At 41.9% G+C, this 70,361-nt stretch overlaps 6 protein-coding genes across 6 annotated transcripts; 1 reads left to right on the top strand and 5 right to left on the bottom strand.

Annotated features, from left to right (window-relative positions):
• Nucleotides 1-7,453: 7,453 nt before the first annotated feature.
• On the bottom strand, nt 7,454-10,276 carry LOC120040338 (L-rhamnose-binding lectin CSL3-like). Its single transcript, XM_038985529.1, has 8 exons — nt 10,246-10,276; nt 9,908-9,943; nt 9,783-9,827; nt 9,491-9,626; nt 9,267-9,385; nt 7,881-7,925; nt 7,635-7,770; nt 7,454-7,559 (listed from the first exon to the last, which is right to left on the bottom strand). Exons 1-8 carry the CDS (start codon nt 10,274-10,276, stop codon nt 7,454-7,456), a joined length of 654 nt encoding a protein of 217 aa, XP_038841457.1.
• An 11,396-nt stretch (nt 10,277-21,672) lies between these two features.
• On the bottom strand, nt 21,673-24,502 carry LOC120040333 (L-rhamnose-binding lectin CSL3-like). Its single transcript, XM_038985523.1, has 8 exons — nt 24,472-24,502; nt 24,127-24,162; nt 24,002-24,046; nt 23,710-23,845; nt 23,486-23,604; nt 22,100-22,144; nt 21,854-21,989; nt 21,673-21,778 (listed from the first exon to the last, which is right to left on the bottom strand). Exons 1-8 carry the CDS (start codon nt 24,500-24,502, stop codon nt 21,673-21,675), a joined length of 654 nt encoding a protein of 217 aa, XP_038841451.1.
• A 7,757-nt stretch (nt 24,503-32,259) lies between these two features.
• Nucleotides 32,260-35,082, bottom strand: LOC120040336 (L-rhamnose-binding lectin CSL3-like). The gene is made up of 8 exons (XM_038985527.1): nt 35,052-35,082; nt 34,714-34,749; nt 34,589-34,633; nt 34,297-34,432; nt 34,073-34,191; nt 32,687-32,731; nt 32,441-32,576; nt 32,260-32,365 (listed from the first exon to the last, which is right to left on the bottom strand). The coding sequence occupies exons 1-8, from the start codon at nt 35,080-35,082 to the stop codon at nt 32,260-32,262; spliced, it is 654 nt and encodes a 217-aa protein (XP_038841455.1).
• Nucleotides 35,083-46,478: 11,396 nt separating this feature from the next.
• Nucleotides 46,479-49,308, bottom strand: LOC120040332 (L-rhamnose-binding lectin CSL3-like). The gene is made up of 8 exons (XM_038985522.1): nt 49,278-49,308; nt 48,933-48,968; nt 48,808-48,852; nt 48,516-48,651; nt 48,292-48,410; nt 46,906-46,950; nt 46,660-46,795; nt 46,479-46,584 (listed from the first exon to the last, which is right to left on the bottom strand). Exons 1-8 carry the CDS (start codon nt 49,306-49,308, stop codon nt 46,479-46,481), a joined length of 654 nt encoding a protein of 217 aa, XP_038841450.1.
• Nucleotides 49,309-57,066: 7,758 nt separating this feature from the next.
• On the bottom strand, nt 57,067-59,889 carry LOC120040335 (L-rhamnose-binding lectin CSL3-like). The gene is made up of 8 exons (XM_038985526.1): nt 59,859-59,889; nt 59,521-59,556; nt 59,396-59,440; nt 59,104-59,239; nt 58,880-58,998; nt 57,494-57,538; nt 57,248-57,383; nt 57,067-57,172 (listed from the first exon to the last, which is right to left on the bottom strand). Exons 1-8 carry the CDS (start codon nt 59,887-59,889, stop codon nt 57,067-57,069), a joined length of 654 nt encoding a protein of 217 aa, XP_038841454.1.
• Nucleotides 59,890-61,859: 1,970 nt separating this feature from the next.
• Nucleotides 61,860-67,395, top strand: LOC120040331 (L-rhamnose-binding lectin CSL3-like). Its single transcript, XM_038985521.1, has 9 exons — nt 61,860-61,872; nt 62,132-62,247; nt 64,948-65,002; nt 65,083-65,127; nt 65,282-65,417; nt 65,560-65,678; nt 66,923-66,967; nt 67,078-67,213; nt 67,290-67,395. Exons 1-9 carry the CDS (start codon nt 61,860-61,862, stop codon nt 67,393-67,395), a joined length of 771 nt encoding a protein of 256 aa, XP_038841449.1.
• Nucleotides 67,396-70,361: the final 2,966 nt, after the last annotated feature.

The raw sequence follows: 70,361 nt of genomic DNA, 5'->3' as shown, positions 1-70,361 counted from the left end.
GGGCCACATTCAGTCGCAAAACCTTTGAGCATTGCAGATATACATTTCATGATTAGAGACAATGTATTTCTTTATTCTACATCTCGGAGAGACATATTTGTTAAACACATCATATTTGTTTATAACCTTCCAAAATGTTGCATCCTTCTGAATGCACCCCATTATTAATTTCCCCATTATTCTTTATACATTGCCAGCAGCATACCACCCTGCATACCACTGCTGGCTTGCTTCTGAAGCTAAGCAGGATTGGTCCATGTCAGTCCCTGGATGGTAGACCAGATGCTGCTGGAAGTGGTGTTGGAGGGGCAGTAGGAGGCACTCTTTCCTCTGGTCTAGAACATGCCCCAGGGCTGTGATTGGGACACTGCTCTGTGTAGGGTGCTGTCATTTGGATGGGATGTTAAATGGGTGTCCTCACTCTCTGAGGTCATTAAAGATCCCATGGCACTTATCGTAAGAGTAGAGGTGTTAACCCCGGTGTCCCTACTAAATTCCCAATCTGGCACCCAAACCATCACGGTCACCTAATAATCCCCAGTTTACGATTGACTCATTCATCCCCCTCCTCTCCCCTGTAACTATTCCCCAGGTCATTGTTGTAAATTAGAATGTGTTCTCAGTCAATTTACCTGGTAAAATAACAGATAACAAAATTTTTAATGATTCAATCAGGAGGGATCAGTCAATTAATTATACTCTTGTGCAAACACAGCATAACCTGTCTCCCTCGCCAGCAGCCAATGAAATTGAGTGCGCCAAATTCAATCAACAGAAATCTCATAATTCAATTTTCTCAAACATACAAGTATTAGGCACAATTTTAAAGATAAAATTCTCGTTAAACCAACTACAGTGTCCGATTTCAAAAAAGCTTTTCTGCGAAAGCAGAGCATATCATTATGTTAGGTCATTAACTAGTCACAGAAAGCAGACAGCGATTTTCCAAGCAAAGAGAGAAGTCACAAAAAGCAGAAATATTGATCAAATGAATCACTAACCTTTGATATTCTTCATCAGATGACACTCCCGGGACAACATGTTACACAATACATGTATGTTTTGTTCGATCAAGTTCATATTTATATCCAAAAATCTCAGTTTACATTTGGCTTTGCCTCCAAAACATCCCGTGAATTTGCACAGAGCCACATCAAATCACAGAAAAACTCATAATAAACATTAATAAAAGATACAAGTGTTATTCACAGATTTAAAGATATACTTCTCCTTAATGCAACCGCTGTGTCAGATTTCCAAAAAACTTTACGGAAGAAGCAAACCATGCAATAATCTGAGTACGGCTCTCAGAGACATTCACAACCCAAGAAGATATCCGCCATGATGGAGTCAACATAAGTCAGAAATAGCATTATAAATATTCACTTACCTTTGATGATCTTCGTCAGAATGCATTCCCAGGAATCCCAGTTCGACAATAAATGTTTGATTTGTTCCATAAAGTCCATCATTTATGTCCAAATTCCTCCTTTTGTTAGGGCGTTTAGTAAACAAATCGAAACTCACGAGGCGCGGGCAAGTCCAGCGGAAATGTCGGACGAAAATTCCAAAAAGTTATATTACTGGTCGTAGAAACAAATCAAACGATGTATAGAATCAATCTTTATGATGTTTTTATCATAGATGTTCAATAATGTCCCAACCGGAGAATTAATTTGTCTGTAGAAAAGCAATGGAACGAGAGGTAACTTTCTCATGACCGCGCATCATGAGACCGAGGCTGCTGGTAGACCTCTGACTCATTCCCCTCCCATTCAGCCCCCCTTCACAGTAGAAGCATGAAACAACGTTCTAACGACTGTTGACATCTAGTGGAAGCCTTAGGAAGTGCAAGATGACCCATATCCCGCTGTTTATTCAATTGGGGCTGAGTTGAAAAACTACAAACCTCAGATTCCCCACTTCCTGGTTGGATTTCTTTCTCAGGTTTTTGCCTGCCATATGAGTTCTGTTATACTCACAGACATCATTCAAACAGATTTAGAATCTTCAGAGTGTTTTCTATCCAATACTACTAATAATATGCATATATTAACATCTGGGACTCAGTAGGAGGCAGTTTACTCTGGGCACGCTTTTCATCCAAACGTGAAAATGCTGCCCCCTATCCATAAGAAGATAACTGTTGGTGGCAGTAAATTGCCAGATTTGGCTTCATACAGTCCCTTTTCAAACAAAACACTCTGTTGCGCTGTGCATCCTTTTAGTGTCTTTGCCAACTCATAGAAATTATAGAAGAAAATTGTCTAATTTAATAAAATGAATATCGTCTCGATTGTCTCTAATGTAATTACATTTGTTATTTGATTGGAATGGAGCTGCCCGTGGGCTCACGGACACCATATTGGGACACATATAAAGATGATATACTGTGACTATCATTCTCTATGGTTAGATCCCCATAATGTGTTGTTCTGGTGGCTGAGCGTATGTCCTCTTCCTCTCAACTGTTGATTCTCAGGGCTGCTGGACAGGTGCCTAGCCCTTCAAAGTGCGAGCCCTTTGGGTGTTGCACTTATCAGGCTTCACCGCCACGGTCCGGAAAGGCTGGTCCGAGTGATTTTGTGCATTTATATGATCCCATTTGCCACTCCTGTGAAGGAAGACCGCTGCGCTTGAAGGCAGTTTATTGACCACAGATCCCCAGTACAGGTACTCTACTGTAAACATTATTAACCTGTCTGGCTCTGGCGTTCCGCTAGCGGAACTCCTCTCACATTCCACTGAAAAGGCAGAGCGCGAAATTCAAAAGATATTTTTTAGAAATATTTAACTTTCACACATTAACAAGTCCAATACAGCAAATGAAAGATACACATCTTGTGAATCCAGTCAACATGTCCGATTTTTAAAATGTTTTACAGCGAAAACACCACATATATTTATGTTAGCTCATCACCAAATACAAAAAAGGACAGACATTTTTCACAGCACAGGTAGCATGCACAAAGCCAACCTAACTAACCAAGAACCAACCAAACTAACCAAGAAACAACTTCATCAGATGACAGTCTTATAACATGTTATACAATAAATCTATGTTTTGTTCGAAAAATGTGCATATTTGAGGTATAAATCAGTTTTAGATTGCAGCTAACATCACAGCTACCGTCACAAATAGGACCGAAGCAGCCAGAGTAATTACAGACACCAACGTCAAATACGTAAATACTCATCATAAAACATTTATGAAAAATCGATGGTGTACAGCAAATTAAAGACAAACATCTTGTGAATCCAGCCAATATTTCCGATTTTTTAAGTGTTTTACAGCGAAAACACAATATAGCATTATATTAGCTTACTACAATAGCCTACCACACTACCGCATTCATTCATCAAGGCACGTTAGCGATAGCAATAGGCACGTTAGCGATAGGGAATAAACCAGCAAAAGATATTAATTTTCACTAACCTTCATAAACCTTCATCAGATGACAGTCCTATAACATCAGGTTATACATACACTTATGTTTTGTTCGAAAATTTGCATATTTAGAGCTGAAATCAGTGGTTATACATTGTGCTAACGTAGCATCTTTTTCCCAGAATGTGCAGATATTTTTATGACACTCAAACTATTCTGACCAAATAACTATACATAAACGTTACTAAAAATACATGTTGTATAGGAAATGATAGATACACTAGTTCTTAATGCAATCGCCGTGTTAGAATTCTAAAAATAACTTCATTACGATATGCAGTTTACGTTATGGCGAGAGCGTGCCCAAACTCTGGGCGCAAACGACTAGTACAACATGTTCGACAGATATATGAAATAGCATCATAAAATGGGTCCTACTTTTGACGATCTTTCATCAGAATGTTGTACAAGGGGTCCTTTGTCGGGAACAATCGTTGTTTGGATTTAGAATGTCCTCTTCTCCAGTCAATTAGCACGGAAAGCTAGCAAAGTAGCGCTAAGCTCTCCTTCCTGAACAAAGGCACACAACGCAACACGCCTAACGTCCCGAAAAAATTTCAATAATCTAATAAAACTATATTGAAAAAACATACTTTACGATGATATTGTCACATGTATCAAATAAAATCAAAGCCGGAGATATTAGTCGTCCATAACGACAGCTAATCAGAAGGCAAATCCAGGTCCCTTCACGCGATCTCCAGAAAACAGGAAACTGGTGACACGTCATGCCGAAAGCTTTTATTCGACACCAGATCAAGTTACACACTCCATTTCTTCTCGCACTGCCTGTCGACATCTAGTGGAAGACGTATGAAGTGCATCTATTCTAATAAATATCAAGGAACTTTATAGGCAGGCCCTAGAACAGAGCATCGATTTCAGATTTTCCACTTCCTGTCAGGAAGTTTGCTGCAAAGGGAGTTCTGTTTTACTCACAGATATAATTCAAACGGTTTTAGAAACTAGAGAGTGTTTTCTATCCAATAGTAATAATAATATGCATATTGTACGAGCAAGAATTGAGTACGAGGCCGTTTGAAATGGGCACCTTTTATCCGGCTACTCAATACTGCCCCTGCAGCCCAAACAGGTTAAATGGAAGAAAGATGGGCCAGGAAACACAGATAAAAAATAAAAAAATCACTTCCAGGTTAGACTTTCTCAGGTTTTGCCTGCAGAATCAGTTTTGTTATACTCACAGACAATATTTTGACAGTTTTGGAAACTGTGGAGTGTTTTCTATCCTAATCTGTAAATTATATGCATATTCTACGATCTGGACCTGAGAAATAGTCCGTTTACCTTGGGAATGTTATTTAAAAAAAAAATATAATAATCTGACCCCTAGCGTCAAGAGGTTAAACTCACAGACACTATTTTAAACAGAAAACAGACAGCTTAATCTGGGACGCTAAACCAGACAAGATACAGTGTGCCTATCTATATTTATCCATTTGTATTTAAACAGGTACGTTGTCTGAGAACACATACTCATTTACAGCAACAACCTGGGGAATAGTTACAGGGGAGAAGAGGGGGGATGAATGAGCCAATTCTAAACCGGGGATGATTAGGTGGCCATGGTATGAAGGACAGATTGGGAATTTAGCCAGGATACTGTGGTTAACACCCCTACTCTTGCGATCAGTACCATGGGATCTTTAGTGACCACGGAGAGTCAGGACACCCATGTAACGTCCCATCCAAAAGACAGCACCCTACTGCCTTTGGTCATATGTTTTAGACAAGAGGAAAGGGTGCCTCCTACTGACCCTCCAACACCACTTGCAGAAGCATCTGTTCTCCCATCCAGGGACTTACCAGGACCAACCCTGCTTAGCTTAGCTTCAGAAGCAAACCAGCAGCGGGATGATGGGTGGTATGCAGGCCTAGCTGGCTATATAATGAATATGAATTGGGTGTTGTGAGATTATTAAATATAAAAGCACTAAACATCTCTAAAATCTTCACTTAGTCAAAAGATTTATTTGAACCCTAAATGGTTCTCAAGTAAAATACTAAGAAAAGTTAATCCACTGTTTAAATAGCGCTTTTGCCTGTGTACAGATTTCGATGTCTCATTTTTGATTGATTGCAAATGATACCTTTTTCTAAGTATCTCTCTTTTTCAAACAAGCATTGCAGAGCTGGCTACAATTTATATGTCATCCACCTGAAAAGATAGAACAAATATTAATGCTGAATTTAAATGTGCTGGTTGATAAAATACCTGTATTTATGGGAAACAGTTTGGAAAAAGTATTTTGTTATTAAATGATATTGTAAATTGGAATGGGTGAGTTGTCTTTTATAGAGTTATCAGAAATATATGGAAAGGTCTGCTCAGTCCAAGATTATAACCAATTGATTACAGCATTACACCAAAAATGGAGGCAGGTGGCAGCAGAAGGAGGTAGGGAAGTGGTCTGTCTGCCCAATTTAAAGGATCAAAACTTGCAGCGGAATAAAAATAGCAAAAATAGGAATGTATACCAGTTTCATTTGAGGACCAGGATGTTGATATGTGCCATACAGATTGCAAAATTGTTGGGAAGAGATTTGATTTACCGATTCCATGGTGTATGAGATGATTCAAGACTTGTGCTTTGCAGCTAATGCAGGTTTTGTGAGAACAGAATCAATTGACCATTTATTTTAGTATTGCCCTCAAGTAGGTTCTCAGGAATAGCTGAAAATGCAAAACATTGACCCTAGATCTGTTGGAGATCAATTACTAATACTATTGTTTTTCAACAGTCTGTAGAGTCTATTCAATAGAAATGGTATGTTAATCAAAGCATAGTTGAAATATATATGCTGCGTAGAAATCCAGTGTGTGGCCAGCAGAGACAGGTGGGATGTGCTAAGGGAAGCTGAGGGTTGGGATGTGGAATTGGAGACAAGTGGGGGTGGAGTTGCTGGGCGAAGGATAGAATGAGATGTAAAATAAATTCCAGATAAAAATACATGTGAATGACACTGAGGGGCTGTGTTAATACGGTTGAGGCTTATGCCATGCAGGTGTTTGTACAAATGAATACTCAGATGGACATGGTGCCATACATGCACTCACATTGTTTGCCTGGCTGTTCATGGTTGTTTCTCTTATTTGGTGGTGCATAGGGCAGGGAATATAATTATTTTATTTCTCAGAGTGGAATGTGATGGTTGAGGGGCAGCTCTTGGATGGCTGTATCGGTCAGGTCCCCCTTTGACATTGTGGGAGATTTGTCGACGTGCCTGTGACCCTGTGGGTCTCTGGATAAGAAGCTGTTAGACTAATGTGATGTAGTTGGGCAACTTCACTGCAAGTATGTTTATTAAGAGAATAAATAGTCTAGCTGAATTTACACAGTAACATTTGGTTCATGATCCAACCACTTAACTATCAATGTTTGTAGGGTCTACACATTGTATAAACATTTCTCACCCAACCAGGTCTGCTTTGTGACCAGATTAGCTGGTGATTAATACAAATTAGGACCATTAAGGCTGCTGATGTCATAAGTACTACCTGTCAATGATTTGAGACTCAGGTTCAATTGATTAAAATATAGTTTGACCATCCAGATCACAATGAGTATTAAACTTGTCTACAACTGCCTAAAGGTGGGCACAGATGACAGACATCAAGACAAAGGCACGTTAGCACCAGGTACAAATGAGACCGGTGAACACCGGACACATGGTCAGTAATATTGGTGTGACATTTAGTAATATACAAGAGGCAACCAGTATCATCTTCCAGCCATGTCATTTAATTTAGACCAACAACCACAGTTCAGAAATGGTTTAAGAAATGTTTCAGCACAAAATGCACAGGTTTACAATGGTCATTGAAGTTGATTTGGCAGTTGGAGGAAAACAGCACGGCCCGATGAAAATGTCCCAGAAGCCTTGTAGATCTTCTGGTTCCCCAGGAAGATATCCTGCAAGACAAACCATCAGTACCAGCATTCTAGTTCCCAGTCATGTGTGCATGAACATATACAACACTCACATTCAGTAACAGGTGTAAGCCACATCCAAGTACTTATAGGTTCCGACACAGGGGTCGCCGAACACGGAGTTGGATACCTTGACGATACACTGGCGCTCTCCGTCACACCTGTGTAAACAGGTAGAGGTTAACATCACAGCCAATGAGTGCCTACAGGTAAATGCACACTAAAGGTTTCAGTACCTTTCTGCCATTGTCCTGGTGGTGGATGGGCTGAGGCAGTTGGTGTTTTTGAGTTGTTTATGTGGGCGCCCAATGGAACACACATCGTGTTGACGACGACCATAGTTGGCACGCTGAATATGGATCTCACCACGATCTGAGGAAGAGAACGAAGAAAAGGATTACCAAATCTGGGTGTTTGTGTGGGTTAGTGACTAACATACATCACCACATGAATACACCGTACGGTAGTGTTGACCAGCTTACCACATAGTAGTTGAGAATCAGAGCCTTCACATATGATGCTGCTTACTGCAAGGACAACACAGGAGTTACACCACACAAATTAAGACACACATTAGCCTGGTGAAATGTTAGTGATGGGCACTAATAGGGAATGTTGATTTCAGGTGCATTTTAAACATGTTGGCATGAACTAAAGTATAAAAAGTTAGGCTCGTCATCTTCCACAGTTACCTTGTAGTTTCACTTCCTTATGAACAGTTCTCAAAATGCTAACATTTTAATTAAGCAAACTGGCTGGCTATACCCAAGAAGGTGAAGCAGGGCGACCCGCTACACCAAATCTGTATTTCTATGCCGTTTGTGCCATCTGTCAGATTAGCTATAAACCCTACAAATCAGTAGGAATTGCACTAGCTAGTTACCGTTCACTGAAACATATTCAGTGGTAAACCAGATTAAGTGTGCACAACCATCAAATAAGCTTGAGACACTTCCCTTCCATGTTCTTGCTAGCTAATTGAGCGAGATATGTACATATAACAAGGTGCAGAAGCATATGAGACAAGTCGAAAAGGTTACTGCAAAAAGGGTCAATGCAGATGGTCGGGGTAGTCATTCAGCAGTTTTATGGCTTGGGGGAAGTAGAAGCCATTCAGGGTCCTGTTGGTTCCAGACTTGGTGCACCCGTACCATTTGTTATGGAGTATCAGAGGCCAGTATGACTTGGGTGGCTCGAGTCTGTATGTAGGGCCTTCAGACACACGTGGTGTCGAGATCCTGATGGCAGGGAGCCCAGCCTGAGTGATGTACTGGGCCGTACACACTACCCTCTGTAGCACCTTGCAGTCAGATGCCATACCTAGTGGTGATGCAGCCAGTCAAAAAGCTCTCAATGGTGCAGCTGTAGAATTGAGGATCGGAGGGCTGATACCAAATATTTCTAGCCTCCTGGTTGGGAGGGGCTCGGCCCTCCGTTTCCTGTAGTCCATAATCAGTTCCTTTGTCATCTTGGCACCACACTTCCAGGTCCCTGACCTCCCTATAGGCTACGCTAACTAAAGTTGTTGCCGGCTACATTTTTCAATAACCACAGCTTGTTGGCTAGCTAGGGTTAGTTAGCAGGTGAGGGTGGTTTACACGTTGAGAAACCCATGCACGTATGAAACGTTGTGGCCATAAGACTGCATTTAATAAAACGTAGTTAGCAAGCTGGTACCATAGGGGAACCAACCCATTCTATTCCTTTTCTAGCTATCAGCAGAGTGCACTATTTTACAAAAGAGTAAAGTGGGTAGGAGTATTAAACAATATCCCAACATGCCACAGTCATACCGATAGTACGTTGAATCTAATTCTGTATATTGGTGCCCACCACTAAGTGTTATTAGCACACATTGAGAGACTGACTTGTTTCTTGCTGTTGGACACAGGAGTATTTGATGTCCAGGTACTTGTAAGTCCCGACACAGGGGTCTCCAAAAACGAAATTGGATGCCGGCACAACACACTCGCTCTTCCCACCGCATCTGTGTGTTTCAAAGACAGGTAGAGGTCATGAGTTCCTTTCTGCCATCTTGCTGGTTAACACTAGTCAAGGAGTTCCTACAGGTAAACAGCACAGGTTCCAGTACCTTTCTGCCATCTTGCTGGTGGTGGATTGGCTGAGGCAGTTGGTGTCGGTGAGTTGGTTATCGGGGCGCCCAATGGAACACACATCGTGTTGACGACGACCATAGTTGGCACGCTTGATTTGAATCTTACCTCCATCTGAGGGAGATGGGGAAGAGAGACAATGAAAAGGAGAAAGGTGAGGGACAAAGGAGAGCCAAGTCTGGGTCTCTATGGTGTGGGCTAGTGACCCTAATCTACAGTAGAAACTATCATAGGTGGTCGGTGAGTATACTGTAGGGTTGACTAGCTTACCACATTGCAGTAAAGCATCAGAGCCTTCACACGTGATGCTAATTGCTGCCAGGACAAATAAACAGGAATTACACACCACTCACATTAGCTTGGTTAAGTAGTATCATCATTATTACATACAGTACCTCCATCCGTTAGTGTACAGCAAGCTGCAGCCAGCACTGAAACAACATCACACAGCTAGTTCAGCAACATATGCACTTGGACCATGAAGCTAGAATTCAGCATTGGTCTCTATACTCAAGCATTTCAGTTATACTAAGTGTATTATAGTCAAGTTGAGCATTTGGTCTCTTATTCCAGGCACAAAATGTGACATTTGTTATATGACTTTGTTTTGAATACTTTTTTGCCCAATAGGAACTGAATGTCCCTCAAATCATATGACATTCTTCTATTACTAACATTTGGTCATATATATTTAAATTCTAATCTGCATCAGATACAGATTTTGTATACTCACATGTGACCACCGTCAGTCTGAACATGCGCATGATTCCAGGTACAGGCGTGGTAGTAACAGAGAAAATGCAACTGATGATAACAAGACCCAATTCACCTGGTATTTATGTTATGTGACATGTCTTAATTAACCCAGGTGTATCTCTTTGTCTCCAGGTGCACCTCATTGCAATTAGGGGCCGGCGTTTGCTGGTCTATACCTGGCTATTGAGTCAGTCTCATGGAGTTAGATAGAGGACTCTAGATGGATGAAATCCATTTTGGCATGAACACTGCCATTGAGGGCTTCCAACATTTTAAAGTAGCCATCTAGGTGGTGCTTCTTCGTTAAGGAAGAATTACATGGGCCACGTTCAGTCAAAAAACCTTCGATCATTGCAGATATACATTTCATGAATAGAGACAACGTATTTCCTTAATCTACATGTCGGAGAGACATATTTGTTCAAAATAGCATATTGTTATCTGAACCTTCCAAAAGGTTGCATCCTGCTGAACGCACCCCTTTATTCAATCCGGGTCATCAGGAGGGATCAGCCAATTAATTATACTCTTGAGCAAACACAGCATAACTGTATGTGCAGTAAATTGCCTTGAATTGCCTAAATTACCTCTTAAATTCTCAGGGCTGCTGGACAGGTGCCTTGCCCGTCAACGTGCGAGCCCTTTGGGTGTTGCACTTATCAGGCTTTACTGCCACGGTCCAGAAAGGCTGGTCCGAGTGATTTTGTTAATTTATATGTTCCCAGTTGCCACTCCTGTCAAGGGAGACCGCTGCTCTTGAAGGCAGTTTGGTGACCACAGATCCCCAGTACAGTTACTCTACTGTAAACATTATTAAAGTGACCCGTGTTGAGTGACTATATACATATGGCAGCAGTCTCTATGGTACAGGGTAGAGTACCAGTTGGTATCAGCCCAATACCCTGCTTTTAACAGAGACTAAGTTTGGGCAGGGTTCTGGGCGGAGGCCGGCTAGAGGTTACTATTTCAACGTCCGATGGCCTGGAGTAAGAAACTTCTATCTCCAGTTTCTCAGTCTCTTGGGGTTAACTTTGATGCACCTGTACTATCAACTCCTTCTAGATGGTAGCGGGGAGACACGGCCATGGCTCGGGTGGCTGAGGTCCTTGATGATCTTCTTGGCCTATCTGTGACACCGAGTGCTGGAGATGTTTTGGAGGGCAGGCAGTGTGCCCCCGGTGATGCGTTGGGCTGTCCGCACCACCATCTGGAGAGCCCTGTGGTTGCAAATTCCGGACCAGGCGTTGATACAGCCCTACATGATCGTCTCAATGGTGCCCATGTAGAATTTCATGAGGGCCTTAGAGGACTAGCCACATTTCTTCAGCCTCCTGAAGTTGAAGAGGCGCTGTTGAGCTTTCACCACACTGACTCTGTGAATGGACTATTTCAGGTTTATAGTTATAACTTGTAGCTCTTCATCCTCTCCAGTGCGGCCCTGTTGACATGGATGGGGACTAGCTCAATCTGCTGTCTACAGTAGTCCACAATCATCTCCTTTGTTTTGTTGACATTGAGGGAGAGGTTATTTTCCTGGCATCATTCCGTCAGGGCCCTCAAATATTTCCTGTACGCTGTCTCGTCATTGTTGGTAATCAGGCCTACCACTGTCGTCAGCAAAATTGACGATTGAGTTGCCACGCAATCATGGGTGAACACGGAGCACAGGAGGAGGCTGAGCACACACCCGTGTGGGGCCCCAGTCTTGAGGATCAGCGTTGCAGAGGTGTTGTTGACTAACCCGCTGGAGTGCCTTGCAGTTGTGGACGGAGTAATTGCCATACCAGGCCATGATGCATCCGCTCAGGACGCTCTCGATGGTGCAGTAGTAGTATTTAGAGAGGAGGCAGCATGGCAACTTTCTTCAGCCACCTTAGAAGGTAGAGACGCTGTTGTCATGTTGGTCCATGACGAGTCCGCAGTGATGTAGTCGCTGAGAAACTTAAAACTTGTGACTCTCTCTACTGCAGTCCCGTTGATGTGGATCCGGGGTATGTTCCCTCCTCGGCTTCCAAAAGTCAACAATCAAATCCTTTGTTTTGCTAACGTTGAGGGAGAGGTTGTCATGACACCACAATGCCAGTTCACATACCTGCTCCCTACAGACTGACTCGTCATTGTTGGTTATCAGGCCTACAACCGTGGTGTTGTGCAAAGCTACGCAGTCATGGGTGAACAGGGAGCACAGGAGGAGGCTGAGCACACACCCCTGGGGGTCACCTGTGTTGATTCAGTGTCTCCTTAAAGCAGGTGGGTACTGCAGCCAAGGACAGGTACAGGTTGAAGATGTCCGAGAAGATGCCCGCCAGCTGATCAGCCCACACTCTGAGCATGCGGACAAATATTCTATCTTGGCCAACGGCTTTGTGAGTACCTTCTCTTGAGAGTTTTTCTTCACGTCTGCCTCGGAGAGTGAAAGCACCTGGTCATTCAGAGCAGCAAGAGTTGATGACTTGGTATTGTCTACCTCGAAGCGGACATAGAATGAGTTAAGCTCGTCTGAGAGGGAGGTTGGCACTCCAATATGTCCCATAAACATCACAAATTGTCCTTTTGTTCGATTGATTCCGTTGATATATATCCAAAATGTCCATTTATTTGGCGCATTTGATCCAGAAAAACACTGGTTCCAACTTGCACAACGTGACTACAAAATATCTCAAAAGGTACCTGTAAGCTTTGTCCAAACATTTCAAACTACGTTTGTAATACAACTTTCGGTATTTTTTTACGTAAATAATCGATAAAATTGAAGACGGGATGATCTGTGTTCAATACCGGAGGAAAACAATGTGTAGCATGCCTTCTGGTCATGCGCCTCTAACTAACAGTACACTTCACTGGAAACTCATTCTGAACATGGCTACTTCTTCATTTCTCAAAGGAAAAACCTCAACTAATTTCTAAAGACTGTTGCCATCCAGTGGAAGCGACAGGAACTACAGGAAGGTCCCTTAGAAATCTGGATTCCCAATGAAAACACATTGAAAAGAGAGTGACCTAAAAAAAAATATAATCTGAATGGTTTGTCCTCGGGGTTTTGCCTGACAAATAAGTTATGTTATTGTCACAGACATGATTCAAACAGTTTTAGAAACTTCAGAGTGTTTTCTATCCAATACTAATACTAATAATAATATGTATATATTAGCATCTGGGACCTAGTAGGAGGCAGTTTACTCTAGGCACACATCCAAATGTGAAAATGCTGCCCCCTATCCTAGAGAAGTTAACTTCTTCTTAATAGGGGTCGCTGTTTTCACTTTGGGAAAAATGTGTGCCCAAATTAAATGGCCTCGTACTCTGTTCTAGATCATACGATATGCATATTATTATTACTATTGGATAGAAAACACTCTGAAGTTTCTAAAACTGTTTGAATTATATCTGTGAGTAAAACAGAACTCATTTGGCAGCAAACTTCCAAACAGGAAGTGAAAATTCTGAAAATGGGTCTCTGTGTAAGGCCTTGCCTATTCAATTGCCTTGTATTTATGGATCTGTATGCACTTCATACGCCTTCCACTAGATGTCAACAGGCAGTAGAGTGTTGAATGGGGTGTCTAGCTTGATGTGAGACCGAATGAGAGCTTTTGGAGTGACAGGTCCGGTATTTTCTTTGTCTTCGAAGGCGCGCTGGGGAGCTCGACATTGTTTTCTGAAAAGCGTTCGGTATACACGGCGAATATCTCCGGCTCTGATTTTATTTGATACATATGATAATAACATCATAAAGTAGGTTTTTTCAACCGAGTTTTATCAGTTTATTCAACGTTTATTGGGACTTTTGGAGTTTTCCGTTCTTTGCGCCAAGAGAGGATGGGAATGTTAGCAACCTTGGCTAGCATTGTGGTGCGAATTCGACAGAAGAAATGGACATTCTAAAACCAAACAACGATTTATTCTGGACCAAGGACTCCTTGTACAACATTCTGATGGAAGCTCAGCAAAAGTAAGAAAACATTTATGATGTTATTTCGTATTTCTGTCGAAAATGTTTAGTATTATTTTCCGCCCTGATTTTGGGCGCTGTCTCGCTATAACGTAAGCTGTATGTCGTACTAAAGTTATTTTTAGAATTCTAACACGGCGATTGCATTAAGAACTAGTGTGTCTTTCATTTGCTATCCAACATGTATTTTTTAGTAAAATTTATGATGAGTTATTTGGTCAGATTAGGTGAGTGTCAGAAATATATCCGGAGATTCTGGAAAAAAGTTGCTACGTTTTCACAATGTATAACCACGGATTTCAGCTCTAAATATGCACATTTTCGAAGAAACCATATATGTATTGTGTAATATGATGTTATAGGACTGTCATCTGATGAAGATTGTGAAGGTTAGTGAATAAATGTATATATTTTGCTGTTTTTTTCGCTATCGCTACCATTGGGTTGAATGAATGCGGTTGTGTGGCTGGCTACTGTAGTAAGCTAATATAATGCGTATTGTGTTTTCGCTGTAAAACATAAAAAAAATCGGACATGTTGGCTGGATTCACAAGATGTTTATCTTTCATTTGGTTTATAATATACCTATATTTATGGGAAAGAGTATTTGTTTTTAAATGATATTGTCAATTAGAAGGGTAGAGTTGTCTTTCATGGAGTTATCAGAATTACATGGAAAGGTCTGCTCAATCCAAGATTATAACCAATTGATTACAGCATTACCCCCAAAATGGAGGCAGGTGGCAGCAGGAGGAGGTAGGGAACTCGTCTGTCTGCCCAATATAAAGGACCAAACCTTGCAGAGAAAAAAAAATAGCATAAATAGGAATGTTTGCCAGTTTCATTTGATGACCAGGATGTTGACATCTGTGCCATACAGATTGCAAAATTGTTGGGAAGAGATTTTTTAATTACCGATTCCATGGTACAGGGTGTATGAGTTGTTTCAAGACTTGTGCTTATCAGCTAAAGTTTTATAGAATTCTTGACAATAAAATGCTGAATATTTGGGGCATAAAATCAAAGCGCTGCAGATTTTGTTTTGTGGATACAGAATTGACCATTTATTTTGGTATTGTCCTCAAGCAGCCGGTCAGGAATGGCTGAAAATGCATAACATTGATCTAAAATTGACCCTAGAAATACTGTTGGATATCTGGAGACCAGGTCAGTGAAATAGTAATATACTAACGCTCTTAGTAAAATATTAACTCAGTCTGTAGATTCTATTAGATATAAATTGTATTGTTGAAAGATATGCTGCGTAGAAAGCCAGAAAGTGTTGCCAGCAGAGACAAGTGGGTGTGCAGTTGCTGGGCGAAGGATAGAATGACTAAGATGAGAAATAAATTCCGTATAAAAGGTAGATACATTAATGATACAGAGGCTGTGTTGATACAATTGAGGCTGATGCCATGCAGGTGTTTGTACAAATGCATACTCATTCAAATGCACCAAGATGGACAAGGTGCCGTACATGCACTCAAACATTGTTGGCCTTGCTGTTAAATTGTCCTGGTTGTTTTTCCATGTTGTTCCTCTTGTGCGTTGGTGTTGCATGGGGCAGGGAATGGAATTGTATTTATTCTCTGTCTGGAATCTGATGGTTGAGGGGCTGCTCTTGGAACTGTGGTTGGTGGGGGGGGGGGCACATTTTTGACAGTGTGGGAGATCTGTCTCCCACACAGTAGGGCATTGAACCCGTTTGCTCATGTGTGTGTGTCTCTGGATCAGAGGCTGTTAGATGACAGTGGGCACAGAATAGTTAGTGGGCACAGAATACAAACATCAAGACAAAGGCACGTACAAATAAATCAGGTGAAAGGCGAGAATAATGGACACATGGTCAGTAATAATTGTGTGACATTTAGAAATATACAAGAGGCAACAAGTCTATTCTTCAGCTGCTTCGTTTAATTCAGACCAACAACCACAGTTCCAACACAGTCTCACATTCAATTCGCGCATATATGTACAAAATGTATTTCAGCAGATTTCGTGCGTTTTTGTGCATTTTTGGGGTGGTTCAATTCGTGCGAAAATACACGAATTTCTGTGCTACTTAATTCGTGCGAAAATACACGAATTTCTGTGCTACTTAATTCGTGCGAAAAGACACGAATTTAACCAGTAGGCGACACAAGCCTTTGCAACAACCATATAGACGCGATAATTTATATTTCATTTTTGTTCTTCTTAATGGCTAATTCAACGTCATGAATATACAGAAATGTTGTCTTTGTTTAACCATGTTTTAAAATGTGTCGTTGTATGCCTATATGTACTGTTTTAGACTTGCTGAACAGAATTTTTGAGAAAAGACGCACATTTACCTGCGACTTAATTCGTGGGAAATATTGTTTTATTAATGCCAATGCTGTTTTCTGTGCTTGATTTCGCTTAATACTTTGGATACTGGTGCACTTGTAATCAGAACGCCTTTTTGTCATGTAGGCAACCATACACGATTTTCTTCATAACCCATTTCATATTTCGTGGAGCCTAAATTACACCATTTTCTTCATAATGCATGTATTACATGTTAATGTAAAATAATGAATTATGTTGGCTTACACTTATGGCCTTTCCAAGGCCTTTCCATACCTTAAGGGAACATTTTAGCACTCGCCATATGGTTAGTGAGAAACGCCACATTGCAAATGTAAGGTCCCTTACTAGACGTCCTGCAACGTTTCTAAAATTCGCGGACGGCGTCGGGCCGTGAGCGGGGGAGAGATCTTTCAGGAAGTCATCAAACTAAATCTCTCGGACGTTCGGTTTCCGTTTTATAAAAATAACACATTTTGGTCATTTTTTCCGCAGTCTAGGAAATTCCCACCAGAGGGAAAATAAATAATATTGCAAATGCACAAGCACATTGCAAATGCATGTGGCCTTTTCTCCTAAACGGAAAATATTTCGAAGACGTAATGGACAGTTGGCCCCGAACAAGATGGCGTCGAGGCCTCAACGCTTTTTGAGTTATGGCCATTTTTCTGGGATTAAAGGTCAAAAACGTAAAGTAGGGTGCTAATTTGACCGCTTCACGTCAAAGTACATAAGCATACGGTGTCAGGAAAAAAAGAACCAGCCATTTATCTATCGTAATTTAAGAGAAATCGTACATTGACAAATTGGTCATGTTCACAAAAAGGAGTTAAAAAAAAAAAAGTTACAGATCCAGTTGCAGTGTGTTCAGACGAACATTTTTTAAGTGGGTCTCGAAGCTCTGCCACTGCATCGCAGTGCTAGCTGCGCCACCAGAGTCTCTGGGTTCGCGCCCAGGCTCTGCCGCAGCCGGCCGCGACCGGGAGGTCCGTTGGCTTAGCGTCGTCCGGGTTAGGGAGGGTTTGGCCGGTAGGGATATCCTTGTCTCATCGCGCTCCAGCGACTCCTGTGGCGGGCCGGGGGCAGTGCGCGCTAGCCAAGGGGGCCATGTGCACGGTGTTTCCTCCGACACATTGGTGCGGCTGGCTTCCGGGTTGGAGGCGCGCTGTGTTAAGAAGCAGTGCGGCTTGGTTGGGTTGTGCTTCGGAGGACGCGTGGCTTTCGACCTTCGTCTCTCCTGAGCCCATACGGGAGTTGTAGCGATGAGACAAGATAGTAATTACTAGCGATTGGATACCACGAAGAAAAGGGGATAAAAGGATGGAGTGAAAAAGTACGGTGCTTAAAGACACACAAAGCCTGCAATGGCATTGCCATTATCTCCAGGCCGTGCCGAGTTCAACGAGATGCCCCGCTTGACCGTAGCTAGCTCGGTCTGAGTGCAGCGACAGGGACAAGAAGAAGGACCCAAATGACCCTTTGACCTCAATTTCATATTTTTTTGCTTTTGGGAGACAGAGAGAGAACCGTTAAGGTTAGAAGCACAATTTGACCTCAGGAACGTTCCTAAGGTCCTCCCGATCTGTGCAAGCCTAACATTGACCGTGTGGCATTAACCCTTAATAGTTAAAAGAAGGTGTTTACATCAAACAGTTTACAATGACATGTCTCCCCATAGGAATACATTGCCTGCTCCCCTAAATTCAATCTGAAGCCTATGTGGGTTAATAATGCCTTATGAACCTGTCTTCGATGACAATCCATCAGGCCACTATGAGGTCTACCTGTGTCGATTCTAAGCTTCCTGGAGCAACCGGAAGTGGTTAAATCACCCTAAAAGTGTTTGCCATACCCAACCTGCAGTTTGAGAGAAATAGTGCATTCAACCCTATGTAAATCAGTGAGTTCTTAACGTATAGACTTAAAACTCAGGATTCTGTAAAAGCCCACTCCAATGAGGATATGTGTTTACTTTCAGCTTCCTGTGCCAACCGGAAGTGCCATAATTGGTGTCAAAAGGGCTGTTTCGAAGGGTTAAAAAAGTCAAATCTTTCCAAAACTTAATATATGTGAATAGGCAACCCTCATGAACTGTAAATCAGTCATTCATCCCATCAGATTTCAAGGAAAAATTTACACACCCACACAGAAAGGATGGAGTGACACACTGAGGGGCTTAGAGGCAGACAGTGCCTGCAATAGTTACTTTTGTTTGAACTTTTAAAGAACCGTCAGACCTAGAGTTCTGAAACTTTACAAACCTGTTCTAGAGCTCAGGTCGATTAAACACGGTGAGTTATGTGGCTCTAGAAGGTTCTCGGACCGATAAAAAGCCTCGGTGCATTTGCATTGACTTCAATTCATTTTGAGCATTACAAAATTGTGACATTTAGAAAAGTCCCAGAGTTGCAAGACTAGGTGCATTGAAACCGGCTCGGCCCATAGAGACGGACCCCGACATTTCTGTCCGATAGCTCATTCAAGGACCCCGTAGCAAGGCATGGAAAAAAGTGGAATTTCAGCACCAATTAAGGTTTTGCTCGGGCACCGAATGACCTATCGAGCCGAAACTTGGGATTCGAGGTCGCCTCACATAGGGCTAAACATAATGTGAAAACTGGACCCGCAGCTAGAACATAACTACGTATTATTTGTTTTATTATGGTTTAAATGGAAGGCGCTGTGAATTTTGGGCCTGCTCTGAAATATGTGATAGTTGGCTTCTAAACGAGTTGGAAAAAGTGAGTTTGGAGTCAGATGGTATCAGTTTGGTGTCTGAAAATATCTAATTGGCTGATGGACACTGACTTGCTAGTTGACTTTTGTGCATTTGCAATATGTTTCAACAGTGAAAAACCACCAAAATAGCATTCTGAAATCACCACTAAAAATGACATCACCATAGCCGTGCCGAGTTCAACGAGATGCCCCGCTTGACCGTAGCTTGCTCGGTCTGAGCGCAGCGACAGTGACAAGAAGATGACCCTTGACCTACATTTCAAGTCTTTTGCTTTTGGGAGACAGAGAGAGAACTGTTAAGGTTCAGAAGCACAATTTGACCTCAGGAACGTTCCTAAGGTCTCTGTGCAAGCCTAACATTGACCGTGTGGCATTAACCCTTAACAGTTAAAAGGTGTTTACATCAAACAGTTTACAATGACATCTCACCCCATAGGAACACATTGCCTGCACCCCTAAATTCAACCTGAAGCCTATGTGGGTTATGAATTTCTTATGAACCTGTCTTCAATGACAATCCATCAAGCCACTATGAGGTCTACCTGTGTTGATTCTAAGCTTCCTGGAGCAACCGGAAGTGATAAAATCACCCCAAAAGTGTTTTGCCATACCCAACCAGCAGTTTGTGATATATAGTGCATTCAACCCTGTGTAAATCAGTCAGTTCTTAACGTATAGACTTAAAACTCAGGATTCTGTAAAAGCATACCCCGATCAGGATATGTATTTACTTATAGCTTCCTGTGCCAACCGGAAGTGCCTTAAAATGGGGTCATAGGTGCTGTTTCGAAGGTTTAAAAAAGTCAGATCTTTCCAAAACTTTAAATGTGTGAATCGGTCAACCCTCATGAACTGTAAATCAGTAATTTCGCTAAACAGATGTCAAAGAAAAGCTCTCACACACACACACACACACACAGCAAGGATGGAGTGAAAAAGTATGGTGCTTAAAGACACACAGAGCCTTAAATGCTTTTAGGGGGGATCCAGACTTCCATACCCGCTCTGGGAGCGCTATACTACCGCCCCAAATCAATGGGTGCTGGCCTGAGTGATTTATGGAGGTTTTCAAAAAATATTCTGTTTTTCTTCTGGAAAATATTTTGTGTTTTTTCTTCGAGTCAATGGCCTGAGTGATTTATGGAGGTTTTCAAAAAATATTCTAAGTCCAAACTTCATGCACCTGGTATTTTTTTTTGGGTTACCAGGCGTCATTTTTCAAAACGGTTGAAATTGCTTTTAGGGGGCATCCAGAGTGTCACATGACCGGATGAGGTAACTATTCTTGTTCTTCTTGTAACTTTCCGGTAGGCTAGAAGCTTTCCGGTGTTTAGCTGCTCGACACAGGTCGACGCAGGTATTGCACTTGATTTATCGTTATCGTAACCGTAGGTGCAGCCAAGTGGAAATACGAAAGCTTTCCAGCTATTTCGCACTGACGGTAATTTGAACACAAGAACGTTTCTAGTGAAAAGGTGCTTACACTCAGAGCCATGTATTTACACTCAGCCACCCTAGCCTTATTACGGGTTAACGTTTTGGTAATTTTGGTTGGCCAACAAAATGTAAGACTACAATGACTGCATACGTTTCCCCAAATGTTATGAAAAAAAAAATGTTTTGTTATTGATGGACAATGGCAAGGCTGCCATTGTATTTTCAGTTACATTCTGTTCAATAAAAATGGTTTACACGTTTATTTTTTAAGAAATACATGGAACTACAACCGAATAAAACACCATTAACCATCATGCATTGCTTACATTCATTCTATCCTGAAAAGTCTGTTGAGAAAAATCGAAAACAGTACATAGGCATAAAACCACAATGTTTTAATAGGGATTAAATAAAGACAATATATATATATATATATAACCTCTTATGGTTAAAAAAAGACAAAATATCTATATATTCATAACGTAAAATAAATAAATACAGGCGATCGCGTCTACGGTTGTTGCAACGGCTTGTGTGTCGCCTACTGGTTAAATTCGTGTCTTTTCGCACGAATTAAGTAGCACAGAAATTCGTGTATTTTCGCACAAATTAAGTAGCACAGAAATTCGTGTATTTTCAAACGAATTGAACCACCCCAAAAATGCACAAAAACGCACGAAATCTGCTGAAATACATTTTGTACATATATGCGCGAATTGAATGTGAGGCTGGGCTGACAGTTCAGAAATTGTTTAAGAAATGCTTACACACAAAATACAGGTTAACAATGGTCATTGAAGTTGATTGAAAACAGCACGACCTGATGAAGATATCCCAGAAGCCTTGTGCATCTTCAGGTTCCCCAGGAAGATATCCTGCAAGACAAACCATCAGTACCAGCATTCTAGTTCCCAGTCATGTGTGCATGAACATATACAACACTCACATTCAGTAACAGGTGTAAGCCACATCCAAGTACTTATAGGTTCCGACACAGGGGTCGCCGAACACGGAGTTGGATACCTTGACGATACACTGGCGCTCTCCGTCACACCTGTGTAAACAGGTAGAGGTTAACATCACAGCCAATGAGTGCCTACAGGTAAATGCACACTAAAGGTTTCAGTACCTTTCTGCCATTGTCCTGGTGGTGGATGGGCTGAGGCAGTTGGTGTTTTTGAGTTGTTTATGTGGGCGCCCAATGGAACACACATCGTGTTGACGACGACCATAGTTGGCACGCTGAATATGGATCTCACCACGATCTGAGGAAGAGAACGAAGAAAAGGATTACCAAATCTGGGTGTTTGTGTGGGTTAGTGACTAACATACATCACCACATGAATACACCGTACGGTAGTGTTGACCAGCTTACCACATAGTAGTTGAGAATCAGAGCCTTCACATATGATGCTGCTTACTGCAAGGACAACACAGGAGTTACACCACACAAATTAAGACACACATTAGCCTGGTGAAATGTTAGTGATGGGCACTAATAGGGAATGTTGATTTCAGGTGCATTTTAAACATGTTGGCATGAACTAAAGTATAAAAAGTTAGGCTCGTCATCTTCCACAGTTACCTTGTAGTTTCACTTCCTTATGAACAGTTCTCAAAATGCTAACATTTTAATTAAGCAAACTGGCTGGCTATACCCAAGAAGGTGAAGCAGGGCGACCCGCTACACCAAATCTGTATTTCTATGCCGTTTGTGCCATCTGTCAGATTAGCTATAAACCCTACAAATCAGTAGGAATTGCACTAGCTAGTTACCGTTCACTGAAACATATTCAGTGGTAAACCAGATTAAGTGTGCACAACCATCAAATAAGCTTGAGACACTTCCCTTCCATGTTCTTGCTAGCTAATTGAGCGAGATATGTACATATAACAAGGTGCAGAAGCATATGAGACAAGTCGAAAAGGTTACTGCAAAAAGGGTCAATGCAGATGGTCGGGGTAGTCATTCAGCAGTTTTATGGCTTGGGGGAAGTAGAAGCCATTCAGGGTCCTGTTGGTTCCAGACTTGGTGCACCCGTACCATTTGTTATGGAGTATCAGAGGCCAGTATGACTTGGGTGGCTCGAGTCTGTATGTAGGGCCTTCAGACACACGTGGTGTCGAGATCCTGATGGCAGGGAGCCCAGCCTGAGTGATGTACTGGGCCGTACACACTACCCTCTGTAGCACCTTGCAGTCAGATGCCATACCTAGTGGTGATGCAGCCAGTCAAAAAGCTCTCAATGGTGCAGCTGTAGAATTGAGGATCGGAGGGCTGATACCAAATATTTCTAGCCTCCTGGTTGGGAGGGGCTCGGCCCTCCGTTTCCTGTAGTCCATAATCAGTTCCTTTGTCATCTTGGCACCACACTTCCAGGTCCCTGACCTCCCTATAGGCTACGCTAACTAAAGTTGTTGCCGGCTACATTTTTCAATAACCACAGCTTGTTGGCTAGCTAGGGTTAGTTAGCAGGTGAGGGTGGTTTACACGTTGAGAAACCCATGCACGTATGAAACGTTGTGGCCATAAGACTGCATTTAATAAAACGTAGTTAGCAAGCTGGTACCATAGGGGAACCAACCCATTCTATTCCTTTTCTAGCTATCAGCAGAGTGCACTCTTTTACAAAAGAGTAAAGTGGGTAGGAGTATTAAACAATATCCCAACATGCCACAGTCATACCGATAGTACGTTGAATCTAATTCTGTATATTGGTGCCCACCACTAAGTGTTATTAGCACACATTGAGAGACTGACTTGTTTCTTGCTGTTGGACACAGGAGTATTTGATGTCCAGGTACTTGTAAGTCCCGACACAGGGGTCTCCAAAAACGAAATTGGATGCCGGCACAACACACTCGCTCTTCCCACCGCATCTGTGTGTTTCAAAGACAGGTAGAGGTCATGAGTTCCTTTCTGCCATCTTGCTGGTTAACACTAGTCAAGGAGTTCCTACAGGTAAACAGCACAGGTTCCAGTACCTTTCTGCCATCTTGCTGGTGGTGGATTGGCTGAGGCAGTTGGTGTCGGTGAGTTGGTTATCGGGGCGCCCAATGGAACACACATCGTGTTGACGACGACCATAGTTGGCACGCTTGATTTGAATCTTACCTCCATCTGAGGGAGATGGGGAAGAGAGACAATGAAAAGGAGAAAGGTGAGGGACAAAGGAGAGCCAAGTCTGGGTCTCTATGGTGTGGGCTAGTGACCCTAATCTACAGTAGAAACTATCATAGGTGGTCGGTGAGTATACTGTAGGGTTGACTAGCTTACCACATTGCAGTAAAGCATCAGAGCCTTCACACGTGATGCTAATTGCTGCCAGGACAAATAAACAGGAATTACACATCACTCACATTAGCTTGGTTAAGTAGTATCATCATTATTACATACAGTACCTCCATCCGTTAGTGTACAGCAAGCTGCAGCCAGCACTGTAACATCACACAGCTAGTTCAGCAACATCTCACAACATATGCACTTGGACCATGAAGCTAGAATTCAGCATTGGTCTCTATACTAATACATTTCAGTTATACTAAGTGTATTATAGTCAAGTTGAGCATTTGGTCTCTTATTCCAGGCACAAAATGTGACATTTGTTATATGACTTTGTTTTGAATACTTTTTTGCCCAATAGGAACTGAATGTCCCTCAAATCATATGACATTCTTCTATTACTAACATTTGATCGTCTATATTTAAATTCTAATCTGCATCAGATACAGATTTTGTATACTCACATGTGACCACCGTCAGTCTGAACATGCGCATGATTCCAGGTACAGGAGTGGTAGTAACAGAGAAAATGCAACTGATGATAACAAGACCCAATACACCTGGTATTTATGTTATGTGACATGTCTTAATTAACCCAGGTGTATCTCTTTGTCTCCAGGTGCACCTCATTGCAAATAGGGGCCGGCATTTGCTGGTCTATACCTGGCTATTGAGTCAGTCTCATGGAGTTAGATAGAGGACTCTAGGTGGATAAAATCCATTTTGACATGAACATTGCCATTGAGGGCTTCCAACATTTTAAAGTAGTCATGTAGGTGGGGATCTTTGTTAAGGAAGAATCACACGGGCCACATTCAGTCGCAAAACCTTTGAGCATTGCAGATATACATTTCATGATTAGAGACAATGTATTTCTTTATTCTACATCTCGGAGAGACATATTTGTTAAACACAGCATATTTGTTTATAACCTTCCAAAATGTTGCATCCTTCTGAATGCACCCCATTATTAATTTCCCCATTATTCTTTATACATTGCCAGCAGCATACCACCCTGCATACCACTGCTGGCTTGCTTCTGAAGCTAAGCAGGATTGGTCCATGTCAGTCCCTGGATGGTAGACCAGATGCTGCTGGAAGTGGTGTTGGAGGGGCAGTAGGAGGCACTCTTTCCTCTGGTCTAGAACATGCCCCAGGGCTGTGATTGGGACACTGCTCTGTGTAGGGTGCTGTCATTTGGATGGGATGTTAAATGGGTGTCCTCACTCTCTGAGGTCATTAAAGATCCCATGGCACTTATCGTAAGAGTAGAGGTGTTAACCCCGGTGTCCCTACTAAATTCCCAATCTGGCACCCAAACCATCACGGTCACCTAATAATCCCCAGTTTACGATTGACTCATTCATCCCCCTCCTCTCCCCTGTAACTATTCCCCAGGTCATTGTTGTAAATTAGAATGTGTTCTCAGTCAATTTACCTGGTAAAATAACAGATAACAAAATGTTTAATGATTCAATCAGGAGGGATCAGTCAATTAATTATACTCTTGTGCAAACACAGCATAACCTGTCTCCCTCGCCAGCAGCCAATGAAATTGAGTGCGCCAAATTCAATCAACAGAAATCTCATAATTCAATTTTCTCAAACATACAAGTATTAGGCACAATTTTAAAGATAAAATTCTCGTTAAACCAACTACAGTGTCCGATTTCAAAAAAGCTTTTCTGCGAAAGCAGAGCATATCATTATGTTAGGTCATTAACTAGTCACAGAAAGCAGACAGCGATTTTCCAAGCAAAGAGAGAAGTCACAAAAAGCAGAAATATTGATCAAATGAATCACTAACCTTTGATATTCTTCATCAGATGACACTCCCGGGACAACATGTTACACAATACATGTATGTTTTGTTCGATCAAGTTCATATTTATATCCAAAAATCTCAGTTTACATTTGGCTTTGCCTCCAAAACATCCCGTGAATTTGCACAGAGCCACATCAAATCACAGAAAAACTCATAATAAACATTAATAAAAGATACAAGTGTAATTCACAGATTTAAAGATATACTTCTCCTTAATGCAACCGCTGTGTCAGATTTCCAAAAAACTTTACGGAAGAAGCAAACCATGCAATAATCTGAGTACGGCTCTCAGAGACATTCACAACCCAAGAAGATATCCGCCATGATGGAGTCAACATAAGTCAGAAATAGCATTATAAATATTCACTTACCTTTGATGATCTTCGTCAGAATGCATTCCCAGGAATCCCAGTTCGACAATAAATGTTTGATTTGTTCCATAAAGTCCATCATTTATGTCCAAATTCCTCCTTTTGTTAGGGCGTTTAGTAAACAAATCGAAACTCACGAGGCGCGGGCAAGTCCAGCGGAAATGTCGGACGAAAATTCCAAAAAGTTATATTACTGGTCATAGAAACAAATCAAACGATGTATAGAATCAATCTTTATGATGTTTTTATCATAGATGTTCAATAATGTCCCAACCGGAGAATTAATTTGTCTGTAGAAAAGCAATGGAACGAGAGGTAACTTTCTCATGACCGCGCATCATGAGACCGAGGCTGCTGGTAGACCTCTGACTCATTCCCCTCCCATTCAGCCCCCCTTCACAGTAGAAGCATGAAACAACGTTCTAACGACTGTTGACATCTAGTGGAAGCCTTAGGAAGTGCAATATGACCCATATCCCGCTGTTTATTCAATTGGGGCTGAGTTGAAAAACTACAAACCTCAGATTCCCCACTTCCTGGTTGGATTTCTTTCTCAGGTTTTTGCCTGCCATATGAGTTCTGTTATACTCACAGACATCATTCAAACAGATTTAGAATCTTCAGAGTGTTTTCTATCCAATACTACTAATAATATGCATATATTAACATCTGGGACTCAGTAGGAGGCAGTTTACTCTGGGCACGCTTTTCATCCAAACGTGAAAATGCTGCCCCCTATCCATAAGAAGATAACTGTTGGTGGCAGTAAATTGCCAGATTTGGCTTCATACAGTCCCTTTTCAAACAAAACACTCTGTTGCGCTGTGCATCCTTTTAGTGTCTTTGCCAACTCATAGAAATTATAGAAGAAAATTGTCTAATTTAATAAAATGAATATCGTCTCGATTGTCTCTAATGTAATTACATTTGTTATTTGATTGGAATGGAGCTGCCCGTGGGCTCACGGACACCATATTGGGACACATATAAAGATGATATACTGTGACTATCATTCTCTATGGTTAGATCCCCATAATGTGTTGTTCTGGTGGCTGAGCGTATGTCCTCTTCCTCTCAACTGTTGATTCTCAGGGCTGCTGGACAGGTGCCTAGCCCTTCAAAGTGCGAGCCCTTTGGGTGTTGCACTTATCAGGCTTCACCGCCACGGTCCGGAAAGGCTGGTCCGAGTGATTTTGTGCATTTATATGATCCCATTTGCCACTCCTGTGAAGGAAGACCGCTGCGCTTGAAGGCAGTTTATTGACCACAGATCCCCAGTACAGGTACTCTACTGTAAACATTATTAACCTGTCTGGCTCTGGCGTTCCGCTAGCGGAACTCCTCTCACATTCCACTGAAAAGGCAGAGCGCGAAATTCAAAAGATATTTTTTAGAAATATTTAACTTTCACACATTAACAAGTCCAATACAGCAAATGAAAGATACACATCTTGTGAATCCAGTCAACATGTCCGATTTTTAAAATGTTTTACAGCGAAAACACCACATATATTTATGTTAGCTCATCACCAAATACAAAAAAGGACAGACATTTTTCACAGCACAGGTAGCATGCACAAAGCCAACCTAACTAACCAAGAACCAACCAAACTAACCAAGAAACAACTTCATCAGATGACAGTCTTATAACATGTTATACAATAAATCTATGTTTTGTTCGAAAAATGTGCATATTTGAGGTATAAATCAGTTTTACATTGCAGCTAACATCACAGCTACCGTCACAAATAGGACCGAAGCAGCCAGAGTAATTACAGACACCAACGTCAAATACGTAAATACTCATCATAAAACATTTATGAAAAATCGATGGTGTACAGCAAATTAAAGACAAACATCTTGTGAATCCAGCCAATATTTCCGATTTTTTAAGTGTTTTACAGCGAAAACACAATATAGCATTATATTAGCTTACTACAATAGCCTACCACACTACCGCATTCATTCATCAAGGCACGTTAGCGATAGCAATAGGCACGTTAGCGATAGGGAATAAACCAGCAAAAGATATTAATTTTCACTAACCTTCATAAACCTTCATCAGATGACAGTCCTATAACATCAGGTTATACATACACTTATGTTTTGTTCGAAAATTTGCATATTTAGAGCTGAAATCAGTGGTTATACATTGTGCTAACGTAGCATCTTTTTCCCAGAATGTGCAGATATTTTTATGACACTCAAACTATTCTGACCAAATAACTATACATAAACGTTACTAAAAATACATGTTGTATAGGAAATGATAGATACACTAGTTCTTAATGCAATCGCCGTGTTAGAATTCTAAAAATAACTTCATTACGATATGCAGTTTACGTTATGGCGAGAGCGTGCCCAAACTCTGGGCGCAAACGACTAGTACAACATGTTCGACAGATATATGAAATAGCATCATAAAATGGGTCCTACTTTTGACGATCTTTCATCAGAATGTTGTACAAGGGGTCCTTTGTCGGGAACAATCGTTGTTTGGATTTAGAATGTCCTCTTCTCCAGTCAATTAGCACGGAAAGCTAGCAAAGTAGCGCTAAGCTCTCCTTCCTGAACAAAGGCACACAACGCAACACGCCTAACGTCCCGAAAAAATTTCAATAATCTAATAAAACTATATTGAAAAAACATACTTTACGATGATATTGTCACATGTATCAAATAAAATCAAAGCCGGAGATATTAGTCGTCCATAACGACAGCTAATCAGAAGGCAAATCCAGGTCCCTTCACGCGATCTCCAGAAAACAGGAAACTGGTGACACGTCATGCCGAAAGCTTTTATTCGACACCAGATCAAGTTACACACTCCATTTCTTCTCGCACTGCCTGTCGACATCTAGTGGAAGACGTATGAAGTGCATCTATTCTAATAAATATCAAGGAACTTTATAGGCAGGCCCTAGAACAGAGCATCGATTTCAGATTTTCCACTTCCTGTCAGGAAGTTTGCTGCAAAGGGAGTTCTGTTTTACTCACAGATATAATTCAAACGGTTTTAGAAACTAGAGAGTGTTTTCTATCCAATAGTAATAATAATATGCATATTGTACGAGCAAGAATTGAGTACGAGGCCGTTTGAAATGGGCACCTTTTATCCGGCTACTCAATACTGCCCCTGCAGCCCAAACAGGTTAAATGGAAGAAAGATGGGCCAGGAAACACAGATAAAAAATAAAAAAATCACTTCCAGGTTAGACTTTCTCAGGTTTTGCCTGCAGAATCAGTTTTGTTATACTCACAGACAATATTTTGACAGTTTTGGAAACTGTGGAGTGTTTTCTATCCTAATCTGTAAATTATATGCATATTCTACGATCTGGACCTGAGAAATAGTCCGTTTACCTTGGGAATGTTATTTAAAAAAAAAATATAATAATCTGACCCCTAGCGTCAAGAGGTTAAACTCACAGACACTATTTTAAACAGAAAACAGACAGCTTAATCTGGGACGCTAAACCAGACAAGATACAGTGTGCCTATCTATATTTATCCATTTGTATTTAAACAGGTACGTTGTCTGAGAACACATACTCATTTACAGCAACAACCTGGGGAATAGTTACAGGGGAGAAGAGGGGGGATGAATGAGCCAATTCTAAACCGGGGATGATTAGGTGGCCATGGTATGAAGGACAGATTGGGAATTTAGCCAGGATACTGTGGTTAACACCCCTACTCTTGCGATCAGTACCATGGGATCTTTAGTGACCACGGAGAGTCAGGACACCCATGTAACGTCCCATCCAAAAGACAGCACCCTACTGCCTTTGGTCATATGTTTTAGACAAGAGGAAAGGGTGCCTCCTACTGACCCTCCAACACCACTTGCAGAAGCATCTGTTCTCCCATCCAGGGACTTACCAGGACCAACCCTGCTTAGCTTCAGAAGCAAACCAGCAGCGGGATGATGGGTGGTATGCAGGCCTAGCTGGCTATATAATGAATATGAATTGGGTGTTGTGAGATTATTAAATATAAAAGCACTAAACATCTCTAAAATCTTCACTTAGTCAAAAGATTTATTTGAACCCTAAATGGTTCTCAAGTAAAATACTAAGAAAAGTTAATCCACTGTTTAAATAGCGCTTTTGCCTGTGTACAGATTTCGATGTCTCATTTTTGATTGATTGCAAATGATACCTTTTTCTAAGTATCTCTCTTTTTCAAACAAGCATTGCAGAGCTGGCTACAATTTATATGTCATCCACCTGAAAAGATAGAACAAATATTAATGCTGAATTTAAATGTGCTGGTTGATAAAATACCTGTATTTATGGGAAACAGTTTGGAAAAAGTATTTTGTTATTAAATGATATTGTAAATTGGAATGGGTGAGTTGTCTTTTATAGAGTTATCAGAAATATATGGAAAGGTCTGCTCAGTCCAAGATTATAACCAATTGATTACAGCATTACACCAAAAATGGAGGCAGGTGGCAGCAGAAGGAGGTAGGGAAGTGGTCTGTCTGCCCAATTTAAAGGATCAAAACTTGCAGCGGAATAAAAATAGCAAAAATAGGAATGTATACCAGTTTCATTTGAGGACCAGGATGTTGATATGTGCCATACAGATTGCAAAATTGTTGGGAAGAGATTTGATTTACCGATTCCATGGTGTATGAGATGATTCAAGACTTGTGCTTTGCAGCTAATGCAGGTTTTGTGAGAACAGAATCAATTGACCATTTATTTTAGTATTGCCCTCAAGTAGGTTCTCAGGAATAGCTGAAAATGCAAAACATTGACCCTAGATCTGTTGGAGATCAATTACTAATACTATTGTTTTTCAACAGTCTGTAGAGTCTATTCAATAGAAATGGTATGTTAATCAAAGCATAGTTGAAATATATATGCTGCGTAGAAATCCAGTGTGTGGCCAGCAGAGACAGGTGGGATGTGCTAAGGGAAGCTGAGGGTTGGGATGTGGAATTGGAGACAAGTGGGGGTGGAGTTGCTGGGCGAAGGATAGAATGAGATGTAAAATAAATTCCAGATAAAAATACATGTGAATGACACTGAGGGGCTGTGTTAATACGGTTGAGGCTTATGCCATGCAGGTGTTTGTACAAATGAATACTCAGATGGACATGGTGCCATACATGCACTCACATTGTTTGCCTGGCTGTTCATGGTTGTTTCTCTTATTTGGTGGTGCATAGGGCAGGGAATATAATTATTTTATTTCTCAGAGTGGAATGTGATGGTTGAGGGGCAGCTCTTGGATGGCTGTATCGGTCAGGTCCCCCTTTGACATTGTGGGAGATTTGTCGACGTGCCTGTGACCCTGTGGGTCTCTGGATAAGAAGCTGTTAGACTAATGTGATGTAGTTGGGCAACTTCACTGCAAGTATGTTTATTAAGAGAATAAATAGTCTAGCTGAATTTACACAGTAACATTTGGTTCATGATCCAACCACTTAACTATCAATGTTTGTAGGGTCTACACATTGTATAAACATTTCTCACCCAACCAGGTCTGCTTTGTGACCAGATTAGCTGGTGATTAATACAAATTAGGACCATTAAGGCTGCTGATGTCATAAGTACTACCTGTCAATGATTTGAGACTCAGGTTCAATTGATTAAAATAGTTTGACCATCCAGATCACAATGAGTATTAAACTTGTCTACAACTGCCTAAAGGTGGGCACAGATGACAGACATCAAGACAAAGGCACGTTAGCACCAGGTACAAATGAGACCGGTGAACACCGGACACATGGTCAGTAATATTGGTGTGACATTTAGTAATATACAAGAGGCAACCAGTATCATCTTCCAGCCATGTCATTTAATTTAGACCAACAACCACAGTTCAGAAATGGTTTAAGAAATGTTTCAGCACAAAATGCACAGGTTTACAATGGTCATTGAAGTTGATTTGGCAGTTGGAGGAAAACAGCACGGCCCGATGAAAATGTCCCAGAAGCCTTGTAGATCTTCTGGTTCCCCAGGAAGATATCCTGCAAGACAAACCATCAGTACCAGCATTCTAGTTCCCAGTCATGTGTGCATGAACATATACAACACTCACATTCAGTAACAGGTGTAAGCCACATCCAAGTACTTATAGGTTCCGACACAGGGGTCGCCGAACACGGAGTTGGATACCTTGACGATACACTGGCGCTCTCCGTCACACCTGTGTAAACAGGTAGAGGTTAACATCACAGCCAATGAGTGCCTACAGGTAAATGCACACTAAAGGTTTCAGTACCTTTCTGCCATTGTCCTGGTGGTGGATGGGCTGAGGCAGTTGGTGTTTTTGAGTTGTTTATGTGGGCGCCCAATGGAACACACATCGTGTTGACGACGACCATAGTTGGCACGCTGAATATGGATCTCACCACGATCTGAGGAAGAGAACGAAGAAAAGGATTACCAAATCTGGGTGTTTGTGTGGGTTAGTGACTAACATACATCACCACATGAATACACCGTACGGTAGTGTTGACCAGCTTACCACATAGTAGTTGAGAATCAGAGCCTTCACATATGATGCTGCTTACTGCAAGGACAACACAGGAGTTACACCACACAAATTAAGACACACATTAGCCTGGTGAAATGTTAGTGATGGGCACTAATAGGGAATGTTGATTTCAGGTGCATTTTAAACATGTTGGCATGAACTAAAGTATAAAAAGTTAGGCTCGTCATCTTCCACAGTTACCTTGTAGTTTCACTTCCTTATGAACAGTTCTCAAAATGCTAACATTTTAATTAAGCAAACTGGCTGGCTATACCCAAGAAGGTGAAGCAGGGCGACCCGCTACACCAAATCTGTATTTCTATGCCGTTTGTGCCATCTGTCAGATTAGCTATAAACCCTACAAATCAGTAGGAATTGCACTAGCTAGTTACCGTTCACTGAAACATATTCAGTGGTAAACCAGATTAAGTGTGCACAACCATCAAATAAGCTTGAGACACTTCCCTTCCATGTTCTTGCTAGCTAATTGAGCGAGATATGTACATATAACAAGGTGCAGAAGCATATGAGACAAGTCGAAAAGGTTACTGCAAAAAGGGTCAATGCAGATGGTCGGGGTAGTCATTCAGCAGTTTTATGGCTTGGGGGAAGTAGAAGCCATTCAGGGTCCTGTTGGTTCCAGACTTGGTGCACCCGTACCATTTGTTATGGAGTATCAGAGGCCAGTATGACTTGGGTGGCTCGAGTCTGTATGTAGGGCCTTCAGACACACGTGGTGTCGAGATCCTGATGGCAGGGAGCCCAGCCTGAGTGATGTACTGGGCCGTACACACTACCCTCTGTAGCACCTTGCAGTCAGATGCCATACCTAGTGGTGATGCAGCCAGTCAAAAAGCTCTCAATGGTGCAGCTGTAGAATTGAGGATCGGAGGGCTGATACCAAATATTTCTAGCCTCCTGGTTGGGAGGGGCTCGGCCCTCCGTTTCCTGTAGTCCATAATCAGTTCCTTTGTCATCTTGGCACCACACTTCCAGGTCCCTGACCTCCCTATAGGCTACGCTAACTAAAGTTGTTGCCGGCTACATTTTTCAATAACCACAGCTTGTTGGCTAGCTAGGGTTAGTTAGCAGGTGAGGGTGGTTTACACGTTGAGAAACCCATGCACGTATGAAACGTTGTGGCCATAAGACTGCATTTAATAAAACGTAGTTAGCAAGCTGGTACCATAGGGGAACCAACCCATTCTATTCCTTTTCTAGCTATCAGCAGAGTGCACTATTTTACAAAAGAGTAAAGTGGGTAGGAGTATTAAACAATATCCCAACATGCCACAGTCATACCGATAGTACGTTGAATCTAATTCTGTATATTGGTGCCCACCACTAAGTGTTATTAGCACACATTGAGAGACTGACTTGTTTCTTGCTGTTGGACACAGGAGTATTTGATGTCCAGGTACTTGTAAGTCCCGACACAGGGGTCTCCAAAAACGAAATTGGATGCCGGCACAACACACTCGCTCTTCCCACCGCATCTGTGTGTTTCAAAGACAGGTAGAGGTCATGAGTTCCTTTCTGCCATCTTGCTGGTTAACACTAGTCAAGGAGTTCCTACAGGTAAACAGCACAGGTTCCAGTACCTTTCTGCCATCTTGCTGGTGGTGGATTGGCTGAGGCAGTTGGTGTCGGTGAGTTGGTTATCGGGGCGCCCAATGGAACACACATCGTGTTGACGACGACCATAGTTGGCACGCTTGATTTGAATCTTACCTCCATCTGAGGGAGATGGGGAAGAGAGACAATGAAAAGGAGAAAGGTGAGGGACAAAGGAGAGCCAAGTCTGGGTCTCTATGGTGTGGGCTAGTGACCCTAATCTACAGTAGAAACTATCATAGGTGGTCGGTGAGTATACTGTAGGGTTGACTAGCTTACCACATTGCAGTAAAGCATCAGAGCCTTCACACGTGATGCTAATTGCTGCCAGGACAAATAAACAGGAATTACACACCACTCACATTAGCTTGGTTAAGTAGTATCATCATTATTACATACAGTACCTCCATCCGTTAGTGTACAGCAAGCTGCAGCCAGCACTGAAACAACATCACACAGCTAGTTCAGCAACATATGCACTTGGACCATGAAGCTAGAATTCAGCATTGGTCTCTATACTCAAGCATTTCAGTTATACTAAGTGTATTATAGTCAAGTTGAGCATTTGGTCTCTTATTCCAGGCACAAAATGTGACATTTGTTATATGACTTTGTTTTGAATACTTTTTTGCCCAATAGGAACTGAATGTCCCTCAAATCATATGACATTCTTCTATTACTAACATTTGGTCATATATATTTAAATTCTAATCTGCATCAGATACAGATTTTGTATACTCACATGTGACCACCGTCAGTCTGAACATGCGCATGATTCCAGGTACAGGCGTGGTAGTAACAGAGAAAATGCAACTGATGATAACAAGACCCAATTCACCTGGTATTTATGTTATGTGACATGTCTTAATTAACCCAGGTGTATCTCTTTGTCTCCAGGTGCACCTCATTGCAATTAGGGGCCGGCGTTTGCTGGTCTATACCTGGCTATTGAGTCAGTCTCATGGAGTTAGATAGAGGACTCTAGATGGATGAAATCCATTTTGGCATGAACACTGCCATTGAGGGCTTCCAACATTTTAAAGTAGCCATCTAGGTGGTGCTTCTTCGTTAAGGAAGAATTACATGGGCCACGTTCAGTCAAAAAACCTTCGATCATTGCAGATATACATTTCATGAATAGAGACAACGTATTTCCTTAATCTACATGTCGGAGAGACATATTTGTTCAAAATAGCATATTGTTATCTGAACCTTCCAAAAGGTTGCATCCTGCTGAACGCACCCCTTTATTCAATCCGGGTCATCAGGAGGGATCAGCCAATTAATTATACTCTTGAGCAAACACAGCATAACTGTATGTGCAGTAAATTGCCTTGAATTGCCTAAATTACCTCTTAAATTCTCAGGGCTGCTGGACAGGTGCCTTGCCCGTCAACGTGCGAGCCCTTTGGGTGTTGCACTTATCAGGCTTTACTGCCACGGTCCAGAAAGGCTGGTCCGAGTGATTTTGTTAATTTATATGTTCCCAGTTGCCACTCCTGTCAAGGGAGACCGCTGCTCTTGAAGGCAGTTTGGTGACCACAGATCCCCAGTACAGTTACTCTACTGTAAACATTATTAAAGTGACCCGTGTTGAGTGACTATATACATATGGCAGCAGTCTCTATGGTACAGGGTAGAGTACCAGTTGGTATCAGCCCAATACCCTGCTTTTAACAGAGACTAAGTTTGGGCAGGGTTCTGGGCGGAGGCCGGCTAGAGGTTACTATTTCAACGTCCGATGGCCTGGAGTAAGAAACTTCTATCTCCAGTTTCTCAGTCTCTTGGGGTTAACTTTGATGCACCTGTACTATCAACTCCTTCTAGATGGTAGCGGGGAGACACGGCCATGGCTCGGGTGGCTGAGGTCCTTGATGATCTTCTTGGCCTATCTGTGACACCGAGTGCTGGAGATGTCTTGGAGGGCAGGCAGTGTGCCCCCGGTGATGCGTTGGGCTGTCCGCACCACCATCTGGAGAGCCCTGTGGTTGCAAATTCCGGACCAGGCGTTGATACAGCCCTACATGATCGTCTCAATGGTGCCCATGTAGAATTTCATGAGGGCCTTAGAGGACTAGCCACATTTCTTCAGCCTCCTGAAGTTGAAGAGGCGCTGTTGAGCTTTCACCACACTGACTCTGTGAATGGACTATTTCAGGTTTATAGTTATAACTTGTAGCTCTTCATCCTCTCCAGTGCGGCCCTGTTGACATGGATGGGGACTAGCTCAATCTGCTGTCTACAGTAGTCCACAATCATCTCCTTTGTTTTGTTGACATTGAGGGAGAGGTTATTTTCCTGGCATCATTCCGTCAGGGCCCTCAAATATTTCCTGTACGCTGTCTCGTCATTGTTGGTAATCAGGCCTACCACTGTCGTCAGCAAAATTGACGATTGAGTTGCCACGCAATCATGGGTGAACACGGAGCACAGGAGGAGGCTGAGCACACACCCGTGTGGGGCCCCAGTCTTGAGGATCAGCGTTGCAGAGGTGTTGTTGACTAACCCGCTGGAGTGCCTTGCAGTTGTGGACGGAGTAATTGCCATACCAGGCCATGATGCATCCGCTCAGGACGCTCTCGATGGTGCAGTAGTAGTATTTAGAGAGGAGGCAGCATGGCAACTTTCTTCAGCCACCTTAGAAGGTAGAGACGCTGTTGTCATGTTGGTCCATGACGAGTCCGCAGTGATGTAGTCGCTGAGAAACTTAAAACTTGTGACTCTCTCTACTGCAGTCCCGTTGATGTGGATCCGGGGTATGTTCCCTCCTCGGCTTCCAAAAGTCAACAATCAAATCCTTTGTTTTGCTAACGTTGAGGGAGAGGTTGTCATGACACCACAATGCCAGTTCACATACCTGCTCCCTACAGACTGACTCGTCATTGTTGGTTATCAGGCCTACAACCGTGGTGTTGTGCAAAGCTACGCAGTCATGGGTGAACAGGGAGCACAGGAGGAGGCTGAGCACACACCCCTGGGGGTCACCTGTGTTGATTCAGTGTCTCCTTAAAGCAGGTGGGTACTGCAGCCAAGGACAGGTACAGGTTGAAGATGTCCGAGAAGATGCCCGCCAGCTGATCAGCCCACACTCTGAGCATGCGGACAAATATTCTATCTTGGCCAACGGCTTTGTGAGTACCTTCTCTTGAGAGTTTTTCTTCACGTCTGCCTCGGAGAGTGAAAGCACCTGGTCATTCAGAGCAAGCAAGAGTTGATGACTTGGTATTGTCTACCTCGAAGCGGACATAGAATGAGTTAAGCTCGTCTGAGAGGGAGGTTGGCACTCCAATATGTCCCATAAACATCACAAATTGTCCTTTTGTTCGATTGATTCCGTTGATATATATCCAAAATGTCCATTTATTTGGCGCATTTGATCCAGAAAAACACTGGTTCCAACTTGCACAACGTGACTACAAAATATCTCAAAAGGTACCTGTAAGCTTTGTCCAAACATTTCAAACTACGTTTGTAATACAACTTTCGGTATTTTTTTACGTAAATAATCGATAAAATTGAAGACGGGATGATCTGTGTTCAATACCGGAGGAAAACAATGTGTAGCATGCCTTCTGGTCATGCGCCTCTAACTAACAGTACACTTCACTGGAAACTCATTCTGAACATGGCTACTTCTTCATTTCTCAAAGGAAAAACCTCAACTAATTTCTAAAGACTGTTGCCATCCAGTGGAAGCGACAGGAACTACAGGAAGGTCCCTTAGAAATCTGGATTCCCAATGAAAACACATTGAAAAGAGAGTGACCTAAAAAAAAATATAATCTGAATGGTTTGTCCTCGGGGTTTTGCCTGACAAAATAAGTTATGTTATTGTCACAGACATGATTCAACAGTTTTAGAAACTTCAGAGTGTTTTCTATCCAATACTAATACTAATAATAATATGTATATATTAGCATCTGGGACCTAGTAGGAGGCAGTTTACTCTAGGCACACATCCAAATGTGAAAATGCTGCCCCCTATCCTAGAGAAGTTAACTTCTTCTTATAGGGGGTCGCTGTTTTCACTTTGGGAAAAATGTGTGCCCAAATTAAATGGCCTCGTACTCTGTTCTAGATCATACGATATGCCATATTATTATTACTATTGGATAGAAAACACTCTGAAGTTTCTAAAACTGTTTGAATTATATCTGTGAGTAAAACAGAACTCATTTGGCAGCAAACTTCCAACAGGAAGTGGAAAATTCTGAAAATGGGTCTCTGTGTAAGGCTTGCCTATGCAATTGCCTTGTATTTATGGATCTGTATGCACTTCATACGCCTTCCACTAGATGTCAACAGGCAGTAGAGTGTTGAATGGGGTGTCTAGCTTGATGTGAGACCGAATGAGAGCTTTTGGAGTGACAGGTCCGGTATTTTCTTTGTCTTCGAAGGCGCGCTGGGGAGCTCGACATTGTTTTCTGAAAAGCGTTCGGTATACACGGCGAATATCTCCGGCTCTGATTTTATTTGATACATATGATAATAACATCATAAAGTAGGTTTTTTCAACCGAGTTTTATCAGTTTATTCAACGTTTATTGGGACTTTTGGAGTTTTCCGTTCTTTGCGCCAAGAGAGGATGGGAATGTTAGCAACCTTGGCTAGCATTGTGGTGCGAATTCGACAGAAGAAATGGACATTCTAAAACCAAACAACGATTTATTCTGGACCAAGGACTCCTTGTACAACATTCTGATGGAAGCTCAGCAAAAGTAAGAAAACATTTATGATGTTATTTCGTATTTCTGTCGAAAATGTTTAGTATTATTTTCCGCCCTGATTTTGGGCGCTGTCTCGCTATAACGTAAGCTGTATGTCGTACTAAAGTTATTTTTAGAATTCTAACACGGCGATTGCATTAAGAACTAGTGTGTCTTTCATTTGCTATCCAACATGTATTTTTTTGTAAAATTTATGATGAGTTATTTGGTCAGATTAGGTGAGTGTCAGAAATATATCCGGAGATTCTGGAAAAAAGTTGCTACGTTTTCACAATGTATAACCACGGATTTCAGCTCTAAATATGCACATTTTCGAAGAAACCATATGTATTGTGTAATATGATGTTATAGGACTGTCATCTGATGAAGATTGTGAAGGTTAGTGAATAAATTTATATTTTGCTGTTTTTTTCGCTATCGCTACCATTGGGTTGAATGAATGCGGTTGTGTGGCTGGCTACTGTAGTAAGCTAATATAATGCGTATTGTGTTTTCGCTGTAAAACATTAAAAAAATCGGACATGTTGGCTGGATTCACAAGATGTTTATCTTTCATTTGGTTTATAATATACCTATATTTATGGGAAAGAGTATTTGTTTTTAAATGATATTGTCAATTAGAAGGGTAGAGTTGTCTTTCATGGAGTTATCAGAATTACATGGAAAGGTCTGCTCAATCCAAGATTATAACCAATTGATTACAGCATTACCCCCAAAATGGAGGCAGGTGGCAGCAGGAGGAGGTAGGGAACTCGTCTGTCTGCCCAATATAAAGGACCAAACCTTGCAGAGAAAAAAAATAGCATAAATAGGAATGTTTGCCAGTTTCATTTGATGACCAGGATGTTGACATCTGTGCCATACAGATTGCAAAATTGTTGGGAAGAGATTTTTTAATTACCGATTCCATGGTACAGGGTGTATGAGTTGTTTCAAGACTTGTGCTTATCAGCTAAAGTTTTATAGAATTCTTGACAATAAAATGCTGAATATTTGGGGCATAAAATCAAAGCGCTGCAGATTTTGTTTTGTGGATACAGAATTGACCATTTATTTTGGTATTGTCCTCAAGCAGCCGGTCAGGAATGGCTGAAAATGCATAACATTGATCTAAAATTGACCCTAGAAATACTGTTGGATATCTGGAGACCAGGTCAGTGAAATAGTAATATACTAACGCTCTTAGTAAAATATTAACTCAGTCTGTAGATTCTATTAGATATAAATTGTATTGTTGAAAGATATGCTGCGTAGAAAGCCAGAAAGTGTTGCCAGCAGAGACAAGTGGGTGTGCAGTTGCTGGGCGAAGGATAGAATGACTAAGATGAGAAATAAATTCCGTATAAAAGGTAGATACATTAATGATACAGAGGCTGTGTTGATACAATTGAGGCTGATGCCATGCAGGTGTTTGTACAAATGCATACTCATTCAAATGCACCAAGATGGACAAGGTGCCGTACATGCACTCAAACATTGTTGGCCTTGCTGTTAAATTGTCCTGGTTGTTTTTCCATGTTGTTCCTCTTGTGCGTTGGTGTTGCATGGGGCAGGGAATGGAATTGTATTTATTCTCTGTCTGGAATCTGATGGTTGAGGGGCTGCTCTTGGAACTGTGGTTGGTGGGGGGGGGGGGGCACATTTTTGACAGTGTGGGAGATCTGTCTCCCACACAGTAGGGCATTGAACCCGTTTGCTCATGTGTGTGTGTCTCTGGATCAGAGGCTGTTAGATGACAGTGGGCACAGAATAGTTAGTGGGCACAGAATACAAACATCAAGACAAAGGCACGTACAAATAAATCAGGTGAAAGGCGAGAATAATGGACACATGGTCAGTAATAATTGTGTGACATTTAGAAATATACAAGAGGCAACAAGTCTATTCTTCAGCTGCTTCGTTTAATTCAGACCAACAACCACAGTTCCAACACAGTCTCACATTCAATTCGCGCATATATGTACAAAATGTATTTCAGCAGATTTCGTGCGTTTTTGTGCATTTTTGGGGTGGTTCAATTCGTGCGAAAATACACGAATTTCTGTGCTACTTAATTCGTGCGAAAATACACGAATTTCTGTGCTACTTAATTCGTGCGAAAAGACACGAATTTAACCAGTAGGCGACACAAGCCTTTGCAACAACCATATAGACGCGATAATTTATATTTCATTTTTGTTCTTCTTAATGGCTAATTCAACGTCATGAATATACAGAAATGTTGTCTTTGTTTAACCATGTTTTAAAATGTGTCGTTGTATGCCTATATGTACTGTTTTAGACTTGCTGAACAGAATTTTTGAGAAAAGACGCACATTTACCTGCGACTTAATTCGTGGGAAATATTGTTTTATTAATGCCAATGCTGTTTTCTGTGCTTGATTTCGCTTAATACTTTGGATACTGGTGCACTTGTAATCAGAACGCCTTTTTGTCATGTAGGCAACCATACACGATTTTCTTCATAACCCATTTCATATTTCGTGGAGCCTAAATTACACCATTTTCTTCATAATGCATGTATTACATGTTAATGTAAAATAATGAATTATGTTGGCTTACACTTATGGCCTTTCCAAGGCCTTTCCATACCTTAAGGGAACATTTTAGCACTCGCCATATGGTTAGTGAGAAACGCCACATTGCAAATGTAAGGTCCCTTACTAGACGTACCTGCAACGTTTCTAAAATTCGCGGACAGGCGTCGGGCCGTGAGCGGGGGAGAGATCTTTCAGGAAGTCATCAAACTAAATCTCTCGGACGTTCGGTTTCCGTTTTATAAAAATAACACATTTTGGTCATTTTTCCGCAGTCTAGGAAATTCCACCAGAGGGAAAATAAATAATATTGCAAATGCACAAGCACATTGCAAATGCATGTGGCCTTTTCTCCTAAACGGAAAATATTTCGAAGACGTAATGGACAGTTGGCCCCGAACAAGATGGCGTCGAGGCCTCAACGCTTTTTGAGTTATGGCCATTTTTCTGGGATTAAAGGTCAAAAACGTAAAGTAGGGTGCTAATTTGACCGCTTCACGTCAAAGTACATAAGCATACGGTGTCAGGAAAAAAAGAACCAGCATTTATCTATCGTAATTTTAAGAGAAATCGTACATTGACAAATTGGTCATGTTCACAAAAAGGAGTTTAAAAAAAAAAAGTTACAGATCCAGTTGCAGTGTGTTCAGACGAACATTTTTAAGTGGGTCTCGAAGCTCTGCCACTGCATCGCAGTGCTAGCTGCGCCACCAGAGTCTCTGGGTTCGCGCCCAGGCTCTGCCGCAGCCGGCCGCGACCGGGAGGTCCGTTGGCTTAGCGTCGTCCGGGTTAGGGAGGGTTTGGCCGGTAGGGATATCCTTGTCTCATCGCGCTCCAGCGACTCCTGTGGCGGGCCGGGGGCAGTGCGCGCTAGCCAAGGGGGCCATGTGCACGGTGTTTCCTCCGACACATTGGTGCGGCTAGGCTTCCGGGTTGGAGGCGCGCTGTGTTAAGAACAGTGCGGCTTGGTTGGGTTGTGCTTCGGAGGACGCGTGGCTTTCGACCTTCGTCTCTCCTGAGCCCATACGGGAGTTGTAGCGATGAGACAAGATAGTAATTACTAGCGATTGGATACCACGAAGAAAAGGGGATAAAAGGATGGAGTGAAAAAGTAACGGTGCTTAAAGACACAACAAAGCCTGCAATGGCATTGCCATTATCTCCAGGCCGTGCCGAGTTCAACGAGATGCCCCGCTTGACCGTAGCTAGCTCGGTCTGAGTGCAGCGACAGGGACAAGAAGAAGGACCCAAATGACCCTTTGACCTCAATTTCATATTTTTTGCTTTGGGAGACAGAGAGAGAACCGTTAAGGTTAGAAGCACAATTTGACCTCAGGAACGTTCCTAAGGTCCTCCCGATCTGTGCAAGCCTAACATTGACCGTGTGGCATTAACCCTTAATAGTTAAAAGAAGGTGTTTACATCAAACAGTTTACAATGACATGTCTCCCCATAGGAATACATTGCCTGCTCCCCTAATTCATCTGAAGCCTATGTGGGTTAATAATGCCTTATGAACCTGTCCTTCGATGACAATCCATCAGGCCACTATGAGGTCTACCTGTGTCGATTCTAAGCTTCCTGGAGCAACCGGAAGTGGTTAATCACCCTAAAAGTGTTTGCCATACCCAACCTGCAGTTTGAGAGAAATAGTGCATTCAACCCTATGTAAAATCAGTGAGTTCTTAACGTATAGACTTAAAACTCAGGATTCTGTAAAAGCCCACTCCAATGAGGATATGTTGTTTACTTTCAGCTTCCTGTGCCAACCGGAAGTGCTATAATTGTGTGTCAAAAGGGCTGTTTCGAAGGGTTAAAAAGTCAAATCTTTCCAAAACTTAATATATGTGAATAGGCAACCCTCATGAACTGTAAATCAGTCATTCATCCCATCAGATTTCAAGGAAAAATTTACACACCCACACAGAAAGGATGGAGTGACACACTGAGGGGCTTAGAGGCAGACAGTGCCTGCAATAGTTACTTTGTTTGAACTTTTAAAGAACCGTCAGACCTAGAGTTCTGAAACTTTACAAACCTGTTCTAGAGCTCAGGTCGATTAAACACGGTGAGTTATGTGGCTCTAGAAGGTTCTCGGACCGATAAAAAGCCTCGGTGCATTTGCATTGACTTCAATTCATTTGAGCATTACAAAATTGTGACATTTAGAAAAGTCCCAGAGTTGGCAAGACTAGGTGCATTGAAACCGGCTCGGCCCATAGAGACGGACCCGACATTTCTGTCCGATAGCTCATTCAAGGACCCCGTAGCAAGGCATGGAAAAAAAGTGGAAATTTCAGCACCAATTAAGGTTTGCTCGGGCACCGAATGACCTATCGAGCCGAAACTTGGGATTCGAGGTCGCCTCACATAGGGCTAAACATAATGTGAAAACTGGACCCGCAGCTAGAACATAACTACGTATTATTTTGTTTTATTATGGTTTAAATGGAAGGCGCTGTGAATTTTGGGCCTGCTCTGAAATATGTGATAGTTGGCTTTCTAAACGAGTTGGAAAAAGTGAGTTTGGAGTCAGATGGTATCAGTTTGGTGTCTGAAAATATCTAATTGGCTGATGGACACTGACTTGCTAGTTGACTTTTGTGCATTTGCAATATGTTTCAACAGTGAAAAACCACCAAAATAGCATTCTGAAATCACCACTAAAAATGACATCACCATAGCCGTGCCGAGTTCAAACGAGATGCCCCGCTTGACCGTAGCTTGCTCGGTCTGAGCGCAGCGACAGTGACAAGAAGATGACCCTTGACCTACATTTCAAGTCTTTTGCTTTTGGGAGACAGAGAGAGAACTGTTAAGGTTCAGAAGCACAATTTGACCTCAGGAACGTTCCTAAGGTCTCTGTGCAAGCCTAACATTGACCGTGTGGCATTAACCCTTAACAGTTAAAAGGTGTTTACATCAAACAGTTTACAATGACATCTCACCCCATAGGAACACATTGCCTGCACCCCTAAATTCAACCTGAAGCCTATGTGGGTTATGAATTTCTTATGAACCTGTCTTCAATGACAATCCATCAAGCCACTATGAGGTCTACCTGTGTTGATTCTAAGCTTCCTGGAGCAACCGGAAGTGATAAAATCACCCCAAAAGTGTTTTGCCATACCCAACCAGCAGTTTGTGATATATAGTGCATTCAACCCTGTGTAAATCAGTCAGTTCTTAACGTATAGACTTAAAACTCAGGATTCTGTAAAAGCATACCCCGATCAGGATATGTATTTACTTATAGCTTCCTGTGCCAACCGGAAGTGCCTTAAAATGGGGTCATAGGTGCTGTTTCGAAGGTTTAAAAAAGTCAGATCTTTCCAAAACTTTAAATGTGTGAATCGGTCAACCCTCATGAACTGTAAATCAGTAATTTCGCTAAACAGATGTCAAAGAAAAGCTCTCACACACACACACACACACACAGCAAGGATGGAGTGAAAAAGTATGGTGCTTAAAGACACACAGAGCCTTAAATGCTTTTAGGGGGGATCCAGACTTCCATACCCGCTCTGGGAGCGCTATACTACCGCCCCAAATCAATGGGTGCTGGCCTGAGTGATTTATGGAGGTTTTCAAAAAATATTCTGTTTTTCTTCTGGAAAATATTTTGTGTTTTTTCTTCGAGTCAATGGCCTGAGTGATTTATGGAGGTTTTCAAAAAAATATTCTAAGTCCAAACTTCATGCACCTGGTATTTTTTTTGGGTTACCAGGCGTCATTTTTCAAAACGGTTGAAATTGCTTTTAGGGGGCATCCAGAGTGTCACATGACCGGATGAGGTAACTATTCTTGTTCTTCTTGTAACTTTCCGGTAGGCTAGAAGCTTTCCGGTGTTTAGCTGCTCGACACAGGTCGACGCAGGTATTGCACTTGATTTATCGTTATCGTAACCGTAGGTGCAGCCAAGTGGAAATACGAAAGCTTTCCAGCTATTTCGCACTGACGGTAATTTGAACACAAGAACGTTTCTAGTGAAAAGGTGCTTACACTCAGAGCCATGTATTTACACTCAGCCACCCTAGCCTTATTACGGGTTAACGTTTTGGTAATTTTGGTTGGCCAACAAAATGTAAGACTACAATGACTGCATACGTTTCCCCAAATGTTATGAAAAAAAAAATGTTTTGTTATTGATGGACAATGGCAAGGCTGCCATTGTATTTTCAGTTACATTCTGTTCAATAAAAATGGTTTACACGTTTATTTTTTAAGAAATACATGGAACTACAACCGAATAAAACACCATTAACCATCATGCATTGCTTACATTCATTCTATCCTGAAAAGTCTGTTGAGAAAAATCGAAAACAGTACATAGGCATAAAACCACAATGTTTTAATAGGGATTAAATAAAGACAATATATATATATATATATAACCTCTTATGGTTAAAAAAAAGACAAAATACCTATATATTCATAACGTAAAATAAATAAATACAGTCGATCGCGTCTACGGTTGTTGCAACGGCTTGTGTGTCGCCTACTGGTTAAATTCGTGTCTTTTCGCACGAATTAAGTAGCACAGAAATTCGTGTATTTTCGCACAAATTAAGTAGCACAGAAATTCGTGTATTTTCAAACGAATTGAACCACCCCAAAAATGCACAAAAACGCACGAAATCTGCTGAAATACATTTTGTACATATATGCGCGAATTGAATGTGAGGCTGGGCTGACAGTTCAGAAATTGTTTAAGAAATGCTTACACACAAAATACAGGTTAACAATGGTCATTGAAGTTGATTGAAAACAGCACGACCTGATGAAGATATCCCAGAAGCCTTGTGCATCTTCAGGTTCCCCAGGAAGATATCCTGCAAGACAAACCATCAGTACCAGCATTCTAGTTCCCAGTCATGTGTGCATGAACATATACAACACTCACATTCAGTAACAGGTGTAAGCCACATCCAAGTACTTATAGGTTCCGACACAGGGGTCGCCGAACACGGAGTTGGATACCTTGACGATACACTGGCGCTCTCCGTCACACCTGTGTAAACAGGTAGAGGTTAACATCACAGCCAATGAGTGCCTACAGGTAAATGCACACTAAAGGTTTCAGTACCTTTCTGCCATTGTCCTGGTGGTGGATGGGCTGAGGCAGTTGGTGTTTTTGAGTTGTTTATGTGGGCGCCCAATGGAACACACATCGTGTTGACGACGACCATAGTTGGCACGCTGAATATGGATCTCACCACGATCTGAGGAAGAGAACGAAGAAAAGGATTACCAAATCTGGGTGTTTGTGTGGGTTAGTGACTAACATACATCACCACATGAATACACCGTACGGTAGTGTTGACCAGCTTACCACATAGTAGTTGAGAATCAGAGCCTTCACATATGATGCTGCTTACTGCAAGGACAACACAGGAGTTACACCACACAAATTAAGACACACATTAGCCTGGTGAAATGTTAGTGATGGGCACTAATAGGGAATGTTGATTTCAGGTGCATTTTAAACATGTTGGCATGAACTAAAGTATAAAAAGTTAGGCTCGTCATCTTCCACAGTTACCTTGTAGTTTCACTTCCTTATGAACAGTTCTCAAAATGCTAACATTTTAATTAAGCAAACTGGCTGGCTATACCCAAGAAGGTGAAGCAGGGCGACCCGCTACACCAAATCTGTATTTCTATGCCGTTTGTGCCATCTGTCAGATTAGCTATAAACCCTACAAATCAGTAGGAATTGCACTAGCTAGTTACCGTTCACTGAAACATATTCAGTGGTAAACCAGATTAAGTGTGCACAACCATCAAATAAGCTTGAGACACTTCCCTTCCATGTTCTTGCTAGCTAATTGAGCGAGATATGTACATATAACAAGGTGCAGAAGCATATGAGACAAGTCGAAAAGGTTACTGCAAAAAGGGTCAATGCAGATGGTCGGGGTAGTCATTCAGCAGTTTTATGGCTTGGGGGAAGTAGAAGCCATTCAGGGTCCTGTTGGTTCCAGACTTGGTGCACCCGTACCATTTGTTATGGAGTATCAGAGGCCAGTATGACTTGGGTGGCTCGAGTCTGTATGTAGGGCCTTCAGACACACGTGGTGTCGAGATCCTGATGGCAGGGAGCCCAGCCTGAGTGATGTACTGGGCCGTACACACTACCCTCTGTAGCACCTTGCAGTCAGATGCCATACCTAGTGGTGATGCAGCCAGTCAAAAAGCTCTCAATGGTGCAGCTGTAGAATTGAGGATCGGAGGGCTGATACCAAATATTTCTAGCCTCCTGGTTGGGAGGGGCTCGGCCCTCCGTTTCCTGTAGTCCATAATCAGTTCCTTTGTCATCTTGGCACCACACTTCCAGGTCCCTGACCTCCCTATAGGCTACGCTAACTAAAGTTGTTGCCGGCTACATTTTTCAATAACCACAGCTTGTTGGCTAGCTAGGGTTAGTTAGCAGGTGAGGGTGGTTTACACGTTGAGAAACCCATGCACGTATGAAACGTTGTGGCCATAAGACTGCATTTAATAAAACGTAGTTAGCAAGCTGGTACCATAGGGGAACCAACCCATTCTATTCCTTTTCTAGCTATCAGCAGAGTGCACTCTTTTACAAAAGAGTAAAGTGGGTAGGAGTATTAAACAATATCCCAACATGCCACAGTCATACCGATAGTACGTTGAATCTAATTCTGTATATTGGTGCCCACCACTAAGTGTTATTAGCACACATTGAGAGACTGACTTGTTTCTTGCTGTTGGACACAGGAGTATTTGATGTCCAGGTACTTGTAAGTCCCGACACAGGGGTCTCCAAAAACGAAATTGGATGCCGGCACAACACACTCGCTCTTCCCACCGCATCTGTGTGTTTCAAAGACAGGTAGAGGTCATGAGTTCCTTTCTGCCATCTTGCTGGTTAACACTAGTCAAGGAGTTCCTACAGGTAAACAGCACAGGTTCCAGTACCTTTCTGCCATCTTGCTGGTGGTGGATTGGCTGAGGCAGTTGGTGTCGGTGAGTTGGTTATCGGGGCGCCCAATGGAACACACATCGTGTTGACGACGACCATAGTTGGCACGCTTGATTTGAATCTTACCTCCATCTGAGGGAGATGGGGAAGAGAGACAATGAAAAGGAGAAAGGTGAGGGACAAAGGAGAGCCAAGTCTGGGTCTCTATGGTGTGGGCTAGTGACCCTAATCTACAGTAGAAACTATCATAGGTGGTCGGTGAGTATACTGTAGGGTTGACTAGCTTACCACATTGCAGTAAAGCATCAGAGCCTTCACACGTGATGCTAATTGCTGCCAGGACAAATAAACAGGAATTACACATCACTCACATTAGCTTGGTTAAGTAGTATCATCATTATTACATACAGTACCTCCATCCGTTAGTGTACAGCAAGCTGCAGCCAGCACTGTAACATCACACAGCTAGTTCAGCAACATCTCACAACATATGCACTTGGACCATGAAGCTAGAATTCAGCATTGGTCTCTATACTAATACATTTCAGTTATACTAAGTGTATTATAGTCAAGTTGAGCATTTGGTCTCTTATTCCAGGCACAAAATGTGACATTTGTTATATGACTTTGTTTTGAATACTTTTTTGCCCAATAGGAACTGAATGTCCCTCAAATCATATGACATTCTTCTATTACTAACATTTGATCGTCTATATTTAAATTCTAATCTGCATCAGATACAGATTTTGTATACTCACATGTGACCACCGTCAGTCTGAACATGCGCATGATTCCAGGTACAGGAGTGGTAGTAACAGAGAAAATGCAACTGATGATAACAAGACCCAATACACCTGGTATTTATGTTATGTGACATGTCTTAATTAACCCAGGTGTATCTCTTTGTCTCCAGGTGCACCTCATTGCAAATAGGGGCCGGCATTTGCTGGTCTATACCTGGCTATTGAGTCAGTCTCATGGAGTTAGATAGAGGACTCTAGGTGGATAAAATCCATTTTGACATGAACATTGCCATTGAGGGCTTCCAACATTTTAAAGTAGTCATGTAGGTGGGGATCTTTGTTAAGGAAGAATCACACGGGCCACATTCAGTCGCAAAACCTTTGAGCATTGCAGATATACATTTCATGATTAGAGACAATGTATTTCTTTATTCTACATCTCGGAGAGACATATTTGTTAAACACAGCATATTTGTTTATAACCTTCCAAAATGTTGCATCCTTCTGAATGCACCCCATTATTAATTTCCCCATTATTCTTTATACATTGCCAGCAGCATACCACCCTGCATACCACTGCTGGCTTGCTTCTGAAGCTAAGCAGGATTGGTCCATGTCAGTCCCTGGATGGTAGACCAGATGCTGCTGGAAGTGGTGTTGGAGGGGCAGTAGGAGGCACTCTTTCCTCTGGTCTAGAACATGCCCCAGGGCTGTGATTGGGACACTGCTCTGTGTAGGGTGCTGTCATTTGGATGGGATGTTAAATGGGTGTCCTCACTCTCTGAGGTCATTAAAGATCCCATGGCACTTATCGTAAGAGTAGAGGTGTTAACCCCGGTGTCCCTACTAAATTCCCAATCTGGCACCCAAACCATCACGGTCACCTAATAATCCCCAGTTTACGATTGACTCATTCATCCCCCTCCTCTCCCCTGTAACTATTCCCCAGGTCATTGTTGTAAATTAGAATGTGTTCTCAGTCAATTTACCTGGTAAAATAACAGATAACAAAATGTTTAATGATTCAATCAGGAGGGATCAGTCAATTAATTATACTCTTGTGCAAACACAGCATAACCTGTCTCCCTCGCCAGCAGCCAATGAAATTGAGTGCGCCAAATTCAATCAACAGAAATCTCATAATTCAATTTTCTCAAACATACAAGTATTAGGCACAATTTTAAAGATAAAATTCTCGTTAAACCAACTACAGTGTCCGATTTCAAAAAGCTTTTCTGCGAAAGCAGAGCATATCATTATGTTAGGTCATTAACTAGTCACAGAAAGCAGACAGCGATTTTCCAAGCAAAGAGAGAAGTCACAAAAAGCAGAAATATTGATCAAATGAATCACTAACCTTTGATATTCTTCATCAGATGACACTCCCGGGACAACATGTTACACAATACATGTATGTTTTGTTCGATCAAGTTCATATTTATATCCAAAAATCTCAGTTTACATTTGGCTTTGCCTCCAAAACATCCCGTGAATTTGCACAGAGCCACATCAAATCACAGAAAAACTCATAATAAACATTAATAAAAGATACAAGTGTAATTCACAGATTTAAAGATATACTTCTCCTTAATGCAACCGCTGTGTCAGATTTCCAAAAACTTTACGGAAGAAGCAAACCATGCAATAATCTGAGTACGGCTCTCAGAGACATTCACAACCCAAGAAGATATCCGCCATGATGGAGTCAACATAAGTCAGAAATAGCATTATAAATATTCACTTACCTTTGATGATCTTCGTCAGAATGCATTCCCAGGAATCCCAGTTCGACAATAAATGTTTGATTTGTTCCATAAAGTCCATCATTTATGTCCAAATTCCTCCTTTTGTTAGGGCGTTTAGTAAACAAATCGAAACTCACGAGGCGCGGGCAAGTCCAGCGGAAATGTCGGACGAAAATTCCAAAAAGTTATATTACTGGTCATAGAAACAAATCAAACGATGTATAGAATCAATCTTTATGATGTTTTTATCATAGATGTTCAATAATGTCCCAACCGGAGAATTAATTTGTCTGTAGAAAAGCAATGGAACGAGAGGTAACTTTCTCATGACCGCGCATCATGAGACCGAGGCTGCTGGTAGACCTCTGACTCATTCCCCTCCCATTCAGCCCCCCTTCACAGTAGAAGCATGAAACAACGTTCTAACGACTGTTGACATCTAGTGGAAGCCTTAGGAAGTGCAATATGACCCATATCCCGCTGTTTATTCAATTGGGGCTGAGTTGAAAAACTACAAACCTCAGATTCCCCACTTCCTGGTTGGATTTCTTTCTCAGGTTTTTGCCTGCCATATGAGTTCTGTTATACTCACAGACATCATTCAAACAGATTTAGAATCTTCAGAGTGTTTTCTATCCAATACTACTAATAATATGCATATATTAACATCTGGGACTCAGTAGGAGGCAGTTTACTCTGGGCACGCTTTTCATCCAAACGTGAAAATGCTGCCCCCTATCCATAAGAAGATAACTGTTGGTGGCAGTAAATTGCCAGATTTGGCTTCATACAGTCCCTTTTCAAACAAAACACTCTGTTGCGCTGTGCATCCTTTTAGTGTCTTTGCCAACTCATAGAAATTATAGAAGAAAATTGTCTAATTTAATAAAATGAATATCGTCTCGATTGTCTCTAATGTAATTACATTTGTTATTTGATTGGAATGGAGCTGCCCGTGGGCTCACGGACACCATATTGGGACACATATAAAGATGATATACTGTGACTATCATTCTCTATGGTTAGATCCCCATAATGTGTTGTTCTGGTGGCTGAGCGTATGTCCTCTTCCTCTCAACTGTTGATTCTCAGGGCTGCTGGACAGGTGCCTAGCCCTTCAAAGTGCGAGCCCTTTGGGTGTTGCACTTATCAGGCTTCACCGCCACGGTCCGGAAAGGCTGGTCCGAGTGATTTTGTGCATTTATATGATCCCATTTGCCACTCCTGTGAAGGAAGACCGCTGCGCTTGAAGGCAGTTTATTGACCACAGATCCCCAGTACAGGTACTCTACTGTAAACATTATTAACCTGTCTGGCTCTGGCGTTCCGCTAGCGGAAACTCCTCTCACATTCCACTGAAAAGGCAGAGCGCGAAATTCAAAAGATATTTTTTAGAAATATTTAACTTTCACACATTAACAAGTCCAATACAGCAAATGAAAGATACACATCTTGTGAATCCAGTCAACATGTCCGATTTTTAAAATGTTTTACAGCGAAAACACCACATATATTTATGTTAGCTCATCACCAAATACAAAAAAGGACAGACATTTTTCACAGCACAGGTAGCATGCACAAAGCCAACCTAACTAACCAAGAACCAACCAAACTAACCAAGAAACAACTTCATCAGATGACAGTCTTATAACATGTTATACAATAAATCTATGTTTTGTTCGAAAAATGTGCATATTTGAGGTATAAATCAGTTTTACATTGCAGCTAACATCACAGCTACCGTCACAAATAGGACCGAAGCAGCCAGAGTAATTACAGACACCAACGTCAAATACGTAAATACTCATCATAAAACATTTATGAAAAATCGATGGTGTACAGCAAATTAAAGACAAACATCTTGTGAATCCAGCCAATATTTCCGATTTTTTAAGTGTTTTACAGCGAAAACACAATATAGCATTATATTAGCTTACTACAATAGCCTACCACACTACCGCATTCATTCATCAAGGCACGTTAGCGATAGCAATAGGCACGTTAGCGATAGGGAATAAACCAGCAAAAGATATTAATTTTCACTAACCTTCATAAACCTTCATCAGATGACAGTCCTATAACATCAGGTTATACATACACTTATGTTTTGTTCGAAAATTTGCATATTTAGAGCTGAAATCAGTGGTTATACATTGTGCTAACGTAGCATCTTTTTCCCAGAATGTGCAGATATTTTTATGACACTCAAACTATTCTGACCAAATAACTATACATAAACGTTACTAAAAATACATGTTGTATAGGAAATGATAGATACACTAGTTCTTAATGCAATCGCCGTGTTAGAATTCTAAAAATAACTTCATTACGATATGCAGTTTACGTTATGGCGAGAGCGTGCCCAAACTCTGGGCGCAAACGACTAGTACAACATGTTCGACAGATATATGAAATAGCATCATAAAATGGGTCCTACTTTTGACGATCTTTCATCAGAATGTTGTACAAGGGGTCCTTTGTCGGGAACAATCGTTGTTTGGATTTAGAATGTCCTCTTCTCCAGTCAATTAGCACGGAAAGCTAGCAAAGTAGCGCTAAGCTCTCCTTCCTGAACAAAGGCACACAACGCAACACGCCTAACGTCCCGAAAAAATTTCAATAATCTAATAAAACTATATTGAAAAAACATACTTTACGATGATATTGTCACATGTATCAAATAAAATCAAAGCCGGAGATATTAGTCGTCCATAACGACAGCTAATCAGAAGGCAAATCCAGGTCCCTTCACGCGATCTCCAGAAAACAGGAAACTGGTGACACGTCATGCCGAAAGCTTTTATTCGACACCAGATCAAGTTACACACTCCATTTCTTCTCGCACTGCCTGTCGACATCTAGTGGAAGACGTATGAAGTGCATCTATTCTAATAAATATCAAGGAACTTTATAGGCAGGCCCTAGAACAGAGCATCGATTTCAGATTTTCCACTTCCTGTCAGGAAGTTTGCTGCAAAGGGAGTTCTGTTTTACTCACAGATATAATTCAAACGGTTTTAGAAACTAGAGAGTGTTTTCTATCCAATAGTAATAATAATATGCATATTGTACGAGCAAGAATTGAGTACGAGGCCGTTTGAAATGGGCACCTTTTATCCGGCTACTCAATACTGCCCCTGCAGCCCAAACAGGTTAAATGGAAGAAAGATGGGCCAGGAAACACAGATAAAAAATAAAAAAATCACTTCCAGGTTAGACTTTCTCAGGTTTTGCCTGCAGAATCAGTTTTGTTATACTCACAGACAATATTTTGACAGTTTTGGAAACTGTGGAGTGTTTTCTATCCTAATCTGTAAATTATATGCATATTCTACGATCTGGACCTGAGAAATAGTCCGTTTACCTTGGGAATGTTATTTAAAAAAAAAATATAATAATCTGACCCCTAGCGTCAAGAGGTTAAACTCACAGACACTATTTTAAACAGAAAACAGACAGCTTAATCTGGGACGCTAAACCAGACAAGATACAGTGTGCCTATCTATATTTATCCATTTGTATTTAAACAGGTACGTTGTCTGAGAACACATACTCATTTACAGCAACAACCTGGGGAATAGTTACAGGGGAGAAGAGGGGGGATGAATGAGCCAATTCTAAACCGGGGATGATTAGGTGGCCATGGTATGAAGGACAGATTGGGAATTTAGCCAGGATACTGTGGTTAACACCCCTACTCTTGCGATCAGTACCATGGGATCTTTAGTGACCACGGAGAGTCAGGACACCCATGTAACGTCCCATCCAAAAGACAGCACCCTACTGCCTTTGGTCATATGTTTTAGACAAGAGGAAAGGGTGCCTCCTACTGACCCTCCAACACCACTTGCAGAAGCATCTGTTCTCCCATCCAGGGACTTACCAGGACCAACCCTGCTTAGCTTCAGAAGCAAACCAGCAGCGGGATGATGGGTGGTATGCAGGCCTAGCTGGCTATATAATGAATATGAATTGGGTGTTGTGAGATTATTAAATATAAAAGCACTAAACATCTCTAAAATCTTCACTTAGTCAAAAGATTTATTTGAACCCTAAATGGTTCTCAAGTAAAATACTAAGAAAAGTTAATCCACTGTTTAAATAGCGCTTTTGCCTGTGTACAGATTTCGATGTCTCATTTTTGATTGATTGCAAATGATACCTTTTTCTAAGTATCTCTCTTTTTCAAACAAGCATTGCAGAGCTGGCTACAATTTATATGTCATCCACCTGAAAAGATAGAACAAATATTAATGCTGAATTTAAATGTGCTGGTTGATAAAATACCTGTATTTATGGGAAACAGTTTGGAAAAAGTATTTTGTTATTAAATGATATTGTAAATTGGAATGGGTGAGTTGTCTTTTATAGAGTTATCAGAAATATATGGAAAGGTCTGCTCAGTCCAAGATTATAACCAATTGATTACAGCATTACACCAAAAATGGAGGCAGGTGGCAGCAGAAGGAGGTAGGGAAGTGGTCTGTCTGCCCAATTTAAAGGATCAAAACTTGCAGCGGAATAAAAATAGCAAAAATAGGAATGTATACCAGTTTCATTTGAGGACCAGGATGTTGATATGTGCCATACAGATTGCAAAATTGTTGGGAAGAGATTTGATTTACCGATTCCATGGTGTATGAGATGATTCAAGACTTGTGCTTTGCAGCTAATGCAGGTTTTGTGAGAACAGAATCAATTGACCATTTATTTTAGTATTGCCCTCAAGTAGGTTCTCAGGAATAGCTGAAAATGCAAAACATTGACCCTAGATCTGTTGGAGATCAATTACTAATACTATTGTTTTTCAACAGTCTGTAGAGTCTATTCAATAGAAATGGTATGTTAATCAAAGCATAGTTGAAATATATATGCTGCGTAGAAATCCAGTGTGTGGCCAGCAGAGACAGGTGGGATGTGCTAAGGGAAGCTGAGGGTTGGGATGTGGAATTGGAGACAAGTGGGGGTGGAGTTGCTGGGCGAAGGATAGAATGAGATGTAAAATAAATTCCAGATAAAAATACATGTGAATGACACTGAGGGGCTGTGTTAATACGGTTGAGGCTTATGCCATGCAGGTGTTTGTACAAATGAATACTCAGATGGACATGGTGCCATACATGCACTCACATTGTTTGCCTGGCTGTTCATGGTTGTTTCTCTTATTTGGTGGTGCATAGGGCAGGGAATATAATTATTTTATTTCTCAGAGTGGAATGTGATGGTTGAGGGGCAGCTCTTGGATGGCTGTATCGGTCAGGTCCCCCTTTGACATTGTGGGAGATTTGTCGACGTGCCTGTGACCCTGTGGGTCTCTGGATAAGAAGCTGTTAGACTAATGTGATGTAGTTGGGCAACTTCACTGCAAGTATGTTTATTAAGAGAATAAATAGTCTAGCTGAATTTACACAGTAACATTTGGTTCATGATCCAACCACTTAACTATCAATGTTTGTAGGGTCTACACATTGTATAAACATTTCTCACCCAACCAGGTCTGCTTTGTGACCAGATTAGCTGGTGATTAATACAAATTAGGACCATTAAGGCTGCTGATGTCATAAGTACTACCTGTCAATGATTTGAGACTCAGGTTCAATTGATTAAAATATAGTTTGACCATCCAGATCACAATGAGTATTAAACTTGTCTACAACTGCCTAAAGGTGGGCACAGATGACAGACATCAAGACAAAGGCACGTTAGCACCAGGTACAAATGAGACCGGTGAACACCGGACACATGGTCAGTAATATTGGTGTGACATTTAGTAATATACAAGAGGCAACCAGTATCATCTTCCAGCCATGTCATTTAATTTAGACCAACAACCACAGTTCAGAAATGGTTTAAGAAATGTTTCAGCACAAAATGCACAGGTTTACAATGGTCATTGAAGTTGATTTGGCAGTTGGAGGAAAACAGCACGGCCCGATGAAAATGTCCCAGAAGCCTTGTAGATCTTCTGGTTCCCCAGGAAGATATCCTGCAAGACAAACCATCAGTACCAGCATTCTAGTTCCCAGTCATGTGTGCATGAACATATACAACACTCACATTCAGTAACAGGTGTAAGCCACATCCAAGTACTTATAGGTTCCGACACAGGGGTCGCCGAACACGGAGTTGGATACCTTGACGATACACTGGCGCTCTCCGTCACACCTGTGTAAACAGGTAGAGGTTAACATCACAGCCAATGAGTGCCTACAGGTAAATGCACACTAAAGGTTTCAGTACCTTTCTGCCATTGTCCTGGTGGTGGATGGGCTGAGGCAGTTGGTGTTTTTGAGTTGTTTATGTGGGCGCCCAATGGAACACACATCGTGTTGACGACGACCATAGTTGGCACGCTGAATATGGATCTCACCACGATCTGAGGAAGAGAACGAAGAAAAGGATTACCAAATCTGGGTGTTTGTGTGGGTTAGTGACTAACATACATCACCACATGAATACACCGTACGGTAGTGTTGACCAGCTTACCACATAGTAGTTGAGAATCAGAGCCTTCACATATGATGCTGCTTACTGCAAGGACAACACAGGAGTTACACCACACAAATTAAGACACACATTAGCCTGGTGAAATGTTAGTGATGGGCACTAATAGGGAATGTTGATTTCAGGTGCATTTTAAACATGTTGGCATGAACTAAAGTATAAAAAGTTAGGCTCGTCATCTTCCACAGTTACCTTGTAGTTTCACTTCCTTATGAACAGTTCTCAAAATGCTAACATTTTAATTAAGCAAACTGGCTGGCTATACCCAAGAAGGTGAAGCAGGGCGACCCGCTACACCAAATCTGTATTTCTATGCCGTTTGTGCCATCTGTCAGATTAGCTATAAACCCTACAAATCAGTAGGAATTGCACTAGCTAGTTACCGTTCACTGAAACATATTCAGTGGTAAACCAGATTAAGTGTGCACAACCATCAAATAAGCTTGAGACACTTCCCTTCCATGTTCTTGCTAGCTAATTGAGCGAGATATGTACATATAACAAGGTGCAGAAGCATATGAGACAAGTCGAAAAGGTTACTGCAAAAAGGGTCAATGCAGATGGTCGGGGTAGTCATTCAGCAGTTTTATGGCTTGGGGGAAGTAGAAGCCATTCAGGGTCCTGTTGGTTCCAGACTTGGTGCACCCGTACCATTTGTTATGGAGTATCAGAGGCCAGTATGACTTGGGTGGCTCGAGTCTGTATGTAGGGCCTTCAGACACACGTGGTGTCGAGATCCTGATGGCAGGGAGCCCAGCCTGAGTGATGTACTGGGCCGTACACACTACCCTCTGTAGCACCTTGCAGTCAGATGCCATACCTAGTGGTGATGCAGCCAGTCAAAAAGCTCTCAATGGTGCAGCTGTAGAATTGAGGATCGGAGGGCTGATACCAAATATTTCTAGCCTCCTGGTTGGGAGGGGCTCGGCCCTCCGTTTCCTGTAGTCCATAATCAGTTCCTTTGTCATCTTGGCACCACACTTCCAGGTCCCTGACCTCCCTATAGGCTACGCTAACTAAAGTTGTTGCCGGCTACATTTTTCAATAACCACAGCTTGTTGGCTAGCTAGGGTTAGTTAGCAGGTGAGGGTGGTTTACACGTTGAGAAACCCATGCACGTATGAAACGTTGTGGCCATAAGACTGCATTTAATAAAACGTAGTTAGCAAGCTGGTACCATAGGGGAACCAACCCATTCTATTCCTTTTCTAGCTATCAGCAGAGTGCACTATTTTACAAAAGAGTAAAGTGGGTAGGAGTATTAAACAATATCCCAACATGCCACAGTCATACCGATAGTACGTTGAATCTAATTCTGTATATTGGTGCCCACCACTAAGTGTTATTAGCACACATTGAGAGACTGACTTGTTTCTTGCTGTTGGACACAGGAGTATTTGATGTCCAGGTACTTGTAAGTCCCGACACAGGGGTCTCCAAAAACGAAATTGGATGCCGGCACAACACACTCGCTCTTCCCACCGCATCTGTGTGTTTCAAAGACAGGTAGAGGTCATGAGTTCCTTTCTGCCATCTTGCTGGTTAACACTAGTCAAGGAGTTCCTACAGGTAAACAGCACAGGTTCCAGTACCTTTCTGCCATCTTGCTGGTGGTGGATTGGCTGAGGCAGTTGGTGTCGGTGAGTTGGTTATCGGGGCGCCCAATGGAACACACATCGTGTTGACGACGACCATAGTTGGCACGCTTGATTTGAATCTTACCTCCATCTGAGGGAGATGGGGAAGAGAGACAATGAAAAGGAGAAAGGTGAGGGACAAAGGAGAGCCAAGTCTGGGTCTCTATGGTGTGGGCTAGTGACCCTAATCTACAGTAGAAACTATCATAGGTGGTCGGTGAGTATACTGTAGGGTTGACTAGCTTACCACATTGCAGTAAAGCATCAGAGCCTTCACACGTGATGCTAATTGCTGCCAGGACAAATAAACAGGAATTACACACCACTCACATTAGCTTGGTTAAGTAGTATCATCATTATTACATACAGTACCTCCATCCGTTAGTGTACAGCAAGCTGCAGCCAGCACTGAAACAACATCACACAGCTAGTTCAGCAACATATGCACTTGGACCATGAAGCTAGAATTCAGCATTGGTCTCTATACTCAAGCATTTCAGTTATACTAAGTGTATTATAGTCAAGTTGAGCATTTGGTCTCTTATTCCAGGCACAAAATGTGACATTTGTTATATGACTTTGTTTTGAATACTTTTTTGCCCAATAGGAACTGAATGTCCCTCAAATCATATGACATTCTTCTATTACTAACATTTGGTCATATATATTTAAATTCTAATCTGCATCAGATACAGATTTTGTATACTCACATGTGACCACCGTCAGTCTGAACATGCGCATGATTCCAGGTACAGGCGTGGTAGTAACAGAGAAAATGCAACTGATGATAACAAGACCCAATTCACCTGGTATTTATGTTATGTGACATGTCTTAATTAACCCAGGTGTATCTCTTTGTCTCCAGGTGCACCTCATTGCAATTAGGGGCCGGCGTTTGCTGGTCTATACCTGGCTATTGAGTCAGTCTCATGGAGTTAGATAGAGGACTCTAGATGGATGAAATCCATTTTGGCATGAACACTGCCATTGAGGGCTTCCAACATTTTAAAGTAGCCATCTAGGTGGTGCTTCTTCGTTAAGGAAGAATTACATGGGCCACGTTCAGTCAAAAAACCTTCGATCATTGCAGATATACATTTCATGAATAGAGACAACGTATTTCCTTAATCTACATGTCGGAGAGACATATTTGTTCAAAATAGCATATTGTTATCTGAACCTTCCAAAAGGTTGCATCCTGCTGAACGCACCCCTTTATTCAATCCGGGTCATCAGGAGGGATCAGCCAATTAATTATACTCTTGAGCAAACACAGCATAACTGTATGTGCAGTAAATTGCCTTGAATTGCCTAAATTACCTCTTAAATTCTCAGGGCTGCTGGACAGGTGCCTTGCCCGTCAACGTGCGAGCCCTTTGGGTGTTGCACTTATCAGGCTTTACTGCCACGGTCCAGAAAGGCTGGTCCGAGTGATTTTGTTAATTTATATGTTCCCAGTTGCCACTCCTGTCAAGGGAGACCGCTGCTCTTGAAGGCAGTTTGGTGACCACAGATCCCCAGTACAGTTACTCTACTGTAAACATTATTAAAGTGACCCGTGTTGAGTGACTATATACATATGGCAGCAGTCTCTATGGTACAGGGTAGAGTACCAGTTGGTATCAGCCCAATACCCTGCTTTTAACAGAGACTAAGTTTGGGCAGGGTTCTGGGCGGAGGCCGGCTAGAGGTTACTATTTCAACGTCCGATGGCCTGGAGTAAGAAACTTCTATCTCCAGTTTCTCAGTCTCTTGGGGTTAACTTTGATGCACCTGTACTATCAACTCCTTCTAGATGGTAGCGGGGAGACACGGCCATGGCTCGGGTGGCTGAGGTCCTTGATGATCTTCTTGGCCTATCTGTGACACCGAGTGCTGGAGATGTCTTGGAGGGCAGGCAGTGTGCCCCCGGTGATGCGTTGGGCTGTCCGCACCACCATCTGGAGAGCCCTGTGGTTGCAAATTCCGGACCAGGCGTTGATACAGCCCTACATGATCGTCTCAATGGTGCCCATGTAGAATTTCATGAGGGCCTTAGAGGACTAGCCACATTTCTTCAGCCTCCTGAAGTTGAAGAGGCGCTGTTGAGCTTTCACCACACTGACTCTGTGAATGGACTATTTCAGGTTTATAGTTATAACTTGTAGCTCTTCATCCTCTCCAGTGCGGCCCTGTTGACATGGATGGGGACTAGCTCAATCTGCTGTCTACAGTAGTCCACAATCATCTCCTTTGTTTTGTTGACATTGAGGGAGAGGTTATTTTCCTGGCATCATTCCGTCAGGGCCCTCAAATATTTCCTGTACGCTGTCTCGTCATTGTTGGTAATCAGGCCTACCACTGTCGTCAGCAAAATTGACGATTGAGTTGCCACGCAATCATGGGTGAACACGGAGCACAGGAGGAGGCTGAGCACACACCCGTGTGGGGCCCCAGTCTTGAGGATCAGCGTTGCAGAGGTGTTGTTGACTAACCCGCTGGAGTGCCTTGCAGTTGTGGACGGAGTAATTGCCATACCAGGCCATGATGCATCCGCTCAGGACGCTCTCGATGGTGCAGTAGTAGTATTTAGAGAGGAGGCAGCATGGCAACTTTCTTCAGCCACCTTAGAAGGTAGAGACGCTGTTGTCATGTTGGTCCATGACGAGTCCGCAGTGATGTAGTCGCTGAGAAACTTAAAACTTGTGACTCTCTCTACTGCAGTCCCGTTGATGTGGATCCGGGGTATGTTCCCTCCTCGGCTTCCAAAAGTCAACAATCAAATCCTTTGTTTTGCTAACGTTGAGGGAGAGGTTGTCATGACACCACAATGCCAGTTCACATACCTGCTCCCTACAGACTGACTCGTCATTGTTGGTTATCAGGCCTACAACCGTGGTGTTGTGCAAAGCTACGCAGTCATGGGTGAACAGGGAGCACAGGAGGAGGCTGAGCACACACCCCTGGGGGTCACCTGTGTTGATTCAGTGTCTCCTTAAAGCAGGTGGGTACTGCAGCCAAGGACAGGTACAGGTTGAAGATGTCCGAGAAGATGCCCGCCAGCTGATCAGCCCACACTCTGAGCATGCGGACAAATATTCTATCTTGGCCAACGGCTTTGTGAGTACCTTCTCTTGAGAGTTTTTCTTCACGTCTGCCTCGGAGAGTGAAAGCACCTGGTCATTCAGAGCAGCAAGAGTTGATGACTTGGTATTGTCTACCTCGAAGCGGACATAGAATGAGTTAAGCTCGTCTGAGAGGGAGGTTGGCACTCCAATATGTCCCATAAACATCACAAATTGTCCTTTTGTTCGATTGATTCCGTTGATATATATCCAAAATGTCCATTTATTTGGCGCATTTGATCCAGAAAAACACTGGTTCCAACTTGCACAACGTGACTACAAAATATCTCAAAAGGTACCTGTAAGCTTTGTCCAAACATTTCAAACTACGTTTGTAATACAACTTTCGGTATTTTTTTACGTAAATAATCGATAAAATTGAAGACGGGATGATCTGTGTTCAATACCGGAGGAAAACAATGTGTAGCATGCCTTCTGGTCATGCGCCTCTAACTAACAGTACACTTCACTGGAAACTCATTCTGAACATGGCTACTTCTTCATTTCTCAAAGGAAAAACCTCAACTAATTTCTAAAGACTGTTGCCATCCAGTGGAAGCGACAGGAACTACAGGAAGGTCCCTTAGAAATCTGGATTCCCAATGAAAACACATTGAAAAGAGAGTGACCTAAAAAAAAATATAATCTGAATGGTTTGTCCTCGGGGTTTTGCCTGACAAATAAGTTATGTTATTGTCACAGACATGATTCAAACAGTTTTAGAAACTTCAGAGTGTTTTCTATCCAATACTAATACTAATAATAATATGTATATATTAGCATCTGGGACCTAGTAGGAGGCAGTTTACTCTAGGCACACATCCAAATGTGAAAATGCTGCCCCCTATCCTAGAGAAGTTAACTTCTTCTTAATAGGGGTCGCTGTTTTCACTTTGGGAAAAATGTGTGCCCAAATTAAACGGCCTCGTACTCTGTTCTAGATCATACGATATGCATATTATTATTACTATTGGATAGAAAACACTCTGAAGTTTCTAAAACTGTTTGAATTATATCTGTGAGTAAAACAGAACTCATTTGGCAGCAAACTTCCAAACAGGAAGTGAAAATTCTGAAAATGGGTCTCTGTGTAAGGCCTTGCCTATTCAATTGCCTTGTATTTATGGATCTGTATGCACTTCATACGCCTTCCACTAGATGTCAACAGGCAGTAGAGTGTTGAATGGGGTGTCTAGCTTGATGTGAGACCGAATGAGAGCTTTTGGAGTGACAGGTCCGGTATTTTCTTTGTCTTCGAAGGCGCGCTGGGGAGCTCGACATTGTTTTCTGAAAAGCGTTCGGTATACACGGCGAATATCTCCGGCTCTGATTTTATTTGATACATATGATAATAACATCATAAAGTAGGTTTTTTCAACCGAGTTTTATCAGTTTATTCAACGTTTATTGGGACTTTTGGAGTTTTCCGTTCTTTGCGCCAAGAGAGGATGGGAATGTTAGCAACCTTGGCTAGCATTGTGGTGCGAATTCGACAGAAGAAATGGACATTCTAAAACCAAACAACGATTTATTCTGGACCAAGGACTCCTTGTACAACATTCTGATGGAAGCTCAGCAAAAGTAAGAAAACATTTATGATGTTATTTCGTATTTCTGTCGAAAATGTTTAGTATTATTTTCCGCCCTGATTTTGGGCGGAATGTCGTACTAAAGTTATTTTTAGAATTCTAACACGGCGATTGCATTAAGAACTAGTGTGTCTTTCATTTGCTATCCAACATGTATTTTTTAGTAAAATTTATGATGAGTTATTTGGTCAGATTAGGTGAGTGTCAGAAATATATCCGGAGATTCTGGAAAAAAGTTGCTACGTTTTCACAATGTATAACCACGGATTTCAGCTCTAAATATGCACATTTTCGAAGAAACCATATATGTATTGTGTAATATGTTATAGGACTGTCATCTGATGAAGATTGTGAAGGTTAGTGAATAAATGTATATATTTTGCTGTTTTTTTCGCTATCGCTACCATTGGGTTGAATGAATGCGGTTGTGTGGCTGGCTACTGTAGTAAGCTAATATAATGCGTATTGTGTTTTCGCTGTAAAACATTAAAAAAATCGGACATGTTGGCTGGATTCACAAGATGTTTATCTTTCATTTGCTGTATTGGACTTGTTAATGTGTGAAAGTGAAATATTTCTAAAAAATATTTTTTGAATTTCGCCTTTTCAGTGGAATGTGGGCGGGGCTAGACAGGTTAAATTAGCTTACCACAATAGCCAAACACACAAACACATTTATTCACCGCAAAAGGTAGCTTTCGCAAAAACCAGCAATAAATATAAATTAATCACTAACCTTTGGACAACTTCATCAGGTGACAGTCTTATAACATCATGTTATACAATACATTTATGTTTTGTTCAAAAATGTGCATATTTAGAGCTGGAAATCGTGGTTATACATTGTGAATACGTAGCAACATTACCCCAGAATCTCCGGATATGTATGACCAAATGTTTGTATTAGAGAGTAAATGAAGTACATGTTATATGATTTGAGGTACATTCAATTTCTATTGGTCAAAAAAAATATATAATTGTCACGTTGCATTCTTGGAATAAGAGACCAAATGCTCAACTTGACTATAATCCAGTAGGTATAACTCAAATGCGGAATTCTACCTTCATGGTCCAAGTGCATATGTTGTGAGATGTTGCTGAACTAGCTGTGTGATGTTGTTTCAGTGCTGGCTGCAGCTTGCTGTACACTAACGGATGGAGGTACTGTATGTAATAATGATGATGTTACTTAACCAAGCTAATATGAGGAGTGTGTAATTCCTGTTTATTTGTCCTGGCAGCAATTAGCATCACGTGTGAAGGCTCTGATGCTTTACTGCAATGTGGTAAGCTAGTCAACCCTACAGTATACTCACTGACCACCTATGATAGTTTCTACTGTAGATTAGGGTCACTAGCCCACACCATAGAGACCCATACTTGGCTCTCCTTTGTCCCTCACCTTTCTCCTTTTCATTGTCTCTTCCCCATCTCCCCCAGATGGAGGTAAGATTCAAATCAAGCGTGCCAACTATGGTCGTCGTCAACACGATATGTGTTCCATTGGGCGCCCCGATAACCAACTCACCGACACCAACTGCCTCAGCCAATCCACCACCAGCAAGATGGCAGAAAGGTACTGGAACCTGTGCTGTTTACCTGTAGAAACTCCGTGGTTGTTGTGTTAACCACCACCAGGAAGATGGTAGAAGGGTACTGGAACCTGTAGTGTGTACCTGTAGGAACTCATGACCTCTACCTGTCTTTGAAACACACAGGTGTGGTGGGAAGACCCAGTGTGTTGTCCCGGCATCCAATTTCGTTTTTGGAGACCCCTGTGTTGGGACTTATAAGTACCTGGACATCAAATACTCCTGTGTCCAACAGCAAGAAACAAGTCAGTCTCAATGTGTGCTAATTACACTTAGTGGTGGGCATCAATATCCATAATTAGATTCAACGTACTATCGGTATGACTGTGGCATGTTGGGATATTGTTTAATACTCCTACCCACTTTACTCTTTTGTAAAAGAGTGTACTATGCTGATAGCTAGAAAAGGAATAGAATAGGTTTGTTCCCCTATGGTACCAGCTTGCTAACTATGTTTTATTAAATGCCGTCTTATGGCCACAACGTGTTTCATACATGCATGTGTTTTTCAACGCGTAAACCACCCTCACCTGCTAACTAACCCTAGCTAGCCAACAAGCTGTGGTTATTGAAAAATGTAGCCGGAAACAACTTTAGTTAGCGTCGCCTATAGGGAGGTCAGGGACCTGGAAGTGTGGTGCCAAGACGACAAAGGAACTGATTGTGGACTACAGGAAACGGAGGGCCGAGCCCTCCCTACCAGGAGGCTAGAAATATTTGTAATCAGCCCTCCGATCCTCAATTCTACAGCTGCACCATTGAGAGCTTTTTGACTGGCTGCATCACCACTAGGTATGGCATCTGACTGCAAGGTGCTACAGAGGGTAGTGTGTACGGCCCAGTACATCACTCAGGCTGGGCTCCCTGCCATCAGGATCTCGACACCACGTGTGTCTGAAGGCCCTACATACAGACTCGAGCCACCCAAGTCATACTGGTCTCTGCTACTCCATAACAGATGGTACGGGTGCACCAACTCTGGAACCAACAGGACCTTGAATGGCTTCTACTTCCTCCAAGCCATAAAACTGCTGAATGACTACCCCGACCATCTGCATTGACCCTTTTTGCAGTAACCTTTTCGACTTGTCTCATATGCTGCTGCTGTTCCTTGTTATATGTACATATCTCGCTCAATTAGCCAGCAAGAACATGAAAGGGAAGTTTCTCAAGCTTATTTGATGGTTGTGCACTTAATCTGGTTTACCACTGAATATGTTTCAGTGAACGGTAACTAGCTAGCGCAACTCCCACAGATTGGTAGGGTCTATAGCTAATCTGACAGATGGCACAGCACAAACTGCATAGAAATACAGATTTGGTGTAGCGGGTCGACCTGTTTCACCAGCTTACCAACTGTTCAAAAGGAAGTGAAACTACAAGGTAACGGTGGAAGATGACGCGCATAACTTTTTATACTTTAGTTCATGCCAACATGTTTAAAATGCACCTGAATTTGTGTGGTGTAACTCCTGTGTTGTCCTTGCAGTAAGCAGCATCATATGTGAAGGCTCTGATTCTCAACTACTATGTGGTAAGCTGGTCAACACTACTGTACGGTGTATTCATGTAGTGACGTATGTTAGTCACTAGCCCACACAAACAACCAGATTTGGTAATCCTTTTCTTCGTTCTCTTCCTCAGATCGGGGTGAGATCCATATTCAGCGTGCCAACTATGGTCGTCGTCAACACGATGTGTGTTCCATTGGGCGCCCACATAAACAACTCAAAAACACCAACTGCCTCAGCCCATCCACCACCAGGACAATGGCAGAAAGGTACTGAAACCTTTAGTGTGCATATACCTGTAGGCACTCATTGGCTGTGATGTTAACCTCTACCTGTTTCACACAGGTGTGACGGAGAGCGCCAGTGTATCATCAAGGTATCCAACTCCGTATTCGGCGACCCCTGTGTCGGAACCTACAAGTACTTGGATGTGGCTTACACCTGTTACTGAATGTGAGTGTTGAATATGTTCATGCACACATGACTGGGAACTAGAATGCTGGTACTGATGGTTTGTCTTGTAGGATATCTTCCTGGGGAACCTGAAGATGTACAAGGCTTCTGGGACATCTTCATCGGGTCGTGCTGTTTTCCTCCAACCGCCAAATCAACTTCAATGACCATTGTAAACCTGTGCATTTTGTGCTGAAACATTTCTGAACTGGTTGTTGGTCTGAATTAAATGACGTGGCTGGAAGACGATACTGGTTGCCTCTTGTATATTACTAAATGTCACACCAATATTACTGACCATGTGTCCGGTTTTCTCTCTTACACGGTGTTCACCGGTCTCATTTGTACCTGGGGCTAACGTGCCTTTGTCTTGATGTCTGTAATCTGTGCCCACCTTTAGGCAGTTGTAGACAAGTATAATACTCATTGTGATCTCTTTCCTGACCACCTCAGGCAGTGTGATCTGGATGGTCAAACAATTTTTAAATCAATTGAACCTGCCTCTCAAATCACTGACGGGTAGTACTTATGACATCAGCAGCCTTAATGGTCCTAATTTGTATTAATCACCAGCTAAGCTGGTCACAAAGCAGACCTGGATGGGTGAGAAATGTTTATACAATGTGTAGACCCTACAAACATGGATAGTTAAGTGGTTGGATCATGAACCAATTGTTAGTGTGTAAATTCAGCTAGACTATTTCTTCTCTTACTAAACATACTTCCAGAGAAGCTGCCCAACTACATCACATTAGTCTAACAGCTTCTTATCCAGAGACACACAGGGTCACAGGCACGTCGACAAATCTCCCACAATGTCAAAGGGGGACCTGACCGATACAGCCATCCAAGAGGTGGCCCTCAACCATCACATTCCACCCTGAGAAATAAAATAATTCTATTCCCTGCCCTATGCACCACCAAATAAGAGAAACAACCATGAAAAACAGCCAGGCCAACAATGTTTGAGTGCATGTATGGCACCATGTCCATCTGAGGATTCATTTGTACAAACACCTGCATGGCATAAGCCTAAACTGTATCAACACAGCCCCTCAGTGTCATTCAAATGTATTGGTTTTATCTGGAATGTATTTTACATCTCATTCTATCCTTTGCCCAGCAACTTCACCCCCACTTGTCTCCAATTCCACATCCCAACCCTCAGCTTCCCTTAGCCCATCCCACCTGTCTCTGCTGGCCACACACTTTGGATTTCTACGCAGCATATTTCAACTATGCTGTGATTAACATACCATTTCTATTGAATAGATTCTACAGACTGTTGGAAAAACGTTAATAGTATTAGTAATTGATCTCCAACAGTATATCTAGGGTCAATTTTAGATCAATGTTTTGCATTTTCAACTATTCCTGAGAACCTACTTGAGGGCAATACTAAAATAAATGGTCAATTGATTCTGTATTCTCACTACGAAATCTGCATTAGCTGAAAAGCACAAGTCTTGAATCATCGAGAGGAATCTCTTCCCAACAATTTTGCAATCTGTATGGCACATATCAACATCCTGGTCCTCAAATGAAACTGGTATACATTCTTATTTATGCTATTTTTATTCCGCTGCAAGTTTTGATCCTGTTAAATTGGGCAGACAGACCACTTCCCTACCTCGTTCTGCTGCCACCTGCCTCCATTTTTGGTGTAATGCTGTAATCAATTGGTTATAATCTTGGACTGAGCAGACCTTTCCATATATTTCTGATAACTCTATAAAAGACAACTCACCCATTCCAATTTACAATATAATTTAATAGCGAAATACCCTTTTCAAACTGTTTCCCATAAATACAGGTATTTTATCAACCAGCACATTTAAATTCAGCATTAATATTTGTTCTATCTTTTCAGGTGGATGAAATGTAAATTGTAGCCAGCTCTGCAATGCTTGTTTGAAAAAGATACTTAGAAAAAGGTATCATTTGCAATCAATCAAAAATGAGACATCAAAATCTGTACACAGGCAAAAGCGCTATTTAAACAGTGGATTAACTTTTCTTAGTATTTTACTTGAGAACCATTTAGGGTTCAAATAAATCTTTTGACAAAGTGAAGATTTTAGAGATGTTTAGTGCTTTTATATTTAATAATATCACAACACCCAATTCATATTCATTATATAGCCAGCTAGGCCTGCATACCACCCATCATCCCACTGCTGGTTTGCTTCTGAAGCTAAGCTAAGCAGGGTTGGTCCTGGTAAGTCCCTGGATGGGAGAACAGATGCTTCTGGAAGTGGTGTTGGAGGGTCAGTAGGAGGCACCCTTTCCTCTTGTCTAAAACATATCCCAATGACCAAAGGCAGTAGGGTGCCGTCTTTTGGATGGGACGTTACATGGGTGTCCTGACTCTCTGTGGTCACTAAAGATCCCATGGCACTGATCGCAAGAGTAGGGGTGTTAACCACAGTGTCCTGGTTAAATTCCCAATCTTTCCTTCATACCATCATGGCCACCTAATCATCCCCGGTTTAGAATTGGCTCATTCATCCCCCCTCTTCTCCCCTGTAACTATTCCCCAGGTTGTTGCTGTAAATGAGTATGTGTTCTCAGACAACTTACCTGTTTAAATACAAATATACAAATGGATAAATATAGATAGGCACACTGTATCTTGTCTGGTTTAGCGTCCCAGATAAAGCTGTCTGTTTTCTGTTTAAATTCATTGTGTAGGGCCCATTTAATATTTTTTCATATGAATACCAATCATTTCTACTTCACCGTCAGCCCATTTTAAATATGAACTGCATAGTAATGTAAAAGTTGTATTTTTTAAAGATCCAATACGTAATATTGTACACTTCTCATAATTAGGTTTAAGTCCAGAGAGTCCAGAAAAGTTATCTAGATCTTCAATGAGACATTACAGGGATCTAGCTAGCAGACTAAATATAAAACTTGAGTAATCGGCATACATGGACACCTTTGTTTTTAAGCCTTGGATTT

The sequence above is a fragment of the Salvelinus namaycush genome, unplaced genomic scaffold (assembly GCF_016432855.1).
Source record: "Salvelinus namaycush isolate Seneca unplaced genomic scaffold, SaNama_1.0 Scaffold342, whole genome shotgun sequence".
Classification (NCBI taxonomy): domain Eukaryota; kingdom Metazoa; phylum Chordata; class Actinopteri; order Salmoniformes; family Salmonidae; genus Salvelinus; species Salvelinus namaycush.
The sequence above is the reverse complement of the archived record's forward strand: the minus strand, read 5'-3'. Positions and strand labels throughout refer to the sequence as shown.

What these genes read in the sequence shown, in the direction of transcription:
- LOC120040338 (XM_038985529.1), bottom strand. Translation starts at nt 10,276, where the DNA reads ATGCGCATGTTCAGACTGACGGTGGTCACAT. An exon ending in ACCAGCAAGATGGCAGAAAG is followed by an intron (nt 9,386 to 9,490) that starts GTACTGGAACCT and finishes TGAAACACACAG; the next exon opens with ATGCGGTGGGAAGAGCGAGT. An exon ending in TGTCCAACAGCAAGAAACAA is followed by an intron (nt 7,926 to 9,266) that starts GTCAGTCTCTCA and finishes TTGTCCTTGCAG; the next exon opens with TAAGCAGCATCATATGTGAA.
- LOC120040333 (XM_038985523.1), bottom strand. Translation starts at nt 24,502, where the DNA reads ATGCGCATGTTCAGACTGACGGTGGTCACAT. An exon ending in ACCAGCAAGATGGCAGAAAG is followed by an intron (nt 23,605 to 23,709) that starts GTACTGGAACCT and finishes TGAAACACACAG; the next exon opens with ATGCGGTGGGAAGAGCGAGT. An exon ending in TGATTCTCAACTACTATGTG is followed by an intron (nt 21,990 to 22,099) that starts GTAAGCTGGTCA and finishes TCTCTTCCTCAG; the next exon opens with ATCGTGGTGAGATCCATATT.
- LOC120040336 (XM_038985527.1), bottom strand. Translation starts at nt 35,082, where the DNA reads ATGCGCATGTTCAGACTGACGGTGGTCACAT. An exon ending in CTGTACACTAACGGATGGAG is followed by an intron (nt 34,634 to 34,713) that starts GTACTGTATGTA and finishes TTGTCCTGGCAG; the next exon opens with CAATTAGCATCACGTGTGAA. An exon ending in ACCAGGACAATGGCAGAAAG is followed by an intron (nt 32,366 to 32,440) that starts GTACTGAAACCT and finishes CTGTTTACACAG; the next exon opens with GTGTGACGGAGAGCGCCAGT.
- LOC120040332 (XM_038985522.1), bottom strand. Translation starts at nt 49,308, where the DNA reads ATGCGCATGTTCAGACTGACGGTGGTCACAT. An exon ending in CTGTACACTAACGGATGGAG is followed by an intron (nt 48,853 to 48,932) that starts GTACTGTATGTA and finishes TTGTCCTGGCAG; the next exon opens with CAATTAGCATCACGTGTGAA. An exon ending in TGTCCAACAGCAAGAAACAA is followed by an intron (nt 46,951 to 48,291) that starts GTCAGTCTCTCA and finishes TTGTCCTTGCAG; the next exon opens with TAAGCAGCATCATATGTGAA.
- LOC120040335 (XM_038985526.1), bottom strand. Translation starts at nt 59,889, where the DNA reads ATGCGCATGTTCAGACTGACGGTGGTCACAT. An exon ending in TGATGCTTTACTGCAATGTG is followed by an intron (nt 59,240 to 59,395) that starts GTAAGCTAGTCA and finishes CATCTCCCTCAG; the next exon opens with ATGGAGGTAAGATTCAAATC. An exon ending in ACCAGCAAGATGGCAGAAAG is followed by an intron (nt 58,999 to 59,103) that starts GTACTGGAACCT and finishes TGAAACACACAG; the next exon opens with ATGCGGTGGGAAGAGCGAGT.
- LOC120040331 (XM_038985521.1), top strand. An exon ending in ACCAGCAAGATGGCAGAAAG is followed by an intron (nt 65,418 to 65,559) that starts GTACTGGAACCT and finishes TGAAACACACAG; the next exon opens with GTGTGGTGGGAAGACCCAGT. An exon ending in ACCAGGACAATGGCAGAAAG is followed by an intron (nt 67,214 to 67,289) that starts GTACTGAAACCT and finishes TGTTTCACACAG; the next exon opens with GTGTGACGGAGAGCGCCAGT.